Below are 72,089 nucleotides of genomic sequence, written 5' to 3'. Positions count from 1 at the left end.
ATCCAAAATTGCAAAAAAAAAAAAAAGTGATTGTTCTGTTGCAACTCTGACACTCTCCAGAACTTGTGGATGTCTCTCAATTGATAAGAACTCTTTTGATATCCTCGGCTTCAACTGGTTCATAGAACCTTAGAGGAGAAAGGATGGTTTCACATGTCTTTCCCACTGCAATCAGATTTTTTTTATATGACTGAACAAATGCACAACATCATTCTGTCCATTCTAATTAAAATGCACCTGGAATTGACTTGGGCTGTTTTGACTCTTTCCAGATTCTTGCAACTGTTCTTACATGATGTCAGCCTTAAGAGGTAGTCCAGACAACAAGCACACCCAGATGAACTAATTCTACTTTATTGTAAGGTTACAGTAACAGAATCTTGCAAGTCTGAAAGTACATTTCTCCCCCGTTGCCTTTACAGCTGAAGAAACTAGGGTGGGTCCCTTCTGAGATGTTTGCCATGCCCACATTCATGCTGCAGGCTCAGCTGCCTCTTATCCAACTTTTACCCTGGCTGCAACTATTACCCTTGTCTCCCAAGGTCATTCCCAGATACCATTACACATGTACAGTGTCAGGCTTCACAAATCTTATAGAACTCTATCCATTGAACTCTTATTGAGGCATTGGTTTATTTGGCAGAAGTTCTCAACACAACTTGGCTAGATTAATCTCTTTACTGCAGATAAGAAAAGAGCCATATAGAAATAGAAGAATTGCCCACTGCAGTACACAGGAATCTAGAACTATATATAGGTGTCTGTGTCGGGGTTGCAATTCTAGGCTTTTTTTCCTCTTACCTTTTTCAAGCCACCAGTATTTGGCTGCTCTTTTGAAGGTTCCTAGAAGTCATCGTATGTGTGTTGACCTAACTGTTGTCTCAAGCTTGGGAATCTCTGGTTCCTGCCTCACCAGCTTCATTACTTGGGTGAGTAATGAAAGAAACTGGGTGAGAGGAGCAAGAGTTAAATAACCATTCTATTAGATTTCAGTTCATCTCCTTGGGAAGTGACAGTCAGTTGCAAATCCCCTGCCATTTTGTTTTTTGTGCCTGCCTTGTGGATAAAGAAGTTGCTTAATTATCTCTTTCCTTTCCCTTTCACAAGGGATGCAGAGCAGGCAAGGGGATTTTTTTGCCCTAGGACTGTGTTTCACTCCAAGCAACCTTCAGCAACCTGGTGCTTCTATGTACAGTAAGTGTTACTGAGACTGTACCTGAGGGTCCTCTCTCCAGCCCCTACAACTATGTATTGTAACTATGATTACAACCACCAAGAAAACATCTGAATGCAAAATTGCCAACACTTTTGGCATAATCTCAGCTAGTGAGAAGCTTCTACCTGCAACATAGAAATGGTGGCTTGTTATTTGTTATTCTCCCTCCAGAAATTAGGATGTCCCCAACCCTGTTGGCCTTTCATAAGGCCGTGAAGATCTGGCTTTGTGCCCGGGCCTTGAGTTTGTGGATGGTCCTGCCTCTTGGTTATATTAACATCCATACATTGCTTACTTGGCAGCCACTTATATTTATCTTGTATTTATTTTGTATTTTAATTGTTCTAATTGTAATTGTTTTAACTGTTTTGTGGTTTTATTGTTGTAAGCCGCCCAGAGTCACTTGTTGAGATGGGCGGCTATAGAAAGCAAATAAATAAATGAATGAATGAATGAATAAATAAATAAATAAATAAATTTGCACAGCTGATTCTGTGTAGCAATGGTTAAAGGCCTGGGAAATGCCCACAAACTATTTTATGTTATGGAAATAGAGGATAAGGCTAGCAATTTATTGTATTTCTTTTCTGTAAGAAGTGGAAAGACAAGGGGATTTTTTTGTTCTTCCAGAACCTGAAATTGTTTGGGAGGAATAAAAATATCATTTAATGTTGTCTGAGAAGTGTGTGGGGAGAGGGGGATTGAATAAAAAAGTCAAGGAGGTGGTCACTACCATGCAATTGGAACCTTGCTGATTATTTATGTGCATTGTACATTTTGACATTTTTGTTCTTCTCTATGGATGCCCCTGTTGTTTACTAAGTTTTGAGGTCAGCAGTTTTGCAATGATTGTACTAATCAAACTGATTAGTGATGGGGTTGGGCAGTGAAAATGCTGTGGTAAAGATATGACCTATAACTCTACAAAAGCAGTGTCTTAGTTTTTGAGACATGGTTGCATGTAACTTCTTAAATCTTTGCACCTAAAAGGGGGCTCAGATCCTCATGCTGCACCAGATTTATGAGCATCATACCAGTTTTCTTCCAGAGCATCCTTGGGAAGATTTGTTTGAATGAAATTCTAGGAGACTAGAATCTCCTTGATCAATGCCAAACAATTTCTAGTAATCAGAAACGTTACATTTCTTTTTGGTGTGGGATATAGAGTACTGCTAATAAAATATGATAATTATGTATTCTTAGGAGTTGGCTGGAAATACAGCAGCATGAGAAGCAAAAATTAGTTTCCCATAATGGAAGAAAATAAAGAGAAATAATAAATAAATACATTGCATTCAGAATCTATTACAAGCTGCCATATCAGGAGTTGATGTGGATCACAACTTTCCAGAAATTCATGGATTAGTAGTAATGGAGAATTTCAAGTGCTGAGAGACCAAGTCTTTTAACATAGAATCTCCAACAAATTCCTGGAATGCTTTTTTGCTAATATCTTTCAAAAGATGAAGGAAGGATCAAGAGGTAGCGTTATCAAGATCTTGGCCAAGGGAAGTGTTGGACAATGAGATTATACTTGTCGGAACATTTTTCAGGCATCGGGGAACCCCTGCATATTCAGACTCAAATATAGGCTACAAGTTACAAAATTATTATATTCATTTCATGTATAGGCCTGTATATATGCATTAACAGTGTACAGTGTTAATGTAGTACAGTGTAACTAAAAATAAAGAATGAAACTTACCTTTTTAATGTGAAATTGCCTGAATTTGAAATAATTTTTTAAATAAATCACGATCTCCCAGGGAACCCCTAGTGACCTCTTGGGGAACCCTAGAGTTCTATGAAACCCTGGCTGAGAAACCCTGCTCTAGAGAGCTTCAGAGCGGCATATGGAAAGATCTCAAATACACCATAGCAGAGCTGGAAAAATCATTATCTTGTTTATCAAATGGCAGGGTAACACCCAACTGGAACTTATTTTAGACTGGTGCAAAGCCCTGTGTGGAAGTTTCCTAAAACACTGCTTGTCCCCTTGGCAGGGGTTGTACAAGACACCCTTTGGGTCACAACCTTCTTAACGAGCTTCAGCAAAATCTGGCCTAACTACCAGAAGCAGCACAGAAAAAAAACAAGCTGCTTTTTGTTTGCACTTTAGTTCTTCTGCAGTCATATTGTGCAGCAGCTAATTAAGTGCTGGGTGTTTGCTCTCCATTAGCTTTACCAATTATCCAGGCACAAGGAAGCAGGGCACTGAGACATGGTTTATTCGAAAACCTAATGCTGGGAGGCAGGGATTCAGATTGATGCACCTTTTTACGGTATGGGTTCTTCTAGCCTGGTGATGTTGTGCAGCTATTCCATCTTTCCCTCCTAATATATCTTTTGGTCTAAGGAAAAAGGCCAAAGTAACAGAAACTACAAGTGATTAGAAATGGACAATATCAGTATCTGGAAATGGGATGCAGCAAGTATCTCATCTGATAGTACTTCAACTGAGATAAACATTTATTTTTCTTTCATTATGGCCTATCTTATCTTACAACTTCACTGGGATGTGTTGAGGAAAGATGAATACTGAACATAGGTTCAGAAACTAAGGCAGCTGGGCGAGTAGATCCAATTTTGAAATAAGCACATACATATTGCCATGTATCAAGGAGAATGCTCATAAAACCATTAAAACCCAACTCTTACATGCATTGATGATGATGATGATGATAACCTAATTATAAAGTCTTTCAATTGGATGACACATAGTTGTCCATAGCACTCTAGTTCACAGTGATGACAGACACCCCAGTGCATTGCTGAGCCTGAATGGTATGGATGCCCTAGCAGCAAAATATGTTTTGTACCAGCTCAGCTTACCATAAAGGCCAGGGCTTTTCCTTGTGAATCCAATAGCCAAATAATAGATATCAAAACAAAGAGATAAATTCAAGGAGATCAAAGACCATGGGTGTCAGGTATGGAATCCATCAGTCCAAAAGAAAAAAAAAACAAAGCTAAGAGATTAAATAATCAGCATTCAAAAGGAAAACCATAAGTCACCATAATCAAGCAGTCTAAGATGAAAGTCAGAGAATGATCAAATAAAGGCAGTCTCAGGGGAAGGTAGTAGGTTTCTAATTTTTAATACTCCATTTATAATTGCCCTCAAAATCTGAAGCCCTCTCTCAGCTAACTAGTTCTAATCAGTGTATAAAATGTAGTTCTGCCATTACTGCATTTGAGTAATGTTTGCTAGTTTGGTTTTAGCTAATACATTCTTTTGGGATGGGCATGGGGAGGTGCTATTTTTTTCTATTCTGTTTGGCATGAGGGTGAGTCTTTTTCTCTCTCTCCCCATCCCCATGCAGGCAAGCTTTGCTGTTCTTTTCCTGATGTCTATTGTAAGCATTGCTTAAAATCTATCTTCCTCTGTTCTTCACTCCAGCCATACAGCAACATGGAGTCATTCTTACAGCTGTTGAGAAAAGTGCTTGGTTGCAAATTTGCTAGCATGCTAGCTTTTATCATCACAGCTAGAAAAAGCGTTTTACCTTCATATTTACCCAGCAGGGGAGATACCATGATCATGAAAAGAGTTTTAACTACAACAAAGGAATGGTGGTTTGTCAGCTCCATAGAGACCTTTATAGTTACTGCTATGATTTTTTTGTAGACAGCCAGACAAAGACACACTACAAAGATAGGGCAAGGTGGCACTAGCAATTTATTTGATTTTATTTTTGCAGGGTTTGGAAGCTAAAGGGATTTTAGTTTCTCTAGAAGCTGTGGTTACTTGTTAGTCAGCTGGAGGAAGAGTACTGATTGGCTCATGGCGTTCCCTCATTTCTCTACATTTTGAGAAATCATTGGTAAAGATTGCACAGCCATCTTTAAAATGGCTTACTGGGATCAGAAAGTGGAAATGGCGCTGCTTGGAAGTTCCCTTAGAATAAGGAAAGGACAGAGTTCTATAAAATTGTGAATGAATGAACTTACATTAAATATAGAATGACATATAGAAAACAAAACTACAGAATGGATATATGTTCCTATTATCCATTTAACATAACATCTGGGGGGAGATGGGTGGTGGCAAAATTTGATGAACAAACAAACAAACAACATTCCATAAAGAAATACTTATTTTGGGGGGGGGGAACTAGCCAAAAGTAGTTGAATTAGTAAAATACTTCTGTGTTGCAGAAGCAATAACATAAACCTTCCTGTCAGAGATTGCTTGATACTAATCTGATAGAAGAGATATAAAATGTATCAAGTCTATTCACAGTTTTACTAAAAAAAAAGTGTGATAAAAAAAATGACTATGAAAAAGCAGTACAGTATACTATCTCTATATTACTCAATCTGCAAGTACAAATATAACTGCCAGTGGGGTGTTAGAGTATCTTCTCCTGAGCAAGGCTGATGGCAACACATGGATGTGTGGCAGTATTTCTTGTGCTGGGTTGGGAACAACAGATTGGAAAGATAACTTGCAGGAGCAAAAGTTTTCCTTAAACCTCACAGATTAAAATAATTAAGAACTCCATTTCAATGCTTTTGAAGTTCAGCATCCGACTTTACACAAGGCTTCATCCTTTAATTTGCAGAGGCCCATCTTAATGGCAACACTGAGAGCAAAGCACCTCTGAGCTGATGCCTATCAACCTTTCTCAGGTACAGAAGTGAGCTGAGCTCAAAGGTCATATGAAAATTCATTCCCCTCTGTTGAAACTTCTCCACTTCATTTTATGCTGCTACTATTAAACAGTTGGGAGGGGAAAAAATCCTTGTCACTCCACTACAGTATATTTCAAAAACCAATTTTCTTATCCATAATTAATCATAAGGGGTTAGAGGTGGGAAGTGGAAGGAACTTACTGTCAACTTCTGACTTTCTGAACTATACCAGAAAATATCATTTGGATGCTGACATTTCTCCAGCTGCAGATAAAATTCAACATAAGCAAATCAACGAGTCTGAATTTTTGCCATCTGTCTGTTGGCAAAGAATCTAACAAGCTCTTCTTCCAAGTTCCAGAACAAAGTAGCATGAATGACTCTCTAGGTTTGTAGCAGTTTTGACTACTTTTTTACTCACAAAGTCTGACAGAGGACTAATAAAGTCCTTAAAGAATGAATGTTGACTGACATGACAGATATCTGAATATAAGCAGGCTGTACATTTCTCATGTTTCAGTCTGCATGCTGGCACAGGTCCTTAAGCTCTCATCGCTCGTGCAGAAACAGGCTGGAGATGAAGCTGACTTAAGAAATTGCAGTCTGTACATTCATCTGTTCTTCAGCTTTGGCAACAGTGCTGGCCAGGTTTTCTGCTCAAATGACACTTAACCATAGACCCCAATTGCTGGGTTCCCATTTGGCATGCTCACCAGTGGACTGGTGGTGGGAAAAAAAAAATACAACACATCAATTTTATTTTTCTTCTTGTCATTTGGATGAGGGGGGAAACTGGCACAATTATTATCAATTTTATCTGGGTATAAAAAAAATCTCCACCTTTTCACCAATGAACTTGTTAAAACAGTCCAGCCTTTCAGCAGCCCACCATGAACCTGTAAAAATAAATGAAGTCCAACCACCAGTGAACTTCTGAGGCAGGAAGGCAGGCCGGCAGACAGGCAGCCCAGGGCAAAATTACCATGGAAGGCAGTGACTGATGATCAGAGGTAGGGGGACATCCACAATCCTGTGCCCAGTAGCTAGCTGGAGTAGAGGCATTTGCCTACAAGAAAGTGCAAAGGAGCAGGCAGATCACATAGCACCACATTACTTTGGATGCAGAGCAACAAAAGACAGGTGGACGTGGTCTCTGGAATGAGGTATTAGGGGGTGAAGTGTGACACTGTGAATTCCTATTTTTGAGAATTGTTTACTGGGCTGTTGTCAGGCCAGGACAAGTAGGTCATACAGATGAGGCCATTGGCTATTCCTTGGCTTTATCATTCATCACCAGCAAGAGATTCTCATCAAGAACAGAGGCCCCTTCTAAACTTTATCATATTGCATTTTTTAAGTGGACAAAAATGTGGAAATCATTAAATGCAAGGGAATAATCATCATATTAACAAGATTTAATAAATGTAATTGTCATTCCCATTCTTACAAAGGTATCCTAGTGTAGGGCCAGAATCTCAAATATCTATTCTGCATAGCAATGCATGTTCAACACTTACATAAATAAATGCTTCACTGTAACTAGCATCCAGTTTAAATTGTGCTGGAGAAAACTATGAAATTATTTACCACCTTTTTTTTCCCTCAAAGATATTTAACTCAGTCAGCGATATGCTTTATTCCCATAAAGTTTGGAACTGAGTTAAATGTCTTTGAGAAAAGTGTAGATTTATGGCAGAGAAATAAAATCTAGTCTCAGTTTTCAGTGTACTTATAAATAAGTCAGCCATACTGAAATAAATGGGATTTACTTCTGTTTATGCTCAGAATATAGATTTCCTTCATATATACACTTGAGTTAAGTGATGTTGAACAGGATCGCACTTACCTCTTAGTAAGCATGCTGAGAATTGTGTTCTACAATTGTTAATAATTCCTAAATATTCTTAACTAGAGGCTAAGTATTGAATTGAATTATGTAGAAATTACTCTGGAGTAAGCATTTTGTAGTTGATGGCACATCTCTCATTTACAATCACACAACTCACACAAAGTCTAGTAGAACAATACTATCTTGTTTAGTAAGTCTGCAAAACAGCCTCTTTTGCATAATTGTAGGCATATTTTAGATGAACTAGGTTGACTCTCATGTCTACCATATTTTAAGGTTGACTTACTCTTCCTAAAAATGGAAAAAAGTATGAATAATTAAAGTTGTAGAATTGGGTTTCTCTTTTTTTTTTGTATAAACAACTATTACATGATGGAAATGTTGAGTAAGTTGGTGATGGAGCAGTGAAACTCTATCATAATTCCTATGCACTTGATATATTTAAATAGATGTATATAAGAATTGGATTGCATAATTTTACATTTCTAAAGAGAACCACTACTTTTTATTAATAACCTTTGCATTGGTCTTTTAAAAATGAAGCAATTAAATAATAATTGAGGTGTTCCATATACTCCCACTCAGCTTTTTCCCTCTTCTAAACAAACCAGCTGAGAAAAAAGGCATAAAAAGTTAAAAAGCAGTAGGGTATTGAACAAGTTGCATGATACGGTGATAAGAAAGAAGAAAATCCTGGGCATGAAAGAACATTGAATGAACAGTCAGTAATAACTTGCTTTACTAGTTGTTGGAACTCTTTTCAAACACAAAATATCTGAAAAGCTATTATCTAGTTTCCCTCTGTTTGAAGATGGAGAATTGTGATCACCGCAATGGTGATGGGAAAAACAGGAATCACCAGTGTATTTTCCCTGAAATTAATAAATAAGGTGCCATAGATAATTTGTCCACCTAGCTCAGAACAGTATAATCACTTGAGCCCCTCACCCCAAACCCCTTCCTTTCCTTTCCCCTTTATTGTAGACTACTGCATGTTTTCCTATTCAGGGAAGAACAGAGTGGCCTATGCCAATTCAGCCTCATGTGCATTCCCCTGCCTCCTCCTGCAGAAAGTTTGTGATAATAAAGTTGATTTTGTACATAGCATGTTGGACAACAATGGCTGCCCTCTTCATACTGCTCAAAATGTTTCTTTGCATTTATGAGACGCAGGGCGGAATGTTACTCCATTTCCTTTTGCACAGGGAAATGGATGGGACTTTTTCTGAAGAGACAGAGAGTCCATAAATGATAAATAAAGTTATAAATTTCACTCTTCTGACATCATCAGGTTATTTCAGCAAGAGGGGAGATGCACAGGATCTGCACCCTGGATCAGAGCCAGTTCTCATGCTTGAATCAAAGAACAATAGTCATTCACAATTTTAAGCAAAGAAAGATTAGCTTTTGCTGGCTATGACCCTTTTAAGGACCAGATATGTTTAAGAGCATGTAAGTAAGACATTAATCTAATGCCTTCTTCATGCAAACAATGACTAAACTATACAGTCTGATGCAAAAAGAAGTAGAAAATTTGCCCCAATCCAAAGCTGCATTATGCTAACTCACCCTGGTCATGGTAGATAAGAAGTCCTACTAGCATAGCCTTAGGCTGATGGAGAAGTGATGGAGCCCTCTGTTGGCAGAAGACTGTCTAGGCAACTTGCACCTCTGCATGATCCCCTCTCCAGTGGCCCCTAGAGCAGTCCAGGATTATGCTGCTGAAATTCAGAGCATTGAATTCGTTTTCGGTGGTACAATTAGGTGCAATTCTTTACAAAAAGAGGAGAGGCAAAATAAGTGTATTAAGCCCCTTAAATCTCCCAGCCCTCCAAAAGCCAAAGGAGTTAACATTACAGCGATGCCATTGTATCACCAGCTATGCCCCATGTCATTCCCAGAGTTCCAAAAATAAAATAACAGTGTAAAAGTGACCTAATTTTACTTTATTCCAGCATGATTGATTTGGAGTTATGATTATTCTTCCTACACACACTTTCCATGGCTAAAAATTGATTTGAAAACTAGGTCTAAGCTATGCATTCAGTGTACTTGCTATTCTTTATTTTGAAGTGTCTGGATGAGACACATAAGAGACTGTCTGCCATTGATTTGATTTTCATTGCCATATTCTAATAAAAGAAGTTGTTTATCTGTCATGACCTCGTTGCAAGGCACAAAGAGCCTCACAACGTGGATCATGATCATTAAGGAAAAGGGGGAAGAAGATAATCCAATCAGGGATTAAAACAAGCACCCAAAGACACCCACACCCATGATCCCATCAACACCTGAAAAGAGGGACGTCAGAAGGGTGAAGATAAGGAGCACATGGTGCCCCGGAGAACTCAACCGTTGCAGGAAGACAAAGAGGACACCGGGGAAAACGCCCACGCAGCCATCAAGGATCCCATCAAGAGGGATCGGGGCATTGAGGGGTGGGGGAGCCCGGGGCAATACAGGAGGGTATAAAAGGGGCACCCCCACACTACCTACCCCGTTCCCGTTTTTCGATCTGTCAGCTATCATTCCAATAAACCAGAAATCCTTAATACCCATTAAGTGAGTCTGTGTCTTATTGCGAAGAGAGGCTGGCCTTGACATAAAAACGGGAACCGCAAAAATTTTTTTCCACCTGGTACCTATCCAACACGTTTGTGAGGGACCCAGCCAGGCATGGAGAACCAGGAACCGAGGACGCGCAACCCTTCGGCGCCCGGCGACGAAGCCCCGCTCTCGCAGGGCGGGATGCAGCTGAGGTCCGGGCGATGCAACGCCCCGGTAAGTATGGGACCCAGCTGGGGGGAAGCAGCAGGGGAGGGACCCACCCCGGCGCCCCGGAGCCCGCGAGGCACCGGGGGCGAGACGAGGGGACCCTCTCCAAGCCTACAGGCAACCCCGGAGGAAGCGCGAGACGAACCGCCACCCTGGGCGCTCGAAGGCGAGGGCGCGCCTGGCACCGCGGCGGGATCGAGGGACGATCCGTCCTCTACCACGGGCAACGGCGAGGGCGAGCGGAGCGGCGAAAACCTCGGCGGGAAGCCGGGGACGGCGGAGAGGCTCGACGCGTTGGAGGAAGGGATGCAGGCGGTGCGGCAGATGCTCCAACAGCTGACGGCGGCACAGGGACTCTGCGACGGAGGCGGCGCAGAGGCACCCCCGGTCGAAAGGAGGCAGGGCGAGCGGGGCGGCGGTGACGGCGGAACCCGACCCAAGGAGCCCAACCGACGACCTGAGGCGCACCGGGAGGCGAGACGGGGCGGAGACCCAGCGGACGGCGGCGACCACGGCGGGACCCGACCCCAGGAGGCCACCCAACGAGCGGAGGCGCGCCCGGACGTGAGACGGCGGGACAACCTCGGCGGCGGCGGCGTCCGGCCCCAGGAGCCCACCCCACGACGGGAGATGCGCCAGGCTGAGAGGCGGAGGGACGACCCGGCGGGCGGCGACGGCGACGGCGGAGCCTGGATCCAGGAGCCCGACCGAGGGAGAACACCCCGCCCTCCCCCCCGAGCGATGGGACGACGACCTTGCGAGGAGCCCCAGAGAGAGGCACCAATGCCGCAAGAGAACCGGAGACACCCCGACCCGCAGCAGCTCCTGCAGAGCCCGAGGCACGACGCAGAGGGGGCCAGGAGCCAGACCAGGACACCCGCCAAAGACTTTGGCATAAAGTTCGATGGGGACCCCTCGAAACTCTCCTTCTTTTTGACTAACGCGAGGTACTACCTCGAAGAATGGGGTCCCTGCTTCAGAACTGAGCGGGGCAAAATCAATGCCCTGGCCATAAAATTAAAAGGACGGGCCGCCGATTGGTACGTCCAATTGTGCCAATCAGGCGCCCGGGCGCTGCAGGACAGCACTGAATTCCTGCAGGCACTAGAAAGGCACTTCAGGGACCCCCTGGAGCAAGAAAAGGCAAAAAGGGCGCTAGAGACACTTAAACAAAGCCCGCGCTCCGTGGCTGAGTATGCCATGGAGTTCCAAGCCCTAGCCGGAAAAGTGGACACTTGGTCTCAATCGACACTGATTGAGAAGTTCAAACATGGACTCAACTTAAATGTCCTCCGGTGGGCACTTGGCCGCGACAACCCCAGCTCCCTCACGGGGTGGATCCAGCTGGCAGCGGAAGCGGAGAACGCCCACGACACGTTCCTCCACGCAAGGAGGGAAACGCAACAGATGGAGACGGTGAGACCCCCACGCACCAACGCAAGGCAGGTGAGGGCGAGACCCCAACCTTGGAAGGAGGAACGGGACAGACGCTTCGCAAAAGGGCAATGCTTCACGTGCGGCAGGGAAGATCACAAAGCAGCCGCATGCCCCAAAACGACGCCCAGAGAGAGCCCAAGGAGGGCACAAACAGCACCAACCCCAGCGCCAAGAAAGCGACCAGCAGCAAGGGGGGAGTACCGACGCAGACACGGCCCCTACAGTTCAGAGGAGGAGGAAAGCAACCCCGATGAGGCGGCGGGAAACGACAACCACCTGGCCTAAGGGGCGCCGAAGGACAGGTGGAGGACACTGACAGGCGCTTCGACAAAGGGGTGAGTGAGGAATGCCCCACCCTCTACGTCCGTGTCACCCTCACCCATAGAAATAAAACCGAAAAGGTCTGGGCACTCATTGATTCGGGTTGCTCCAAAAGCCTCATGCACCCTGACCTGGCAGCCGCACTCGACCTCCGCTGCTATCCACTTCAGCACCACCTGGTGTTCTCGCAGCTCGATGGATCTGCAGCGGGAGGGGGCCCGGTCACCCAATACACCGGAGAAACCGCGCTACGGCTCGGCAGCCACGAGGAAAAATTGGCTTTCATCGTGGCACCGGTGGGGCAACCCCGACTCATACTGGGGATCCCATGGCTCGTGCAGCAAAACCCAGTCATCAACTGGAGAACCAGAGAGATTAAGTTTGCTGACGGGCGTTACCAAGCACCTTCAGGGAACAGGGTTCCCCGAGCAGCCATGGGGGGGGCGACGACGACTGTGGAACACAGAGAGACAGCACTGCCAGAGGGACTGCCGACCAAATACGGGGATTTCGCCGACGTTTTCGGTGAGAAAGAGGCGGACAAACTCCCCCCCCACAGAAAGACGGACTGCACCATTGAACTGGTCCCGGGGGTACCCCTACCCAAACCAAAAATATATGCTATGACCCAGCGAGAGCTAGCTGCATTAAGGGACTTCATAGACAAAAACCTGGCGAGAGGTTTTATCGAGCCAGCAAACTCTCCAGTGGGAGCGCCAGTCCTCTTTCGCGAGAAAAAGGACGGGGCATTGCGGCTCTGTACAGACTACCGCGGATTAAACGCAGCAAGCATTTCAAATAAATACCCCTTACCCTTAATAAAGGACATTTTGTCCCACTTGGTAAAGGGTAAGGTATTCTCCAAACTGGACATAAGGGAAGCCTATTACCGCATACGGATACGGGAGGGGGATGAGTGGAAGACTGCTTTCAATTGCCCATTGGGGGCGTTTCAATATAAAGTACTCCCATTCGGATTGGCAGGAGCACCGGGGGTATTCATGCAGTTAATTAATGAGGTCCTGCGTGACCACCTTTTTAAGGGGGTTTTGGTTTACCTGGATGATGTATTGATCTACACAGAAACAGAACGTGAGCACGAACGCTTGGTAAAAGACGTGCTCAAGAAACTTCGCAAGGCAGAGCTGTTTGTAAAGCTCTCCAAGTGCGAGTTTCACAAAAAACAAATTGACTACCTAGGGTATAGGATTTCTGCTAAAGGGATAGAAATGGACCCCAGCAAGGTCCAAGCCATCCTGGCGTGGGAACGCCCACGCACGAGGAGACAGCTGCAAAGCCTCCTGGGATTCACTAATTTCTACAGGGGGTTCACGCCCAGGCTGGCAGAGACTATATTGCCCCTAACTAACCTGCTAAAGACTAAGGGCTTGGGGGACACGCGCAAATCGAGGAACCCGGGGGCGCTACTGAATTGGACAGCTGACTGTCAAACGGCTTTCGAGAGACTGAAAACCCTCTTCACAGCTGAGCCAGTGTTACAACACCCCGACCCCACCAAGCCTTTTGTGGTGCAGGCAGATGCCTCCGACTTTTCCATCGGAGCCATCCTGCTCCAAAAGGACTCCGACAACCACCTAAAGCCCTGCGCCTACCTTTCCCGCAAATTCTCCGAAACGGAGCGGAGATGGCACGTATGGGAAAAGGAGGCGTTTGCAGTGAAGACAGCCTTGGAAACGTGGCGACACCTGCTGGAGGGGGCCTCCTGCCCCTTCGAGGTCTGGACGGACCACAAGAACCTGGAGGCACTCAGCACACCAAAACGACTCAGCCCGAAGCAGGTGCGATGGGCTCAGTTTTTCAGCCGGTTCAATTTCACGCTGAAATTCATACCGGGCAAGAAAAACTTCTTGGCAGACGCCCTATCCCGACGGCCACAGGACGACACGCAAGCCTCCGACATCGTAGGAACAGTATGGACCGAGAAACAGCTCGGCTGCCCAGCTGTCACGCGGAGCCAGACAAGGAATCAGCGCACGCCAGCACGAACGGCGGGGAGCGATCGGAGCCGACGCTCAATTTCACCGAACTGGCAACAAAGACTCACACAAGCACTACAGCAAGATACATGGTTGCAGAATAACCAACAACATGTATCTTTCAAAGACAACATCGCCTGGAAAGAGAAAGCCTTGTACGTGCCCGAATCACTGCGGGGGGAAATCTTACACAGAGCGCACGATGACAAATCTGCAGGGCATTTTGGGTTTGTAAAAACCCTCCACCTAACGAGGAGGCAATTTTGGTGGCCAAACCTCAGAAAGGACGTAAAAGACTACGTAGGCAACTGCCCCATATGTGCCACCACCAAACGTAAAGGAGGGAAACCCCACGGGCTGCTACAGGCGGTAGCCAGCCCCTCCCGGCCATGGGAAGAAATTTCCATGGATTTCATTGTGGACCTCCCACCCAGCCAAAGAAAAACTGTGATATGGGTGGTAAAAGACTATTTCTCGAAACAAGCACACTTCATCCCGTGCGCAACCATCCCCTCCGCACAACAGCTGGCACGTTTATTCCTAACACACATATACAGGATCCACGGCGCCCCCTACAGGTTGGTGACCGACAGAGGAACACAATTCACGTCAAAATTTTGGCGGGAATTTTTAAAACTAATCGGAACCAAGCAAGCACTGTCCACGGCGTGGCATCCAAACACAGACGGATCAACAGAGATCCTAAACTCAACACTTGAACAGTTCCTGAGGGCATTCATAAATTATCAACAGGACAACTGGGTAGACCTACTACCTTTTGCAGAGGTGGCCTATAATAACGCGGTACACCAGAGCACTGGCCACACCCCTTTTAAGGTGGTCTATGGAAGGGACTTTGTACCGATACCAGAATTGCCGCAACCTGAAACCCTGCCCTGCTCACCAGACGATTGGGCGGCACAGCTGGCAACAACCTGGCCTATCATTCAAACGGCCCTAGCAGACGCACAAACAACGTACAAAAAATATGCGGACAACCACAGGGCGGAGGCACCGAACTACAAAGTGGGAGATAGGGTCTACCTCTCCACTAAGTTCATAAAGACCTCGCAACCCTCGAAGAAATTGGCACCGAAATTCATCGGACCTTTTAAAATCATACAGGTAATCAACCCAGTTACGTTCAAATTGGAACTGCCTTACAATTTGAGACGGGTCCACCCAGTGTTTCACTGTGCACTACTGAAACCAACGAGCACATCCAAATGGCATACGGAAGAACCTCCACCCCCACCCATAATGATAGACAACCAACAACATTTTGAAGTAAAAGAAATACTGGACTCAAGAAAGCAAAGAGGAACACTCCAATACCTCGTGAGATGGAAACATTTCTCACACCCAGAGTGGGTCCAGGCACGACACGTCATGGCTAGACAACTAACAAGACAGTTCCATGAGGCATACCCAGAGAAACCAGCACCATAGAACATCTTTGGGGGGGCAGCATGTCATGACCTCGTTGCAAGGCACAAAGAGCCTCACAACGTGGATCATGATCATTAAGGAAAAGGGGGAAGAAGATAATCCAATCAGGGATTAAAACAAGCACCCAAAGACACCCACACCCATGATCCCATCAACACCTGAAAAGAGGGACGTCAGAAGGGTGAAGATAAGGAGCACATGGTGCCCCGGAGAACTCAACCGTTGCAGGAAGACAAAGAGGACACCGGGGAAAACGCCCACGCAGCCATCAAGGATCCCATCAAGAGGGATCGGGGCATTGAGGGGTGGGGGAGCCCGGGGCAATACAGGAGGGTATAAAAGGGGCACCCCCACACTACCTACCCCGTTCCCGTTTTTCGATCTGTCAGCTATCATTCCAATAAACCAGAAATCCTTAATACCCATTAAGTGAGTCTGTGTCTTATTGCGAAGAGAGGCTGGCCTTGACATTATCTCTGACAACTTCATTCAATAAGGAACAATCTGACTTACACTTTGGTTTGGACAAAGAACGTGTCCCTTTATTGAAACTAGATTTGTAGACAGGACAATTACATTAATAGCAGTGCCTAAATGACTTGGAAACATTACTAGATTTTAATGTATATTTCAGTTTTTATAGACTTTTTATAGAATAGGTGAGCGTCTTTGAATTTTGAACTTGAGTCTGAGGATCTTTTCCAATGGAAAGAATTCTTACCATACTCTGGTTAACAATTCAGGTTAACTATGGCAGATGCAATCAGCTTCCCATGTTTATGTGTTTGTTTATGAATTGTTCAGAATTATTTATTCTTTATCTTTCCTACAGTAAGATGCCACCATGGATACAGCCGTTGATAAAGGTGTTTAAATGCAGCCATGGGTCAATCGCACCGTTATGAGACTACTCAAGGTTCTGTCATCATGATGATGGAGCTGTTGTGTTTTGTTGGCATTGTTCACAATTGTTTTTCTGCCTTTCTCCATACAGCAGCTCTCAGAAGGTTTTTTTTTAAATCATAAGACCAATAACAATTATATGAATCATAGGGAAATGGGTATTAGCAAGTTTTGTCACTTTATTTGCCACTGTTAGTTGTCTTTTTGTGATATCATTTGTTATTTGTATATTGTTACTGAAACAATGTAATATAAAGTGCTCAGGGCCCCTCTGCATACAAACAGTATATAAGTCCCAATAAACAAACAAACATAAACAGTATTCATTTCTTTGTTATGGAGGAGGGAATGATTTTTTTAAAAAGCATGTTCCAAAACTCAGAAGTCAACTATTTGTCATCTTGAATGCAGTAAAGCAGAACAGGAATTGATTATCATTTCTTTGCAAGCTGTAGATCTGCAAAAAACATACCTCATCATGGTCTTAGTGTTTTAATATCAGCATAGGTTTGAAAACTGTAAGGTAGAAGAAGACTGAGTATTCTGACTTAATTTTAGTGGTTCTTATGAAGGTTTGGAAAATAGAAAGGCTGGAAAGACTCTTATAAAATTCCATGAATAAGACAGGATCACTGTATAGCAAAAACGTATTCAGAAACACCTAGATGATGTTCAAAATTTGAGCCTGGATCTTTTCTCTATTTCCAATGAGTTCCAGGTAAAAGAAAAATAATAAACATAATATGAGATGATTACATTTTAAAAAAACTATCATCACATATTTTCGTTTATTTAATTTCCCCCTATGGGTCTTCTCTATGAAATACTTGCAAGTTATTATACTGCATTGTATGCATTCCAGAATATTAGACTGCACCCTGATCATAATCAATGTACAGTAGCTGCCAATGACTGAGAGCAAAGAATTCACTTAAAGTAAGAGCATTATTCATTTTAAAAAATATTTTAAAAACCATCATACCTTCTGCATTTACCTTCTTTCTTTTAGTTATATAGAACTGATAACTAGAGAAAGAGCTACTGGGTATTATATTTGAAACAAAATATTATGCAATGTATTGTATTCTTCTTCTCAAAAGGTTGAAAAAGAATTCCTAGAACTTGTTGTATTTTTATTCTATGCTTTCATTATTGAGCATCTTCATTAAGAGAAAATCACATTCATCTCTAATAATTATGATATATAATATAATAATGTAATTTAAATTTACTGAAGCCAAACAGCAAAAGAGGTAATTCCAAAACATACTGGGCAATGAACAGTTATTTAAATACTTTTTTTCCACACTTCACGAACATTGTTTTCTTCTGTTTTCTAGTTTTGTATAAATCACAGCTAGTATGTCACACTGTGAGCTGTTGTAACAAGGTTGTCATATAAATGAACTGTGACAGAGGAAGTACCACCTACATGGATTAATCTGGACACAAATATGAATGAATCAAATACAGAAAATATTCAAGGAAAGGCTTTTGGTCATACAGGTTAATGAAACACAGAAAGGCTTCAGGGATAGAAAAACTGATCGAAAGTCAGATAATTCCTTATCTTATCCCTGAACGTGGTCCCTGGTGATACCATTTCAGTGGAAATCAGAATCAGCAAGGACTGTAAAATGTAGGCTGTCTGTCAAAACATCTTGTGTTCAGACTTCTGTAAAGTGACAGAATAAAATATGTCAGATATTAGAAATGTCACTTTGCCTATATAAATCTTCTTCAGGAAAGTGCACATTGACAAAGATGTTTTATAGGAATACGTGAAAGAGAAAGGTGCAACATTTGGGCTTTTTAGTCTATTGAAGTGTCCAAAGTATGCATGGTGTGAATAAAGTGGACAAAGAAAACCTATTTTCCCCTTCCTAAAATAGTAGAACCAGAGGTCACCCAATGAAATTGAATCCTGGAAGAATCAGGACAGACAAAAGGATTTTTTTTTCTACACATGTTATAAATAGGTTATACATCTATTTTTAAGCATGTTGATGTGGAATGAAGCATCCTAATTCATACTGTATTAGGATGGATAAGAAAGGAGAAATGCTGAAATTATGCTATCTTAAATGGAAAGCTCACTTATCTCTGTGTGGTTCCAATAGCCCTGTTAAGCAATTTGCTTCAGAAGCCTAGATACAGAAATGATAATAATTTGATTGTGAGAATGCTGTGTCATGCTGTTTTAAATTTATAGTATGTTGATATTATTTTTTCTTCCTTTAACCTATAATAGAATGGCATTTATGTAAAAATAAAGACACTTTTATCTCAGAGAATGATTTAAAGATAAATGCTAGATAAAGATAAAAGTCAAAGACCCCAAGAAACAGATTTCGAGGAAGGTTTGACAATATTTTTCAAAAACTCCAAATGTGTTCAGTAACACAAATAAAATTTTGAAAATAAAACAATTTTTTTGCAGCATAATTCCAAAATGATGGTTTTCACAGCTTGTGAAATGCAAGTAAGGTGGGGGATCCTTTCTTCTCTGGGAGGGCAAGGTGTTCCATCACATAAGACCAGCTCTGAGATGGTGGTCTATGGTCCACTCTTCCTTAACATCATACCCAAAGTTGCTAAGGAAGGCATATGTCCAACGTACAGGAGGCAGTTAATGGCACAGAGCACCCTATCCACCACCTCAGTCTCTACAAGTACAAAAGAATCCTTGCTGATCTTGTAAGACTTTGCTGTGAGTGAATTTTATCTATGAAGGACTTGGCAAAAATGTCACAGCAGCTTTTAAGTGGCTCTCCCAGAAAGATGTATAACAATAGATAAAAGAAGAGATGTATTGCCTGCTCCATTTTTTTCCCTTCGGTTTTTTAAAAAGATAAAATAACAATAAAATAGTAACAGCAAAAATGATGTATTTAGATTTTTTTTTTTCATATATATATAAAGAGGGGAGTCAAAAAAAAAGAGAGGAAAACAATTAAAGCGGAGATGCTTTCCATTTAAAAATGACTGGATAGAATGGCACTAACAAGCAACTTTAAGCGAACTGGTCTTAAGTCAGTGACTAACCCATATGGCCTCTCACCTCATCTTTAGATGTACCGGCTGGAATTTCTGTTATTAGATGACAATTTGGAAGAGCTTCATTCACAATGAGAGCAATGGCATTTAGACTGGCATAAATGGATATTGTTTATAAGACTGTATAAGTTTCCTTATCTTTTGAAATAGTTCAGCTTTTCTTCTTATAAAAAATGAGGTTTTTCTCCTTGATCATACTGAAAATGGAGAAGTGTGTTGCAAAGGAAATTAATATGTTGCATGAAACAGTTGTCTCAGCAACTCTACCTGCCCCCCTAAACTGATCACAGGTGAAGGACTTGCCAGTGCGATTTACACATGTGTAAGAACTGACAAGATTAATTCAGATAACACATTTGCCTTGCAAGAAAGAAGGCTGTGTGCTCAGCAGATGGTTGTCCTTAATGAGAGGAAAATAATGTTTGGAGGCAGAGAGGTAAAAAGGAATTGATGGCCCAGAGCAAATGTAACATCTGTCAAGGATCTAAGCAGTTTTTGTTCAACCAGTATGCTTTAAATGCAGGTTCATCTCTATTTCCTTTGAGCTATATCACATTTGTATAATGTCACAGTAGTACATGATGTTTCATCATTTTTTCATCTCTATTTCCTTTTAGGTATATTACATTTGTATGGCTATCTTCATTCTCATCATACCTTATAATCAAATAATCTACATGGGTCAGAATGAATATCCATCTGCCATTTCCAAATCCTGAGTACTGGGAGGAATCAGATTTTCTTTGCACAAACTTTTCCTTAAGCAACACTTGGTTCAATTTCGTATTCCACATTTGGCTGCTTTAGGTCACATATGCTGTTTTGAAACAAGGACTTCTTTTACAAGTTTTTAAACCTGGGCGATTGCTTGATGTAAATGGCTTGTAGACTTGTGCAGTACTTGGATGGAAGCAGACAAGATCCTCTGGAATCACTCTAGGTGCACTTGCTGTATCTCTTGGAAGCTCCTTAAAGAAATTGCTCCTTTTCCTGAACTCACATAGTAGCCAGGGTGGTGTTTTAATGAAGAAAGTGGCAGTATTGTGTGATCATGTGTTGCTGCCATGACAAACATCCTTAGGCAAGTGTTTTGTGCAGTTTCAGAGAAGGACCACAAAGAAACTAAGCCCTTAGAAGAAAGATGGAAGGAGGTGATATGTTTAGCCATAGGAAGAAACAATATGATAACATTCTTCAAATATATGAAAGGGTGGCACATAGAACAAAGTCAGGACTTGTTCTTTCTCATTCTCAAGTATGGACATGGAATAATTGATAATAAGTTACAGGAAGGTAGATTCTAACTGAAGAAAAACATTCCTAACAGTAGCAGAAACAGGGGACCTGATTACCTAGAGTAGTGATAGGCCCCACTTCCTTGGCTGTGTTTAAGTGGAGGCAAGACAGTTCTCTGTTAGGGAATGCTGAGCAAGGGGTTGGGCTCAATGGCCCTTCCAGCTCTATTATGTGGTTTCATTAAGCCTTCTTTAATTTGCAATTAATGCAATTTGCAATGCAGTCTTGCAGCTCCTTTGCTCTGTCTTCCATCTGCTAGATAAATGGTGGTTTTGCAATCTTCGTCTAAATTAGTAAATCTCTGTTTCTTTAATTAAATTACTGGATGCATCAATGTAGATTCCTTCTTAATGCTTTTTGGAATTAGCTTCAAAATCCCCACTGATAAATGTCTCTGCCTACCAGCTTTGCTTCGACTGTCCTGACTGTCCTATGCTAACTCATTCCCCTCTGGAATGTAGACAGATTTCTTTCTCACAAGCAGTTTCTTTTCTCTGGGGTCACTGAATTCCCTTATGTTTAGATTACAGGAAAGCTTACTCCTTGGCTTTAAATGCAACTTCTATATTCCCTTCTGATTTTTTGGGGGGAGTACCAATGCATATATTAAAATCCATTTTATTTATGGTAAATAAATCTGTTGGTTTTTTGTTTTACTATAAATTGTAAGGTTTTATCTTCCCTTATTGCTAGAACAATAGGGGGGACGTGGTGGCGCTGTGGGTTAAACCGCTGAGCTGTCGATTGGAAGGTCGGCGATTCGAAACCGCGCGGCGGGGTGAGCTCCCATTGTTAATCCCAGCTCCTGCTCACCTAGCAGTTCGAAAACATGCAAATGTGAGTAGATCAATAGGTACCGCTTCGGCGGGAAGGTAACGGCGTTCCGAGTCGTCATGCTGGCCACATGACCCAGAAGTGTCTATGACAACGCCGGCTCCAAGGCTTAGAAACGGAGATAAGCACCGCCCCCTAGAGTTGGATTCGACTGGACTTTACGTCAAGGGAAACCTTTACCTTTACCTTATTGCTAGAACATTCACAATAGTTTCAAAACATTCTGGGAGCTGTTTAAGATAAATCAATAAAAAATGCTTCAATTAGAGTCATCCCTTCAACTTTTACTGTATTTCATTTTAGATAGATAATAAATAGATAATGGAACCCAACATTGAATGATAAGTTGCTAGACAAATCACTCCAGTTTCTTTTTCATCACATCAATTCCAGGTTTTTTAAAATTTGTTTGCTCATCTTAACTAACTAACTAACTTCTGGTTTTGCAGATCGTTGAATTTGCAAGACCCTGCTAACATCTTTATTTCTCAAAAATATTTTCATTCTAAAATTAGGACTTCACAGCTTTTCAACTACCTGAAATTGTTGTCCTATCTTTGCTTTTTCTCCTAGCTCCTTAATTATATGGCAGTTCTTGCTACCTGGGTCTCTAACACTTTTTTTTTAAATTTCTAAATATCAAGAAATTTGTAGCAATGGGAAGTAGCATGCAAATGTATTAAATGGAGAATCATAAGTAATAAATTGCAGTCTTCTCCAGCCTGATGCCTCTAAAAGTGTAAGGCTTCATCTTTCATCATTTTCAACCAATATGGGCAACTAAGTTATGGGAATTGCAGTCTGACACATTTTGAGAATACCTACATAGAGAACATTTGGATCAAATAAAAGCATAGGCAGTAAGAACCTTCTGCTAACAGATGTGAATTAACTAATGTTTAGAGCACAAGTTGCTATTTGAAGGATTAGATCGCATGAAACTGGTCAGGTGGCAAGTATAGTAATGGGAAACTCTTTGCTAGAGACTGTGAAAAACACTGCCAGTCAGAGCCGGATCTGCAAGAAGGGCTTGGCTGTTTCTCAAACAAGTTCAGATTGAGGAGCAAGATCCAAAGCATTATATTTCAAAATGGAATCAAAGACCACTTGTAAACTTCTGAATCTCCTTAAAACCAGGATGGGCTATTTATGGTGTTAAGATTGCACATGGCTCTTTACCTTATTTTTAAAGCTCTCTGCTAGAGATCTGTAAGAGCTCATTCTCTCTTTCATGTTTGGACATGAAGAGAAGATCAGAAATGAAATGATCCTACTAAGAAAAGGAAAAAGAGATATATGGGAGAGAATGAAAATTTGACCTTCTTTGCATCTATCTGACCCTCGTTTCTCTTCCTTTGGGCCAGCAATAAAGTCCTCTGGGAAATGTAGCCCTGTCAGTAAAGTAAAAGTTATCCAACTCTGCCTTGATTTCGCTTTGTATGAGGTAGATTTGAGTTCCAGATTAGGGTGAGATGTGAAGCCTGGGTAGGGGAACTTTTAGTTTCATGCGAGAAAATGCTCCTTGTTTTTGCAGGTCCTTATTAATGTCTATTTTTGCATCAGACCAGCCCAAGAGATTTTGCAGCCTATAGCAAAGGACATAATTATGACCCTCCTCCATTACTTGCAATGAAGCCTATTGGAGTGACTCTTGAATCTTATTACAGTGAAGGTAATGGGACTGGAGAGGGTCTGTGGTAATCAGAGTTCTTTATTCCCTGAGAGGGGAATACGCAGGATGTTTAAGAGCACTACTGTTTCAAGCATTTACTACCTTTCCCAGTTTGTTTAATTTTTATTTATGAAAAAGTATAATAAAGTATAGAACTCATATATCACAGTTATATAGTTCAACGGCCGGCCTGCCTGCCTGCCTGCCTACCTGCCTGCCTTCCTTCCTTCCTTCCTGCCTTCCTTCCTTCCTTCCTTCCTTTTTATTCAATGTATACCAATTTTTATAATGCTATTAACATGGAAATTCATTTGGATATGTAATTTCCAATATTAGTTTAATCCTGCACAATTTAATTTTTTAGTCAGAATAGGTTGCTAAAAAGATGTGTTAGAGTATCTTAGCTGACCTAGAAAGCTTCACCAAAAAGAGCATAGTTGTGTACTAAAAGCATCCTTTCTGTGGTGATAAATGTATAAAAGCTAAATTTATAGAGGTGATGACTAGTTTTCATTTTCAAGAATGAACACTACATTCTGTCCAGTGTTTAATTAACTGTTCATCTTCAATTTATTTTGCATGAAAGGAGAAGGCCATGCAACTAAGGGACTGCTCACATTTCTTCATCTTGAGGATAAACAACATTTTCATTGATCTATATGTGAAAATGGCCATTGACAAAGATGATTATGGACACCTACACACACACACACCTGTATATATTATATGCTGTAGATAAATAGAGTTCAATTCTCTTTTTTCTTATGTTTTGGTTGGAAATATTCCTTATTTATTTATTTATTCAATTTCTATAGCCACCCATCTCAGCATGTGACTCTGGGTGGCTTACAACAACAAAAAACATAAAACAGCTAAAACAATTACAAATAAAACAATTAATTACTCATAAAAATACATCATAAAATACAAATATACAATATAATAAAAGCACTAAAAATATAAAATATAAAATTAAAACCCAAGATGGTAGAATGTTAAAAATTTCCCGGGGCCATGTTATGGTGCCAGCCACTCCCACGACAAACTATCATCTTTTCCACCCCAAGCGAGGTGGCACAACCACATCTTTAGCCCCTTACGGAAGGCCGTGAGGGTAGGGGCTTGCCTTATCTCTGGGAGTAGCTTATCCCAGAAGGCGGGAGCTATGGCAGAGAAGGCCCTCCTCCTGGACCCTGCCAGCTGACACGCTCTCATGGACAGGGTCTGTAACATGCCCTCTGCCTGACCGGGTGGGAATGACTACTGAATGATCTGAATGACTACTTTTGAAGATAAATTACTGGACAAAATGATCCTTCAATCTGGTCTAGGAAGCAAGAGGGAAGCAACTGGGGGGGGGGCAACCGGGGCACTGTGCTGTGGGGGGGCGCCAATATGAGCGCTGGGGGGTGCTAAAATGAGCACTGGGGGGGCACCAAAGTGGGTGCGGAATGCATTTGCCCCAGGTGACACAGACCCTAGTTGTGGGCCTGGGAAGCAATTCATATGTTTGTCTGGATATAAAGTTTCAACAGCACATACTGGCTCAGCCTTTCTAACTCGGTGCTCTCCAGCTGTATTGTACTTCAGTTCCCATAATCCTGACTGCAGATACTACTTGCCACTTCATAAAAGGTGAAGAGTCCAAGATCATTTTTATAATGCTTATGCTATTGTTTTGAGGGAGTACAACTTGCATACAGAATCATTTAGTTGCTTCCATTGAAATCAGCCTATTTCTACCAGTCCTAGCACTTCCATCTTTTCTGGTTTAAATTTCAATGCACTTTCCCTTCTCCATATGCAGACTGCCCCCAGACATTATTCGGGGCATCTTATCATCCAATGAAGTAGAAGACAGAAATGAGAGTAGAATCCATTGTCATATTTAGAGAGACATTACCTGTGGTACAATGTGATGGCACAAATGATGTGAATTGTATAATTGATGCTACAATGCCATGATTCACATGATGCCATCAAGCTTATACTGAGCACTTACATTATCTGCACGCTATTGACCTTTTATTTAAACCTTTGAATTATTTCAAGCTACGTTTTCAGATCGTTGTTAAGAAGCATGATTGTATCAGTTTCAAGCCATTTCAAAATACATTTATGCCTGGGAACCCTTTTTCTGCATTCATGGCCCAATTCCGAACTTGCTGCAAAAGCATGAAACTTTCTAAATCTCAGCTGTCTGAAATCAAGCTAATATAACTCTAATTTGACTAATGCAGAATGTGCTGTTAAAAAATGGTATTTATTTAAAATTTAATATTTATGACCTAGGCATGCAAGGATACATTTTTGCATATCTGAGCTGTCTGCAGATATCAATCTGTAAGCAACTGGAGATGATTGAGTTGCAGACAAGATGTGGCAGTTTACTTAAATGATGTATTTTTTTTAATAGTGGCTGTGAGAAGGACAAATTTAGAAAGTGTGTGTTCAGACTTAATCAGAATGGAATAATTAATCCACCTGAGACTCCTTAGTTATGCTTCTAATAAGCCACTGTCAACTTTGATTAATTTTTGCACATGCCCCAACTAAATGTGAGGGTTGTGTACAAAATCCAGCATGCAGATGAGAAATATAGTTTAGTAACCTCTGTTATGGAATAAATAAATAAACTGATCACATATTCAGGGTTGTTGTTGTTTTTTTGCAACAATGATGAAGTTATTCATCTTATATAGAATGGAAGATACAGCACTGAAATAGCAGAGAGAGATTGATACGCTTATGCTTTTCAGTAGTATTATGAAATTATGAATTAAAAATCAGCCCAATGATGCAGTCTCATTTATTGAAATTGCAAAATTGAAAGCCTGAAATTATTATAGATAAATGAAATATTTTTTATTTTATTTTGGCATTATTTAGTTTATAATTGAAATGGTGGTGAAACTAGGAAAAATTGTAAGTGGGTTTTAATAGTTTTATAGCTAAAGGGGAAAGCTTTACATGACTAGTGGTGTTGTTTGTGAAGGGTACAGCTGGCTTCTTTCTTCTTGCCTCATAAACTCTTTTGTGTCTCTGCTATGTTAAAGCAAAAGGAAAACTCCAGTGAAAAGATCACGTACAATTTCATATCTAAAAAAATTAAATATCACCATGATTAAAAGCCTAAAATGAAGTTTGCTTCTGCTTAAAATCCAGCAAGGGAAGGCAACAGGTATCCGAGAATGGAAGGGAGTGCATGTACATGTGAGGGAAGAAACCAATGGAGTAGAGATGTACACAGACCGCAGCAATGAATTGGGAAGAAGAATTTGAACCTGGTCCATCACATGCCAGATTTAATGATAGATTGTTTCATCTGATCTTGGTTTTTTTCACTGTCTCCATGGAATACACAAAAAGTTGTACTTTTTTGGCAATGGGGTTGAAATTAGACAGGAAACAGGGTCTTTTTGAGAGAGTGAAGTTTATCAATTTTAAAAGAAATGTAATAGAAATTTGTGCAGGCATTTTCAAAGTACACATTTAAAATAAAATGCTGCTGCTGCTAATGATGATTTTAGAATTCTCTGTAACTTGGTTGTTTGGGGGGAAATGGTTAAATTTGAAATAACAGTAGCCCTTTCTATGGCCATATTTCAGAGATTAAGTTGGCTGATTAAGTTGGAGGGTTCCTCCTCCAAAGGATTTTTTCCTAAATAGGGTCAAATTGTCAGCAAATGAACATATATATAAACATAAAAACAGAAGAATCAGAACTTTCAAATATTTTATATTGGTAACTAGTAAATGAATTCTAAATAAGATACAAGAAAGCTAATTGTGGGTTAGACCTTCACAGAGAAAGTTGATATAAATCATGTCCAATATGTGAAGCAACAATTTTTCCCTTTCCGAGAGGGAGGGAGGGAGGAAGGGAAGGAAGGAAGGAACCAAATAGATTCAGAATAAGAAACTACTCATGTCAGCCTACTAACTGGTAATGAGCAAAGCCAATGGAGCAATTCCATTATAAAAGGAATCACATCCCCCCCTGTAATGCTGGGTTTGAATTTTTGAGTTTTTCAAATCCTACAACATTCTGAAGCTTCAGATATTTGGTACTAGAGCTTTATAAAGTTCCAGGTGAGAAATAAAACTGGACTCACATTGCTGTAGAGTGCTAAAAGACAGGTCTGAATTACATTGCTTTCCTTCTGAATTCAAGGTTTACATGATTCATATACTAATCCTTGGAATTTAGACATGAATCCAGAAGGGGAGAGATCATGTGCATTTTCATTATTTCAAATGTTTCTGGGTACTTTGTCAATGCCCAAATCAAGATATATTACTTCTACATTTCCACAATCTACTAAGAAAATTATTGGATCAATAAATAAGATGAAGTTAGCCTGGCAAGACTAGTTTTTCACATCGGTTTAATATCAAGAACTCAAGAATTACATTATCATTTCCCCTTATTATTTCCACTTCCTCACCTAGCTTTTCCCTGTTGTTTAACATCCAAGTCAAGGAGAGCTGATCCTCTTATGTCTTCCAAATTCTCTGAAGGAAACTGTCAACAAGACAAACCAGGAATTTCCTGAAACAATCATACTTGCAGAGTTTTTCACTCAGGGTAATTAAAATCCCAGACACTATTATTTCATGGCTCTGCAATTTCTTTCTAGAAACCATAATTCATATTCTGTCCTTAGTTAAGTAGGCAATAGTAGACACCAATAGTAAATATTGTTGCTTTACTTGTCCCTCCATGTATTTTAATCCAGATATTCTCTAGATTATGGCCAAGTTGGATTTCTAGGCATATGTGATTTATTTAGTCTAACCCTAACCACCCAGAGTCCCTCTGGTGGGAGGAGATGAGCGGTGACAAATTTGATAGATAGATAGATAGATAGATAGATAGATAGATAGATAGATAGATAAATAAAATTTAGCATACAATGGATCTTTTTTATTATTTCTGCTTATTTTGAACAACTTTATTAAAAGAACCATAGAAGGGAAAATATGGAACAAGTAGAATATGCAGCCAATAATAGAGTTGTTTGTTTGTTCATTTATTTATGCATTTAGACAGACCTAGAGAAATCTCCTGCTGTAAACTCTAGCTCTCCTGATGAGTTGGCACAACCACTATAGTCTCAAGCTGGTGAAAAAACAGTTCCTATCTGCACTCACGGTCAATAGGTTTATGCAGCTAGCAAGTAGCAGGAATCTTCTAGATCGGTGTTTCTCAGCCTTGGCAGCTAAGCAATTAATCTCTCTTTTTCTCCTTTCCCTGCCCCCATTATTTTAATATTCTTCAGACGGCAGTTGAATCTCCTCTGCTGTTCAGTAATTCATCTTTCTGTCTCCTGTTCAGCAGAATTCTGCTAAAGTAAATTTTAGCAGAGTTTATTCTGAGGAAATGTAAGGAAAGACTTTCCCTTTTCTGTGAAACTGATGCTCTGTTGAGCAAAAAACCTGATTTCAAAGACTTTTTTGGGGGGGGGGAACTAATGTGGTTATATAAAATGCGTGTTTTGTGTGATAATAACATTTTTAACTAAACACATGACAGCCATTTTATGATAGTTCCCAGAACTCTCTCAAAAATCCATCTCCAAAAACTTTTCAAGAATATAGAAATAGTGATAAAATATGAAATGATTGGATAGGGAAAGGAAAAAAAAGATTGTGTGTTTTATAACTGAACTCATTCACATGGGCATCTAAAGCTTTCTTCTAAAATCAGTTTTGTTTCATGGCTAAACCACTCTGAATTCCCTTCAGTGAGAAATCTGGATAAAGCCTGGCTGCCATAGTTTATTGAACAGGCTGACATTGCTAGTACAATACCAGTGCTAGATTTTTTTCTCTATTAAAAGTTTTTGTGTACTACTTGCCTCCAAGTAGTTTTGCATGAATTGACTGCATAAACCATCTCAGCTGGAATACTAATATAGCTGTCATTCAATATCTCACACTGCATGACAGGTGAGATTTACAGAGAATTCCATTTGAATTATTTTTTTAAAGAATTAAATGAACATGTTGAAAGTTACCTGCTAAACTTTCTTTAAAACATGAGAAAGAGGGTTCCTTTTTCTCTTTGCTTCCAGATATTTGGATTTTAGTTTTTTAATAAGTTACAGTTGCATTCCAATTTTTTCAATGAATACTAATGGACACTAATCTCAAAAGTTGGTGAATTTCACAAGAGACCAGTGTTATCAAACTTCAATATTCATTCAACACATTGTGCCCCTCCCCCCCCAATCTGAAGCTCCAATATATATGTGCTTTCTAGGCAAAGATGTCAGAATTCCACCAAAGAGTGAATGTCACATTATCCAAAGTGAAAGTCAACCTCGTTGCACTTTTACAGTAATATTGATGAGGACATTGATGCAGAAGAACTGAATAAGCTGCTTTACAATTAAACTGTAAACTTCAAGTTGCATCCAGTTGCATGCATCCTGTATTAGATTTGGATTCTAGTGTTGTAACAGGTTTATGTAAGTAATCTTGGGAATCTTATCAGCAGTGAATGAATTCTTTCAGCTTGTAGATCTCCGAGATGTGGACGGGGTTTATGAAGGGATGAAGGCCAACACTTGCTTGACTGTTGATCTTTCTGGTTAATTAAATTGGCCAGGCTGGGACTGGTCCCATGACTGAAGGAGGTGATAAATGCCTCCTTGAACATGAAATATGCCCCTTCATGCTGAAGATTGGTATTTATAAGATCTTCATGGAAAAGCTCTCACTTGATAAGTCTTAAATATTCTATTTTTGGGTACAGTAAGTTGATTGTGAAAGTGGTGGCTTCACAGCTCCACTGAAATCTAGACAGCTTTGGTTGCCCTGGCAATGACCTATGCTGAAAACTAGATGTGGGGAGTACAACACAGTTAGGGTTTTTTTGGACCTCTTGATGGCTTTCAGTATCATCAACTATGCCATACTTCTGGGTGATTCGGAGAGGTTGGGGCTTGGGCACTATTTTCCACTGGTTTTGGTGCTGGGGCATGCCCAAAAGGTGATGCTGATGGACTAGGCTATTGACTTATAGTATTCCATAGAGTTCTGTCTGGTTTACTATCTGTTTAACATCTACATGGAACTGCTGGAGAAAGTCATTTGGTATGCCATCAGATCTCTTGCTCCCAGCCTTCTAACCCAAGTAAGCAATCTATAGTCCTTCAACAGTACCTAATCTCCATAATAGGCAGATGTGGAAAAACAAGCTGAAATTAAATTCAGACAAGACATATATTTTTAAACATGTTTTATTAGGATAACAAAACCATTGCTGTAATTTGTATTTTTTTCTCTTAATCATTTTTGGATATTTAGGGAGTACATAATTATATACATAATTTGATGGAAAATTTAGTTTCTGAGATGACAATGCAATTAGCTTATACTTTTCACACATAAGATTTAGCAATCCAACAAAAAATCTGACAGATTGTTTTGTAAGGCAAATACAAGATGAACGAGCTAAATACACTGCAGTCTACACATAAGCACGAAGAAATAAATGTTTCAAAACAGATGCTATGTTTTTACACATGTTAAAAGCAATTTGACAGAAAACATTTATATCTATATTTGAAAAAGATGTTGTGGTTAATTCTTTACTGCAAAAGCTTCAACTTGGTTTATTTCATTTAAAGAAAAAAGAAAAAGAATATAATTTTTGGTCTGAATGTGAAGATATTGGGGGATGAAACCGGGATGGATCTGCATGTGTCATGGGAAGTTATACATTGTGCTTTTGTAGCCTTTTCCTATCTGGTATCTTCATGCATTGACTCCAATTCCTATAATCCTCTGCTAGCATGGCTAATGACTGTGCTATGGGAATAATGGGAACAAAATTTTAAAACACTAGGAATCACCAGGCTGGAAAAAATAGGCTGCATTAAAGGAAGGAAGGTAATCATTCAACTCATTTGATTTGTTGAAAGAAATACATTTCTATTAATTAAAAATTATATCAGAATATCATTATAAGCATGCTTTTGTAAGATAAACTATTATAAGAGAAAATAAATTTGGGAGAGCTACACTAATGTTATGTATAACTTGGGGAACTGTGAAGAAACCTATCATGCATACATGGGTAACCTATGGCTCTCCATGTGTTGCTCAATTACACTTTTTGCAGTATCACCTAGCAGATCAATAAGAAAAGAAGCTAGGAGTTGTAGTTCAGCAACATCTAGAAGATCAAAGGTTCTTCTCTTTCCATAACAGTGTAATGTTTTTGTGCTAAAATGAGTAAGACTGATACAACTGAGCGGACCAAAGGTCGACTTTTGCTACTCTGTATTGGGCAAGGGACAGTATGACTATCTTCAGAATATTGCTTTGAAAGGACCAAGAAGTAGAAACATGAAATATAATTTGGCCAAGGGGACAAGAAAATTGGACTGATTAGAAGTTTTTAACTTCTAATCAGTTTTATTTTAACTTTTAACACTTTAGTTATTTTAACTTTAACAGTATTTAACAGTTTTACTGTAACTTCTAATCAGAATTTTAAAAATAAAAAGTTCAGTTTGACAGAGAAGTTAGTGAATTGGTTTCCAGCTGAAAAGAATGTGGCTTAGAATTGGGAGTTCTTCCAGTCATAAGGAAGATGCTGGAAAATGATATATATGCCCCAACAAGTGACTAAGGTGACAGAAAGCCATGCTGGAGGTAATGGTGAAGCCTCCAGCAGACTGCAGAGCTCAGTACTGAAAGTTTCCAGGAAGGGATCCAATTTGATGAAATTTTAGTGGAGAGTTGTGAAAAAACCTACTTCAACCTGGAAGGAAAAAATTGTAAGTGGATTAAGATTGCTGCACAGCTCTCTTTTGAGATTTGCCTGTGAAATCTGAGTGGAAAAAACTACCTACAGACAGCTGGGGGAAACTCACTTAATAATAGAATCAGTAATGAAGCATATAAAAATCTAAATACAGTTATAAATGAAGAAAATAATGCTTTACTTATTTTAATCCTTTTAATAAACCCTGTTTATCATCTCCAATGGTTGCCTCAGTCACAGAACAAGGCTACCAAGGATTTACAGCAGTTGCAGCAATTGAAGGGAAACCAGAATAAATGTAGGAGAGATGTACCACAGCTATACCAACAGGGAGTTAATTCATGGTGGCCTTTCATGAGGACAAAGGAGGGCTTGAAACTCACTAATCATTATATTTTTGTTTATACACCTTCCAAATACACACCTACACATATTTCAGTGCTAGAACTCTCAGAATCAATTCAGTCATGCCACTTGTTTTTCAGACAATCTGCTGACTTGTATGGTAAGTCAGAAGTTTGTGTTATAGTGAATATCCCATGGTTAACTAATACATTTGACTGGTCTGTGTGATGACAATTACGCAGCATGAACCAAGCTTCATTTGCTGCCACTGGTAAACAATCCCTTTATTCCTGGAAGGACTGAACCCTGCCAGCATTACTGAAGCAGCAAATCTTTTCACATTCCCCTGCAAAGTAAAAGCAAAGCCAACAATAAAGGCTTAGCATATATTTTCAAAAATGGAAGTTTGTCCATGGAAGCCTCAAGTTGATTTGTGGTCATTCATCTCTTCTTGCTTTATAATTATGGAGCTGTGCAGTTCCTTTCCTTTGCTTGGAATAATCTGTTCTGCCTTTAAAACATTGTTCCTGCATGAATTACAAAAAAGACCACCTAACATTTCAACTCTGCTTTAGCTATAGTCTTTATAACGAACTATTTTCTTCCAACCGTTGGCCTGCAGTAAAGGCAGAACGGTAGACCATCCAGCTGGGTAATGGCACTGGCAACCAAACACTGCTGCTAAGTCATGCATGTTTTTGAATTCTAATAAATCACTATTCCCTTTAATAGACAAAGAGGGATGAAAAAACCCATTTGTTTCTCACTTAATTTTCTCCAGTGTATATTTGCAATCTTCATTTGAATACATTGACCTTCACAATACTTTATAATCATTTCCCATTATTTAATGAACATGCAAATTTTTGCACTTAACTTCTGGGACTTGGTGATCCTGCTAAAAGATGTTGTTCTTGCTTATTTAGGTAGTATTTACATGCACTTTGGTCAATCAATGTGTAATTTAATTTCTGTGGAAATAACAGCAAAAAGAACACCTTTCTGATATATCAAGTAGTATCTGCAGAGTGGGGGAGTGTGCAGGGTAGTGGGCATGGCACCAAACCCAAACAGGTATGTTCAAAGTCCTGTATCTCAAGGAGTTTGAATTCGTATAAGACATTTGAGGTGTTACCCAGTTCTGATTCTAGATACTTCAGATGAAATACCGTATACCTCTATATTATTCCATAGTCTTTTATTGGACTGTGTTTGTGTTGCATGTCAGGAAGGAATTGAATCAGAGACATCTGTCAAGTGATATAAATATATCCTACCACAAGACCAATCAGCTGAAAGAGGAACTTATGATTTTGCTGTAGTTTAATTGTGGCAGCTTCTAAACATGGTTTTCCACTCTTTTTCCCAAATGGGGGATTGGAGTATCTGAAATATTACAAACTGAAACCAACAGATCTCTAAACAAAAGTCAGAATTCACCAGAACTTCACAGAACTGCATCACTAATTAATTAAGGTACAGAAAATTAATTTGCTCCATCAGAATTTTTAGATCAATTTACAACTTTTGGACTTGCTAAATATAAAGGCTGGAATGTCTATGTATGCTCATTTCTTTCCAGAATTTTATAGAGTGATTTATCATGCAAAAATATACACAAAAATGCATATATATCAAGAAATAGAGCTGAAATCTTTATTAGACATATTATTTCAGATTTCAGCTGAAAAATAGAGCTGAAATCTGTATTAGAGAAAAATAACAGTTTTTCCGATGAAAGAATTGCTTGTAAAAATTGTACTTGGTAAAGAACATACATAAACATCTGCCTTAAGAGAACTGTACAGAAATATGTAGAAATATTGATGAAATCTTAAAGCAATAGCTGTATGTGCCTGCATACAATTCCCTTGTTAGGCATTTTCTGTATGCTCTCCATCTAGTATGAGCAGTGAAGTGAGAAATGCAGTGGAAAAGAAAATTGACATAAACATCTACCCCAATTTCTGTGCAGTGCAGATGTCTGGCAGTGTGCATGTGTCAGTCAGATCCCCAAGCGCATGGGCATGAGCCAAAGATGCACATAGACAAGAAATTTCCATCGTCTCCTGTGAAAAGAAATATTCAGCACCCAAATGGCATGTCAGCCTTACCTGGGGATAATCACTGTACCAGAAATCAAATAGCTTCTGAAAACAGACTTTATGAGCAGGGGAAAGGCATTTTGCCTGCATTATTCATGTTGCTAATTTATTTAATATAATTTCATTTTCTTGGTATTCCATACTCAGGGCAGTTGGCCCCAAATTGGGGGAGGCTGGTGTGAGACTTTTAAAATTACAAGGATTTCCTCCCTATTTTTATATTGTTTATTATGTCCCTCCCTCCCTCCTTTCTCTCTCTCTCTCTCCCCCTTCCCTCCCTCCCTTCCCACCCAGGAACAATTTTTCAGTATTTTAGGGGGAGATCTCCCCTTTTAGGGGGAGATGCACGGTGATAGAAATGTGAATAATAAATAAATAAAATAAATAAATTTACATTTGGAAACTGAGGAAGGAATGGAGTTGCTTTGAAAACTTAAGCTGCTTAAGATAAGTCTGGGAATGCTTGCTATTTTCATGACAGATTTGAAAGAAGTCAAACTAGCAGACTTCTCTGAAATTGTAATTAAGTGGGAATTGCTAAACAATAGAAACAGAAATGTGGGGGGGGGGGGGAGGAAAGAGAAGCGAATGAGAGAAATACAAAGGTATTTGTATACAGTAGCTTCCCCAGTTCCTATTATCAGCAACCACAGGAGAAGATTTTTGAAGATGTCAAATTCTTCACCAGATAGGTGCATTTTCTTTGGTCAGGAGAAAAATGTTTTAAAGAACACTGCCTTTTACCAAATATGTTTAAAGCAGCAAATGTTGAGCTTATCAGTGTGGAACATATGGGTGGCAGGTAGGATTGTGAATCTTGTGTTTTAAATCCTAATCATGCATGAACCATTATGACTGAACCCTTCTCCTGTGCCTCAGAACAAACAAAACATAGCATAGATCAGTGACAGGTGGACAAAATATACTTCCTTTGTTAGGAAAAATAAAAGAAAGGAATATTTGATTATAGATATGAGCATGACGCAGTCAGCATTAAATATATGACTGTTCCATTGATTTCAGCATGAAAGATAACACATTCTCTGGGAAGTAAACATGACAGAAATTGTAAATGAGAAGCTTCAAGTCATTGGCTGATATCAAAGAAATCTTTAATTTTTTTTAAAAAAAATAAATTTATGTTAATATTGGTCATTATGGCAAACCCCCCAACTGTCTGAACAACTAAACCACTGATGTGGAGGATCCACAATACAGATACCTCAGATTGATTCCAATTTGGCTAGAGCTACCATATCTTGGCCGCAAAAATAAGGAAAGCCACTAGATGGCAGCAGAGTGTGTTTTCCTGATTAGTCTAGAATTAGTAGCTCTATGCTTTGGTTCTATATTAATGGATATAGGAATAGTGACTGTCTGATATGACCTGGGTTAATATGCTTTAACCTGAATGCATTCATAGTAACACATCTGATATAAAGGCAAAGGATGACAGATCCTGAATGAACCAGTTATAAAATCACCATCAAAGAAACCACATTTAGAGCTAATTGGAAATTAATTGTCCAGTCTTTAGAACTACTGTATCTGAGCTGGGAAAGTCCACATGAAAACCTAGATGACAACAAAGAAATACAGAAAACTCTATGTCAAGATCTGCTCCAGGGTATTGGTAGCAAAATTCAGAAAGCTAGACAGCAAGCATTATCAATGTTCTCCTGGAAGTAGAGTTATCTGGATAATCAAAGCAAAGGTTGGGTTTCAGATTCAGAGTAGTATATAGAGCCTCTCTTCTCCAGCCCGCAACAAAAAAAATTAGAACAAATTTCTGACCTAATGTCTCCCAGCTGTATTAGACTTCAACTCTTAGAATTCCTTCTCCAGTACATCTGGAGAACATCGTTGGACTGATGAGCATCAGAATTTTCTGAATGTTAGCCACTTCATTCAGAGAAATCACTTCTCTAGAAATATACATGGTTCATTTTTAAGTTATACACTTTGCAAATTTCAAGCAATCATTGAATAACAATTTTTCAATGACTGAGGGATTTATAATATTTTGTTTTATTTTAAAATTGTAGATGGCTATGGGGGCTTTTCTCAAAGACAGTTTAACAATGCTGCAAATAAATAATATCATGGCATTAAAAAGATGTAAATGAGACTTTGGTTTTACCTTTGTCACGATTGCAGTAGCATCTACAGCACAGACTTAGCAGTGCAAACCTTTCAGAAACAGTATGAATGCAAAAATAGTGAGGCCAGAGTCATTTCTTTTTGCAACATTCTGGTTTTTCTATGGCTGATGGATTGTGATATAGAAAAACACACACTTGTAATGTAAACCCGAGCAAGCTTAATCCTAGAATAGGCTTAAAAGTAAAGAAACTCCCCAATCCCATGCCCCCCCCCCCAATATTGAAGACTTGGCCATGGCTCCATGAATCATTGCTTTGATCACTGTGATGCTTGTTTTCATCCTCCAAATATTTTATGTGGCCCTGACCACTAAGTGATCGCTAACCCTGATTCAGATGGAAAGTAAAATGTATTCAGCTTGCTTTAAAACTAAATGCAAATGTTAGGATCCAGAAAGGTCATTTATTACTCCCAGAACCCCATTTTCAAAGGATAATTTGAAAATCATAGCAATTGGCCATTGTGATCATTCATGGATCTGTTTCACTTTTATCCATTCATTATGCAACTGGTTGAGGTTCCTTTTCTTTACTGTGGCAACTCAGCAGAGATGGAATGAAGATTACTTCATTAAAGCTAGGTTGTGGGATAGGAATGTATGTCAAGGAGTGGTATTTTTCACCATCTTCAGGAGTCAACACTCATTCTCCACAGCTGACACTGCCTCTAAATATTTACAAAAGATGAGAAGTTGTTATTTTCTGTGTTTCAAAGGATTCTGGATGATGTTATCGGTAACATAACATCATCCAGTCTGCTAAAATCTGCCTTGCAATTTTACAAAAGCTTTCTTCTATGGTACAATGGCTTTCTATTAGTACTATAATCCTTCTTTGGAGTCTGAGTTTCTTCTACTGCCCTAGAAAAAGTGATTAAGCTGTTAGGATATTTTCATAAGGAATGATTCCCACACTGGTGTTGGCTACTCAGTATAAGAGAAGAAAAACTACCATAGCCAAAATGGCAAGTTAAATTTTCTTACTTGGCACCATTTATTTATTATTTTTTCACCTCAACTTTCAGACCTAACCTGGAAGTATACCCATATCCCCAACCATGCAGGAAGCTGCCATCTGCAGTAGCCTCAAAAGATGTGCAAACTAAATGAATGAGGACATAGTTCCCATGTTTTTGAAGCACACATGAATGGAACTTTTGTACATATTAGGAAAAATGTGTTCCATGGACATATCTGGTAGTCTTATGAGAGGTGTAGATATTCCAAGATCCATTATAAACCCAAAGTGCTAGTAATAAGACCCAGGAATAAACTCCTCATGTATTGGAAATCATGATTCACTCAGAACTCAGTTGATTTATGAAGTGCAAAAATAGCCAAGTGATAGCAGCATGGTGCTGAGATATTAGGCAGCATCACTGCCAAAACAAGCCTTCTCCAGCCAGATGACCTCCAGGATGTATAAGGATTATAATTTGAACAGTTGCACCAAGTTTGAGAAAAGCTAGCCTCATTCTCCCTGTTGAGTTGCTTGCATCACTAATTATCATGGAAGTTATATGGTGCTCCATTTTAAAGAGCCTTTAGCCTAATTCAACTTTGAAAACACAGGAATCATGGAGGAAGAGATAAATAAATGAGTCCTCTCTCTTGAACTGACATTTGGGATTCCCCCCACCCAAGACTGTGTAAACTGGAGATCATGTTCAGGTTACATACATGGCCTTCAGAAAATCTTTTGCAGGTTTTGTTACAAAATGTCCAAACTGCATATTTAAATACAATGGCTAAAGATAACTAAGAGATAGATAGATGGGTGGGCAGCAGAAACTGAAAGGTCATTTGGCACCTGGATACAGCCGGTTCTACTTGCAATGAAGATGCAAAAACTTGTCTTTACACAGCTGGTCTTCCAAAGCTGCTGAACTCAAATAATGTATGTGTGAAGATATCCATAGCTCATCTTATTCAGTTGTTTCTTCTTAACTGACTAAAGGCAGATCATTCAAATATGTTTCAAATAATACTTCACTCAAAATTACTTGCATATTTTGATTGCCAAGGTGACCTTATCTCCAATTCTATAAATTCTATAAATTTATTTATTTATTTATTTTTATTTATCATATTTTTATTATCGCCCATCTCCCCCACTTGGGGGACCCTGGGCGGTTCACAATAAAACAGTATAAAATAAAATCAGAATAATATCAATAAATATGCATATAAAATGTAATAAAATCCAAGTGATGGCAGATCTAATTCCCTCAAAGGGGACCGGAACCAGTCCTGGCAGGACTAGGGAATCAACCAACCCCAAGAGTGGCTCTTCCTCTCCCCACTCCAGGCATGGTGACAAAACCAGGTCTTCAGCCGTTTCCTGAAGTCCAGAAGAGAGGAGGCCAACCTCACTTCCAGGGGAAGGATGTTCCAAAGGGTGGGAGCTGCTGCAGAGAAGGCCCGCCTCCTGGACCCCGCCAGATGGAATTCTCATGCAGACAGGGTCTGCAGCATGCCCTCTCTGCATGACCGGGTGGGACAGGTTGATGTAATGGGGATGAGACGGTCCCTCAGGTAGCCTGGCCCCATGCCATGTAGGGCTTTAAAGGTGATAACCAACGCCTTGAATTGGACCCGGAAGCAGACTGGCAACCAATGCAGCTCGCGGAGCAAGGGAGTAATGTGTGCTGATCCTGAGTCACCAAAAACTGTCCGCGCAGCTGCATTTTGGACTGTTGGAAATTGGAAATAATTTTAATTGGAAATAATTGGAAATAAGCCCATTTTAAGGTTTTTAATGCAAGGAGTATTACTGAAATTCATGTCAGTTATTTAAATTGGAATATTGCAAGAACTGGTTGCAATCACTCACATTTGCTTTGGATTTTAATGATTAGCATTTAATCTAAAGAAGATAAAAAGGTATACTCTAAATAGGGTGGTAAATCATATTATACTTTTTTTTTCATAGCAAGGGAACAATGCAATTGTGCCAAAACATGATTCATGGGTCTTCTAAGGGTGCTTACTTGGTACATTATGTCAAAATCTGTGGAAGGATGGCTCTTCCATTAAAAGAAACCCAACCTATTGAAGATATGCCAAATGCTTACAACTCAATGTTGAGACATACTTTATTACAAAATGTACTCTCTTTACAATAACTCTCTTCTGCTTTATATGCTCCAATTTGTCCATGCACAGATGTCACACAGCAGTAAAGCCAGAACATTTTAACCTGTCTTTTCAACGACATCCCCCCCCGCAAATTCCTTAAGCGACACTATCTTGAAAGGCTATTTCATGTTCCAAAAGATACTCAGGAGTAACTTCTTGATTTACAAACAAGTGAGCCTGAACATTTTCTTGAGATTCTGTTAAAAGGCTCTTGAGTACACATAAGCATTTAAAAATATTTGTATACCATTTTTGATCAGCATTTTGCTCAATAAAATATATATCAAAATATTAAAATATGGATGGGTGGTCAAGAAGAAATATAAGAAACAGCAAGGTTTAAACCTTCCTAAAGAAAAAGAGTAAAGGGTTTTGTCAGGGGCTAAAAAGTTAGTATTGATGCCTGGCAAGCTTCTCTGGGAAAGGAGAATCAGTGGAAGGAGAGTCACAGTCCACTGGTTGTCACCTCACTTTACTTCCAACAAGAAGGGTACAAGAAGAAAATTCTTACCTAATGAACTGTGAGTACAGACAAAATGTTTTGGGTGCTCCTCAGATTTTCATTTGGAAAAAAACAGCTGCTTGGCTAACATCAAGTGTAATATATAGTAAACTGTCTTAGAGAACTATCATCACCATCATCCGCCAAAAAATTAAGAAATATTGGTTATCTCCCTAAGGTACAACTCCAGACAGCATACAGCCCCAGGACAAATTATTTTGTGATCCCCAGAGTTCTCTCTTACTAAAAATTAGCAGGGTGGTTTCCTGTAATTTTGAGTCAGGAAGTAATGAAAACTGCATTGTAAAGCTTGAAACCCATTGTTTAGTATAATTTTTTTTAAATGTTTTAAATTATGAATACTGGAGGAATATCCAATCAGCAAATTGTTGACTTTCTTTCATTCTTTTCCTTAGAACAAGTTAATCTCTTGTGATATATTTCCATATCCTGATATCTTCAGAATGATTTGGACTATAACTCCCATTGCAGTCCCATTTGGACCGTGCAAAACCTTTTTTAAGAAGCTTTGGGCCAAGAGTGCTGACTTTACATTTCCCAGGCAGTTTTGTCTATGCTTAGTATGTTTATCTGCTATTTTGACCCCATTTATCTGTTATTAACAATGTCTTGCTTTATTTACAAGTGGCATGGAAGGGCAAGATAGATGGTTAATGATGACCATTCCGCCAAATTAGTTAAAATCACTTTGTTGATATTAAACCTATTTTTTATAAAGCTTTATTAATTTTCAAGATATAATTAAAACACAAAATACAGAATATAGAACAGATAGAATACAAGTCTAAAAAAGAAACAAGAGAAACCAAAACAGTGTAAGAAACCAAGACAGGTGACTTCTTACCAACACATATATAAAGGCACATAAAAGTTAATCTCTTGCTATTAATTAAACATTTAGTAACATTATTTCTCTAAAATCAAACCATTTAATCATTAAAAACCAAAATCAGAACTTCATTTTTTTCTGTTACAAGCAATAGTCCAAAAGTGACTTCCAAATACAGTAGAAACAAATCCAGTTACAGTATTTTCTCTTATCAGCACTGTCAGTTTAGCCATTCGTGCCATTTCCATTAACTTAATCATCCGATCCTCCATTGAGGGAATTTGTGGCTTTTTCCATCTTTGAGCATATAAGAGTCTTGCTGCTGTTATCATACATAAGGACAGAGTTCCATGTTGCTTCTCAAGCTGTTGGTCCATCAAACCCAAGAGAAACAGCTCCGGTTTCAGCTGTAATTCCACTTTGAGAATCTTTTGAATAATAATACATATTTGATTCCAGAATTTCTTAGCTCTTCCACAAGTCCACCAAAAATGATAGAAAGTTCCTTCACCCTGTAAACATTTCCAACAAACGTATGATGATATTAAACCTAGTCATTGCAACACAGATCAAAACTGGTCCTTTCTTCTGCACATTTGAAACATTTGAAGATAAACGGTGGCCTGAATCTTTTAATACACCCTTAGTCATTGCTTACAGGTACACCTTGATCATATACAGTAAACACACACATGATGCTATGCTGTAATGTATCTTGTGTTGCCTTAGCCAGTTGTGGTTTATTCAATAAAGCATGGTTGAACAAACTATGATTAAACCATGACTTAGCACAATGTATGAAGTCAGTTGCAGAATGTTTTATAGAAGTTCTCCCCCTATGTATGGCCAAATGAATAAACATGCTCAGTGAAGAAAAGGAACAAAGCAGCACATAATTATTGAAGGTTCATTTTAGTTCCTTTCATTTTTAGTTTAGTACATTGATTGATTATTCACAAAATCAAAGTCACAGATCCAAAAAATTGTTTCAAGATACTTTATTGTTGAATCAAGACTGACATGAAAGTCACATGGAATGTAAAGGAACAGAGAGCTTTAGACTTACATTTACTATAGATTTGTAAACTGGCCTATTGTACATATAGCTCTTAATCTTATTTACAAATGCAAGTCCTTGGCAGGGTAAACCGCTCTAATTCTCCTTTACTTGAGAGGAAGAACTGAAGCAAAGAAAATAACCTCATTTACACTGACTACAGAGAGATAGCATTTTATGCATACCCATTCTAAACCATTTCTGTAAGACTGGATGTCCCTGATCTTATACGAACTCATATAGTAGCAAGTAAGTGCTTCAAGGCTTTGAACAAAAGAAAATTCAGCTAACTTAGGATGCTAACCATCATTGAACAGTAAAACTAAGATAGCCACAACTTTATCAAGTGTAGAATAAGGAAACCATTTAACACTGTTTCATGATTCAGAATGGATGGATAATGAATGTAGTAGACAGCAGTGTCTGCAGGAGTGATTAAAAAAAGTCAAGGTGGTGGCTGTGGCAGTGTTACTGAAGCTCACATACAACGCTTCTGCATATGTGTCAACATTCACACATGTAGAAAGGGATAGGGTTTTTATTGTGCTGCTGTGATCACCATCTTGACTCTTTTGAACCCATCCTGGAGATGTGTGACTAAGGAGAATAGACCTATGGTTTACCCCCAAAGAACTATAACAATACATTGTTAACATTTTGATAGAAACCCTCTTACAAGGTTGCAGTTGACAGCCAGCAGAGAAAGGGAAGATTCTCATCTGCAAGTTATATATGAAACCAGGGAATCATAAGCTATTCTGCATGTCCCTGCAGAAATGTCTACCTGTTTGAAAGGAACTCAAATGGTACAAACAATGCTATGCAAAATAAGTGACTTGCAAATAACTTACTTTTTTTTTGTACTTCACTTACTGACACAAAACTATGCTAAAATGTATATGAAAGTACAGTTTGTACAAAGTTCTAGCTTTCTTACAGAATGGATCATCCTGAAATTAGGACTTAATTGACAATTTCATATCAAAACTTCACAAGATGGAAGCTTCATGAACTGTTGTTTTGATACTTGCACATTAAACAATGACAAACAGAATCAGCCTAACTACTTTGAATTTTCCAAATAAAGCTCTAAACCAGTAAATTCAATGAATCTAGGTTCTACAGAAGGTAAAGTCGAGGCATTGATGCCATTTCATCACTGATGATGTGAAAGCCTAGCTGCATTTGCAACATTTACCTTGGGGTCAATAGTTTGGATTATGGCTCTAAATAGGTCATCAAAAATAGTCAAAGTGCAGTAGAACTTATACAAAACATCTAATTGCACAAATCTTGATAATTTTACTTACAAAACTAATTCTATGCATTCTTTTTTTGTAGATACTTTCCGCTCAGCCCACACAGCACACACATTTAAGTTTAAATCCAAACAAATAGGCTGGATATACTTCTACAGCATCATGGCTCTTATCCCTTTAAGACCTGTAAAGACAGACATTCCAGTAGGGCACCTCTGTCCTCGCCAGACAGTGGATGTGAAAACGATACCTCTTAAATACGGTTGGACTTTGGGTTTCCTAACAGGACTGAAGTGCTATCCCTTCCATACAGGCCTTCAAGGCTTAAGTGGTTTAATAATAGATCATACCTCTGGACAGTATGATTTCTACAAAAGTTTTCATTGTGTGAAGGTTACCTTATACTAGGTTTACCATACATTCCATTCCTAGATTTTAAAATTCAGTGTAGAAAAATAAAAGAAAAAGAAGAAGCTAATCCTAACCCAGCTTTGCAATTATCTAAACATGTATTGGGGAATATTAATTATTAAATTCATTTGCCTCTTTATGTACCCAGTGTCTCAAGGCAGTGAGCAGAAATTGGATAAATGGCTATTTTGTTCTTCTATAAACTCTAGAAGACACACTTGATTAAGTGTCTGATCCCTGATAATACAGTCCCGCTGGTTCTGCAGTGAAGCAGCAAGGGGTCTAATCTGAAGGGACATTGGCCTGTGTAAGCTTCGTTCCCCTGAATGAGAAGAGAGAGCGAAAATGACTCTTCGTAAGGCTACCCCCTAATTCATTTCAGAGCAAAGATTAGAAGGAAAGCAGGGTATACCACCCTACTTGGCTACAAATGTCACGCAACAAAGAGCTCCTCCCAACCGTTGCCAGATTAATGCACGTTCCTCGCACTAGTCTGAGAAGGAACAAGATAACAGTGGTAATACCTCACGCTTCAAGATCTCAATTAAAAAAAAAATAGAAAAGTTTCCCATGATATTTCTCTTAACATTGGCTAAAGCCGTGGCTGCAGCTGAGCAGGTCAGGACTTCAGTGCAGGTTGAAAACTTAAGAGGGTGGCATGAAAGGCATGTCCGAGAATACTGAGTTCATGGAATCGGAGTCTGATTTTGTCCGGGGTGTTTTCAGAATGCTTTCAGCAATTGCAGTCTCATTGGGAAACATTCTGACTTTCCCATTTTGACCTGGCTTTGGCTCCTTCACGGGTTCAAGAAACACCACCCTTTTGCCACTGCTGGCTTTCTTCTCATCTGCTGGCAGTTCGAGCGGTGAGGTGGAGGTTAGTATGGATGCATGAGGTGTGCTACTTTGGTTCAGTTGCCTTTTCCTTCTCTTTGACCTGCACTTACAAGGACAGGGCGTCAAGTAGAGGTAAAGAAGGACCAAAATAATACTGGCTACACATGCTGCAAGGGTCGTAAAAGCTGTGTTAAATGTTTCGTGTGAATAAGATTTGTCCACTGTGAAATTGCTGACGTTTATTCTCACTTCAATGGTTTCATTCAGCAGTCTTTTCTTATTTATTGCAATGCAGGAGTAAAGTCCAGCATCTTCATACTGGACATCATCTATTTCCAAGCTCCCGTTATGAAACACTTGGAAGTGTTCCGTTGTCTTTCCTGGCTCCAAAAATTGATTATCTGGAAGGGTCCAAATAAAACGAGTCCCAGCGTCACCGATTTTAGTATCACAGGGTACTATTATCCTTTCACCAACTTGTGCTTCATGAATAAAACCAAAGGCATGGAAAGAACCATTAATGGTGCTTTCTGAGCAATTTAAGTAACTGTTCTGCAATAAAGGCAGTTTTTGGGAGTCTTTATTGCATGTGTACTCAGTCTTGAAATCTTCCACTGAACTGAAATGTCGAAGGTACCAGAAGCTCAGCATGGAATAAAGTGTACAGTCACAATGAAATGGGTTCCCATGAAGGTAAATCCCACTCAAGCGTCGGGCTGGGACTAAGCTCATGTCATTTATTGGTATTGACTGGATCTGGTTGTACGAAACGTCTAAGAGCACAAGTTCTGAGAGCTTATGTTTCCCGGTGTAGAGCTCTATTGGGAAGTGCGTGAGAGAGTTGTAACTTAAGTACAGCTTTTGCAGTGTATGAATTCCTCCAAAAGCAGCAGAATCAATCTGTGCAATATGGTTGTTAAAAAGCAACAGAACCTCCAGCACTCTCAGTTCCTGAAATACAGGACTACCCAGTGACCTCAAATTGTTGGAGGACAAGTCTAGGTACTTGACGTTTGGAATAACTGAGAAGCTCCCTATAGAAATACTGACAATGTTGTTATGACTGAGAATGAGGGTGGTCAGCTTCTCAAGCAGGGTGGGTATCCAGTCTTGATCCAAAATTCCAATTCTGTTATGGCTCAGATCCAGCCTTTTTATGTGCTTGAAAAGAGCTGATGGCACCCTTGAGAGGTTTCTGCTGGTGCAGCTCACAATGTCACTGGCACAGATGCAAGTGGTGGGGCACATTTCAGAGGCACTACAACATACACTTACAGTGAAGACTAAGAGGCATCCCAGCCCCTTGTAGTTCCCATGAAGAAAGGGAATAGTGGGCCAAACAGAAGACATGACTGTGTTTTAGCCACCTTCCAATTTTCCTTGCCACACTTTGTAGGTCACTTTATACCAATCACTGTTAAGAGAGAGAGAGAGAGAATTTTTTTTTAAAAAAAGGAGATTAATATCTAAAATCATCCACATTTTACCATATTCACCTCAACAGGAAGTTGATCATAAATTTATGATCACCCCTTCTTGTTGGGATTAGTGGACAGACAACTAGAAAAGAGCCACAGAAGACTATTTTTGTACATGATCACTGTTACAAGACTACTACAGTATAGGCACAAAATTAGAAAGACTGAAATACCCACAGTGGAGGAATGGTTGGTGAAGATGAACTAGCAGAGATGGCAAAATTAACTTGTTTGCTTAGAGAAAGCTCAACTGTTACATTTATTAGTGACTGAAAACCCTTTATGGACTTTTTGCTGAAAAAAAAAATGAACTTGTGATTTATGGGTTTGACAATTAGAAAGGAAAGAAGGAAGAAGGAAATTATGATATAACCTTAGAGAGAGAGGGTAAAATATAAATGCATTTATAACTGCTGTCAAAAAGATTGGAAACCATTTCTTTATAATCTTTTCTTTCTTTTTCTTTTTTCTTTCTTACTTATTCACTATTCTTTCTTATTTTCTTTGTTTCTTTTCTAATATTTGTATTGCTTTTATCTTGCTAAAAAAATCTTCAATAAAAATTAGATTTTTTAAAAAAAAGTTTATGATCACCCTTTCTCCTTCACCCCCATCCCAAGGAAGAATTGGCAGAAAAAAATTATTCAGGTAGTCCTTGCTTAGTGACTGCCTCATTTAGCAACTGTTAGAGGTTACGACAGTGCTTAAAAGAAAAAACTGTACAACCAATGCCCGCTTTTACGAAAGGGTAGCTAGGAAGGGAAAGGAAAATAAGGTGGGGAAATAAAGCTGAACAAAGATGAGGTATAGGGAAGAGGCAACTGGACCAGGAAGAAAAGATAGCAAGTCCTGTTTAAGCTTATAGGACAGGTTAAACCCCAGACAAATAATGTTAGGTCCAAACAATGAGATAATCTTCGGCCAAGCTTCCATGGCAGTCATGCTTTGCAGTGGAGATGCCTGAAGTCATTTGTAGCACTTGCTCAGCCTTTTGTTTTCAATAGCTTCTTTTATTTTTATTAGGAAATGGAAGATGATCTTACTTCCTAGGTAAAGATTTGGGGGAAGGGGGAATTTTGGGACTATCTCAGTTAGACAACTCTACGTATAGTGGTGTCTTGCAATCATCACCTGCTGCTGCTCATCCAACTGTGTTAATACGGTGTTGTTTTTGAATCTCTCTCCATAAGCAGATTAGAAAAAATACAGTAATTACGCAAAAATATTAGTGTAAGTTAGTACAAAATATTACACAGGACAATCCTCTTAGATGGGACAGATGTAAAAATTTAATGGCGACACTAGATACAGTCTTCTGAAGTTTTATGTGATGTTATGTATGTATGGAAGATGATTAGAAAAGCAAAGGAAAATGTCCCTTATGATGTCAGAAATTGTTGGAGTACTCATATAGAAGGAAAGTATTGGTTTGGTGTCTCAGATATGGGCCAGCTGGATCAAATGTTTGTACTTGTTGATGGAAATGCCAACCACAAAAAAAGATGCAGTGCTGGATCTCCTAATGCACATCCTGGAAAGGTAGCTGATTCTCACATAAACCAAATTCAAATGGTTCTGCTAGTGGTAAAATCCAGCTGATATGGATTTAGTAATTTAGTAATAACCAGATCATTATGGGAAGATATGAACTCATTTACCCCCTGCATTCTTTAGGTAGTTCAGTTGGAACAACAAGTCCCAGAACTCCCAGACAGCATGGCTCATAGACACTGTTGGAATTGTAGCCTAGACCAACATATCTGAAGGTAAGGATTCCTATCATTGTTCTCATACACTATGTCAGTGATTTCTGATCTTTGATCTAGGAATCACAGGTAGTCCACAAGAATTCTACAGGTAGTGGTGAGAGCAAATAATAAATCCAAATATTTCACAAGGTTACCATTCTTTCATTAAATCTCATGCCAGTTTCTTTTCTTTTTTTTTAAATTTGGACACTTCAAAGAAAACATATAAACAAGTACAAAAGAAAACATGAAAAAAGAATAAATTAATATAATACAGATGAACAAATCAGGGATTTAAAAATGTCATGGAGGTAATAGCTTTCTAACATATTGTTAATTAGTTGTAAATAGGTAAATATATTGATATTATATCACACTGAAAGCTAAAGATCACCATTAAACATGAGCTAAAAGTAAATATCAAGAACCATTGTCAACACAATATAACTCATGAATGAGTTCAGTAATGAGTTCAATAAGTTCAGTTGATATTACAAAGAATCTATTCTGAATACTATCTCTCATAAAACTGAAATATAAATTCTATGTATAAGTAAACCCAAATTTTGTATGTGGTACTAATCCATATATTAAAGCCTAATGCGTCAGATTTACTTTTAAGATACAACATTATTCTAGACACTGAGTCTTTTGGAGTGGATGGCCATAATAAATAAGCAACAACAACAACAACAATTGCAGCATACTTCCACAACTTGTTTTTCAGACAACCCTTCCAATAAAAAGCAAATAGTATTCTGGCAATAGTTATCATATATAAAGCTAATTCAGTATATGTTGAAGGGATATTTGGTTTGGTAAAAGTTTAACAAGAATTTCATCAGTTGAAATAGGAATTCAAATTTTAAGATTTATTTCATTGTAGTATAACTCATTTTCTAGAACTGTTGAGCTTTACGGTACTGTCACCCAATTTGGGAAAAGAAAAAAAAATGATCCAGCCAATTTTTTTCTGAGTACAATATATGGAGTGAATTTAATGTTCTTCTTCCATTGAAATTCTCATTGTTGCATCTCTATTACTACATTCAAATTCTGCAACCATTTAATCATACAATTGTTGATACCTTTGGGTTCTGAGTCAGCAGTCAGCACTCTACAAATAAGGCCCAATGAATTTCTGAATTATTCACCATTGTGAAGTAAGAGTTTCAAAGAGTTCCAAAGGAGTTTCAAAATATTTTATCTTTTCCTTATTAATAGGCAAAGATAAAATATTTTATAGGCAGGAATATGTGACATGACAATCCTCTGCATTTAATAATAAAAGGGCTATACCAGAAGAAAGAAATCAGAATTTAAAATTACTTTGATATATCTGTTCCCTATCATTCAGAAACAGGATATGAAAAAATAAATGATCTCACATATAAGAAAAAAAATGATGTGCTGCTTATTTCAAAGTCTTTGAGTGGCTTTCTATTCAATAGTGTAATATTGGATGGTATACTAAAGACAAAATAGAGGGGCTCAATTTTTCCATTGCCAGCTACTCATATATCCTTCACAATGTGAGTAAGATACCTCCTAGCTACCAACAGTCTGCCTCTTATAGAGAACACTGTTTTATAAGTAGCATTTTCATTATAGCAAATGTGCTTTGATTCTCAATTTCACACATACATTGAATCAGGTGAGTACAGATAAAACAGGATAGAACTGTTCTAACGGAAATGTAGTACAGGTATTACTATTATTTAGCATTAAAAATTATAGCCTGATTTACAGTCTGACTGGTTCCTGTAAAATTGGAAAAGGTAAATTGATAGTTATGTATTGTTAACTAAGGGACCTTACTTGATAAAAGATTGGATGCTTCTTTTTTCTCACAGGGGCATCCAAACTCCATTGCCAGTGTCTTGATAGCTCTAAACCAGGGGGTCCCCAAATTCTTCAGCTCACTGACCCCTTCATGAAGTTCCAGATTGTTCATCGAGCTCCATTTATTATATGAAAATAATTTAATAAATACTACTTTAATAGCATTACAGATAATAATAATTATTATAACGGATAGTCCCATCAACCTGTGGGGGTGATACTGACCACTTTGGGGAACCCTGCTGTAGACAGTGCTTTGGATTCTGTTCCTAAAGGTGCTTTGGGAACAAGTCGGTTTGTAATTCTGAAATGTGATCAATTCTGAAATGTGATCAATTCTGTCTTGTCCTGGGATCATATGGCACCTGCACAGGGACTGTGTGATTTTAGGAGAAGATGAGGCTGCTTTAAAGCAATGAAGATAGGAGCTACATTTGAGCCTCTGTGGTCTCTGATGCATCTTTTCAGAACTATTTCAGAAGCACTCTTCATCCCAAATGTAGAGCATGAACAGAGAACTTGAACCATATCACCCAGTAACCAAACTAGCAGGCCCAAAGATAAGAGATGCTGGAACTTAGTTCAGCAATTCCATTCCTGAATCTTCCATGAACTGCACTGAGCATTATCAAAGAGATCTGGCTCATGTCTTCTTTGAACTACTAGATGGAGCAAAAATTGCCTGTTGTATTGGTATTCTGTAAATCATGCTAAGAAATCAAGATTTACTTGATGTAAGACTTGGATCCTTTTTTTCCCCTGGTGCCTTTGTTCTGGCAAATGCCTGGACCAGTCATTTCAATTTTCTTGGCAAGAGTTTTGGAAGTTGTTTGTCATTGCCTGCTTCCTAGTGCTGACAGATAGTGACAGTCATCCAGCTGGCTTCATGCCTAGGGTGGGACTAGAACTCATAGTCTCCCAGTTTCTACTCTGTGCCTTAACCACTACACAAAACTGGCTCTGAATCCATTATCTACCATGCCCAAATCTAACTTTACAGGCAAGGGGGAAGAAAGTTGAGGTCCCAGCAGTACATGAATTCAACCTCCTGTAGTTGCTAGGGGCCTTTCTGGCCAACACTACCAAAATTAGTGTCCTGGTTTGCTGCCACTTTGATGTAGCAGCAATTCTGGAAATATTTAGTCTCAATATATTTCTAATTAAAATATTCACATTCAGGACAACTTAAAATATATTGAGAACAGACTAATATTTCAGTCTTGCATTTTGTTCAATCTATCCAGGATTCAAGGACTTTATGTTATTATCCTCTTTTATAAAAAAAAGATTAAATATTGACAATAAATATTTCTATTTTATATCATTGTCTAGGAATTGAAATATTGTTTTCCTTCAAAATGCCCCCAGACAAAGAAAGAGCAAAGCTATTGACCATATTTGCTTTTTTTATTTGTTATACCCACACTAAGCACAAAAATTCACAAGATGGAGGATTTTATTTCCAGCTTGATCAGATTTTTGAGTTGCATTGTGAAGAAAATCAGTAATATTATGACTTGTTTTTTTCTGCTTTGTTGGGCAACTAAATGACTCATGTGCATTTGCATTTTTAAAAAAAATGAGAACATGCAGTTCTTTTCTTACAAAAATTTCAGAGATGTTATAACCAAGGGAAGTTTCATATGTAGTTTTATATCATGCTAAAACATACTGCAGTTTGTTTGGTTTGGGCTTATCAAGTTGAATACAGTACTGCGGTCTGTAAAGTATGATTTATGACAGCACTGGCAACATGGGAAGCATCAGGGATTGCAGTTCAGCATCCTACCTTTCTAAACTATTGTATCTAACATCATCAAAAGATGATGACATTATGGGAAGCAAGGACATCTGAAAAAGTAAGAAAAAGTAAAAAAAGTTAAGATGGAACCGACAAATGTGCAATCAGAACCACCCTTTTTATGTGTGACAACACATGCAAAAAAAAGATATACTATACAGAAATTTGACTTTTTTTTAACCTTCCCCTACAATGGCCTAGTGAGATTCTGGTTGTGTACAGCATCCGTAATCTGAACTGCACAGCCAAGATCTGTGGCCTTTTTAAAAATTTGTGGCTTAAGTTTTAAAATACTTCCTCTCTAGAATTCCTTCCCTAATACATTCCCAGCAGTAAGAACAAATGGGACAATGAAGGTTTGTCATCTTTTTATATTAGTCATTTCATGTACTCAGCAGTAATGACCTTTCTGCCTCAAAATATTAAATTAAGCAACTAATACTTCCACTGCTGAAAAGACAGACCTAGAATGTAAGCAGATTATAGCATTCTGCTGATTACGTATCCAGAAATTACATTATATTTCAACCTTATTGCTTCAGGTCAGCAAACTAACCCACTGAAATGTTATCATCACATTAATACTAAAAGGTAAGTTCAGCTGAAAAGCAGCAGTTAACCCAATGAAGTTTGCTGGCACCCTTAAAATATACCAAATTACTTCTGAACATTGTTAAAGCCACATTTAAATGCAAATCCTGCAGTGCTTCCCAAAGATTTCTTGGCCCTTTCCTCCCATTCACCTCTTCCTAACTTGAGGAAATAGGTGTCCTTTCCTGCTTGTGTCCTGTCTCAATCACTCATCAGCTAGAGTAGGGTTTTTCAAACTATGCTTCATAGACTCCTGCAAGACCTTGATGAGGTTCCATGAAAGATTAAGGGTGAGGGTGGGGGCAACGTTTGCACAAATGCAGCCAAAAGCATCCACAGCCCTTTTGCTAAGGTTCAGCAGGAAGTGCAGGGCTTCTTCAAAATGACACAGCTGCCATTTTGAGGATCAGAGGTTCCAAGAACATTTTTTTTTTAGCTAACAGGTTTCATGACTTGAAAAAGTTTGAAAATTGCTGAGCTGGAAAATGTTTGGCAGAGTCCTGTGGCACAAAAGCAGGGGGTTCCTTTTGCATTTCTGGCCTCTCTCAACTGCATGATTGGTCTTGAAATTCCACACAGCCCATGCTGGAACCAACTTTCTCTCCCATTGTGGATCAAGATATATCTCAGCTGGCCTCTCCTGCATGGGATTTTCCTAGTTTGTCCTGAAGCTGCCAAGCCTAGGAGCGCCTAAGTAGTCTCCAGGCTAGCTTCTCAGACACATGCTCCAGCTTGCACCGGAGCTCTCTAGCTGAGACACTTTTGGACAGGAGTTCAGGAGAAGGCTCCTCTCAGCCATTTTTCACACTGCAAATTGTAGGAAGCTGAGAGGGGCTCCAAACCAGACAGAAATGAAGCAACATGATTGCTTCACTTTTGGTCTTTGAAGTGCAGGGACTGTTGCTGTTTCACAAAGCATCTTTGGGTGTGGGGGTGGTATGCTTTGTTCAAAGCTTTGTCAAAACAAAGCCCTCCTTAGAAGGTTTGCACAATTCTGTATGGTAACCATACAGAAACCAACTGTCAGGCCTGGTCCAAGGACAATGAAGAATCAATCCAGTCAAACTTCAGTTCTTTAGTTCTTTAGTTCAAACCAAATAGACAGAATCTTGCCAGACTAAAGCAACTCTACCTAACCTAAGGGGAAATAACCTGGGAAAGCTCTAGGGTGGGGATATTCTGAACTTCTTAGTTTTCCCACAACTGCCTCTTGGACTATGTCTCCTTGTATCTTCTCCTCCTCCTTAGAATGTGCTCCCTCCTTCCTGAGAACCAGCAGTGTTACTGAAGTCCATCACATCAACTATTTGTGTTGAACCAGAAATCTTGGGATTAAATGTGATCTATGTAAATACAATTTCACTTTGCAGAATTAGATTAGTTAGTTGTCATGGGCCTGGTTACTTTGACTACTATTTCAGACATATGTGCAATGGTTATGTATAATACAAATGAATATATATTCATTTGTATTGTACATAACCATTATAAGCTCCTGGTAACTTGTTTTTTATGTCGACATTCAATACCTGTGATAATTCTAGTTCAGGTTTACAATTAAATTCATTTAAAATCCTGACTGGCTTTTAAGTTATATAACAAATAGAAATCATGCATTTTTGAACTATAGGAACAGTACAGAATTTTTAAAATGGTATCAGCAGATATTTCCAATAAACAGTAACCAGAACATAGGAAATGTGTGGGACATAAAGTAGTTCAGTAACAAGATGCAATATGAATTGTTGGTGGAGATTCTTAAATAAAATTGTTGGCTAAAACTCTGCCAAAGACTAGGTTAACACATTGTACTGAGCCATTGTTTGCTTAATGGTGTTCTATTGAAAACATAACTGATGGAGTTTACCTACAATGCAAAGCCAAAATTTATAGCAATATTATAACCATATCATGGCTTTGTACAATGTCTGAACTCTGAGACGTCATGTAGATGAAGTCATTTCAGACCAGTCTTCTTCAAACTGGTGGTCTACAAAAGTGCCACTGTAACTTGCATTATTTCTGAGTGTATAATCCAACAAATTGGAGGTCATCACATCAGAGAAGTTTATTGTATATTGTATCATATATTACACCAAGGAGAAACCTGTGGGATTCTAATGGGTCACAGAGGTGTGATTTAATGTACACTTTCAATTATGAAGAAAATTTATAGCATCCCTGGGATATATAAAACTGTGTAGAATTGGTAGAACATCACTGAAAAGAGAAACTTTATTCAAGCAATAAATTGGTTGCTATATTTTTGTTACATACACATACATACTCTCTCTCTCCATTTGATAGTATCCAATTTGCACATTAATTTCACATTCTACTTTGGCTGTAATTTAGTGCAGATACAGAGCTTTAATAGCAGCACCATTTTCCCTTTTCCTCACTTTTTCTGGGTTTTTAAAATCATTTTTTATTTCTTATCTGAAGAAAACAACTTGGGTACTCAAAAGCTTGCAAATTGTGCTATAAAAATAATATGAATGTTTGACTTCATGGTTATTTTTTATTTTTTAAAATAAATTATTTTTATATTTTCCAGATTATAACCCTACAGGCAATACATTTAGGGAGCTTGGAGGAGGAACAAGAATAAAAACTCATCAGGATGTTTAGAACACAGTAATCCGGATTAGAAGGATAAACATGTTATTTATCGAAAGCTAAATTAGCAGACGATTGAATCTCAGAGCGCAGCATTGTGGAGAAATTATTAAGGGAACTATCTGAATTTATCTGTGAGCATAGAATGCAACAGATTCAGCTCTGCTTGACTAAAACCTACAAAAGACAAGGCAGATCTTGTTTGTAAAGACATTTTTCCATGTTCATTCAAAAAGGATGCTCCAACATCATGAAACACCCTAATTTAACATTCAGATGCAGAGACAATTACCAGCAATTACAAGGAAAAGTACAAAAAACTCATCAGCAGTCATGGGGTTTTAGCCAGCCAGAATTTTAAAATCTCAGAAGAGGCATGCAGCTATCCAAAACATAACATGCTATCCTAAACCACAAGTATAACTACTAACTGATATTAACAGGGACTTGTGAATCACACTTCAGGTATGTAAGAATGGATGTGCTGTTTTAAAATGTCTGTTCCAGAGCTCTTGATGCTTGTCCATTCATCTCTGTGAACACTTAATGCTGGTACATAGGAATCAGAAAATCCCCAATCCTGCAGTTCTGGCTTGTTTGGACACTTCTTACCATAATCTATAAACACCAGAGTGATTTGAGAGGTTTAAATTAAAAAAAGGAGGTGAATTCTCCTTTCTTAGAGACTGCTTTAAACATCCAAGAATGGATGTAACCAATAACCGAATGTATTATTGATCTTTAATACAACAAATATTCATGTTTGTGATATGTGAAGCCCATAGTTTTTTGCCATTGTTTTCTAGAACAGTTCCCAGGTTGCTATTATTATGATAGAGTCTGCATATTGATATGATAGCAAATTTATGTAGGTATCAAACTGATCCCACAAATCATTTATTTATTTCCCTATGCCCACGAACTGGGGGAAAATATACATTAACAAGTGATACAGAGTAAAGTTTACATCTGAGTAGGAGGGCTAGAGCCACATTTGAGCAAGACTCCAGCTTAAATACTGGGACATTGAGTTTAACAGAAACCATAGAGCTCAGGCCACCTGATGGTCTGCCCTTTTTTGTACTGGGATTTGCATTCAAAGTAAAGGGAGTATATCCAGGTAGTAATAGATCCTCCATAGCCCATGTTTCTTGAAACAAAATAATATTGAAAGAAGAAATATATTCCATAAATGAAACATCTGACATCTTTGCTTTCCAGCCTGCAACATTCCAGGAGAGAATAGAGGTGCCCCTTTCGGTAGAATAGTCATTCAGAGTCCAAGGGTACTACCAGTGAATTAGCTGTACATACAGAGGGGGTTTTTTTGGTCATTGTTTTCTAGAACAGTCCCCATGTTGCCTGAGGCAAAGAGGGTTTGAAGGGAGACAAAAGCATTAAAAAAATCAGAAATGTAAATTTAGGCTCTAATCTTATTCACAGCTACCAGAGAGTTACAATCATTGCCTCATTAGGGATTCATTCCAAATAGACATGTATAGAATTGCACTCTCAGTGTTGAATCAAAGTATGATATCGAAGCTAATTTAATAGCTATAAACTAAACATGTTCTTGGCAGATTTATTTTATTGCTATGCCAAGGAATTTGACTTACTTTGTAAGAGGAAGAGAGAGATTATATTTCAGGAATTGCTAGAAACTTGTCTTGTTAAATAAATGGTTTCCTGGTCTACTATTGCAGCTCTGTGAAGAATAGTTAGAAAACACACTGCTGCCTTCACAATCTCAATGGGCTTTCCAACATGCCCTTGCAAATTCATATTTCAGGGGAAATTTGGTCATGGTGATAAGTTCCTTTGTCAGAGTTCCCATTAATGAATGTGTAGAATCTCATTTGGAATTTGGGAGTTCCTTTAAAACAAGAACACATAGGAAAACAGCTGACATAGTTTTCTGGTGGTTTGAGATGGGCCTTAATCATCCAAGTGGGGTGAGGCTGAGTTTGAGGCAAACTTGGGGAGCTATTTTCCCACAGTGATATGCCTATTTTAGAATTTACATTACTATCTTTCATCTCTTTCCAACTCAAAAAATGACAGGAATCTATGAGCAAACATGGTTCTATGGGGGTTTTGTGCAGCCCTGAGATCACAAATTGACTATACTTATTCAAGAACACAAACGACTTGGTTTATAGTTTCAGATCTTGCTACAATGCTACAATGAAAAATAAATGATTACAATTTTAATATATACTTCCTGTGCTAACATGTATACAGTAGTATTCAAACAAACAAGCAAATGTAGTAATGTCACTCTCAGTGTGTCAATACGCTGTATGTATAGCCAGTCCGTTGATGAAGGCAAAAATATGATGATAGCTGGAAAAGTAGTCTAGTCATCTAGAGATCTAAGCCTATAAAGAATAGTATGAACATACTTGTGGTAAAACTGGGCTTTCCTTACACTTTTGGTACACGGGCCCAAATCAGCCAAGACTCACTTGTATCATGTCCTTACCATTAGCAGGGAATCTTGCATGTATCCCATGCAACCTAGTCTGTGCCTACTCTATTATAGCAAAAAGTGGGAAGTACAAATAAGGAGAAAGCCTTGATTAACCAACGTTATACTGGGTGATGATATAGGTGGAAAATTATATTTCTTACTCCTTTTTTTGTGGTTTGCTAGTGTTGCTTACTCTGAAAGGAAGTAGCATGTTGGGTATGTATGTATAACATCTAAATTAGATAATTGTTAAGGATGGAAAAAAATCTCAGTTTTCTGCAAGTTTTAGTTTTAAATGGAGGATATAGGATGTTGATTCTATATTTAAAAATACAGAGTGAATGTTACCATTTCACTTTTCTGGACAAAACATTTGCCTTTGGTTTTATCTGGATCTACTCAGAAATGGAGATCATCCTCCATTCATTCTTTTTTTAAACCATGGGGCAATTCTATTCAGAAAGCTTGCTAGTTCAGAAAAAGGCCTTGCAGTTTTCTAGTGCTATTTTAAAGAACATTTAAACAGCATACTGGGGGGGGGGGTACAGCAAATACTACTGTAGTATACAGCAAATACTACTGTATACATGGGGGGAGAGAAGAGAGACATCCATTCTGTAGAGGAACAGTCTTAGCCGTAAACCTATACTTATCATTTCTGAGAGTAATCCCAATATTTTCATTATATGGATCAGCAGGAGAGGAACGTTATGCGTCTTATCTGTGAAAGAGTGTCATTTGGTGGCATCCAGGAAGAGAACCTTTTCTGCTATGGTGCCTGCCCTATGGAATATTATCCCCCCAGACCTTAGGTTGGTCCCGACCCTCTCAGTCTTTAGGAAGGCTCTGAAGAATGGCTCAACCACCATGCCTGGGGTCCAGTAATGGTGGGAAGCTCTTACAATGGCTAAATTGAGCTGCTGTAGAGTGAATCCTGCTGCTGATCGTGATTTTATGTTTTTTAAACTTATTATGGATAGTTTTTATATGTTTGTAAATTGGTTTTTAACTTGTTTTTGTTGTTTTTACCTGTTGTAAGCCACCCAGAGTCACTTAGATGAGATGGGTGGCTATACAAATCAAATAATAATAATAATAAACTTTGCCTGATTAAGATGTAACTAAGCTGAAGCCACAAAACTCTAAGTCATGACAATTTCAGAATTTCCTATCTTTCAGTCTATGTCATAACTACCCCCAGCTAGGTGGCAGTCCCAACCTGATAATGGCTGATCTCCAAATCAAAGCAGGGTAAGGTCTGATAAGTATTTGGATGGAAGAACACCATGAAAATACAGGGCTGTTAGCTAGAGTTTGAAGTTAAAAAAAAATATCTAAACAACCCAAGGTACAGCAAACCTCATCCACATTGTTGCTACAAAAAGTATGAATATATCCATGAGATTGCTAGCAGTTGAGTTTAACCTGAAAGAGACTTTACCCTTAAGACCAGCTCCGGTGTAGTGGAAAGGAATAGAAAGTATATTGGCCTATATACAAATTGGCTAATTTAGTTGATTTCTTCTTCTGGATATGGATCACCATTCTAGATTGCATGGGATGCCTTCCTGGGTTTGTGGACTGAAGCCCTTTCAGACCTTCCAAAGTGTGGAACAAGAGCCAGTCTCTATCCTCTCTGTGTATTTATACTAGGCATGGAGGCACGGACTAAAAGGGATTCCATTCAGGAGCAAACAATTGTGCAATACCAAGAGTGCTTAAATACACACAAAGAACACAATTGACCCATATTCAGATATGGTAACATCACTGTGTTTTTATCAGTACAGAATGTAAAGAACAGGGTACTTTAAAGAAAGGCGGCATTTAGTACTTACAATACCCCATATAAAAAATTAGGTGTAAACAGATGCAATTCTAAATATAAAGGGCTGATCAGTGCATTATTATTCTTACAATATTATAGCCCTACAGCCCAGGATGGCAAACATCTGTCAGGAATTCAAAACCCTGCATTGCAAGCCAGGCCCCCAAATATTGTTTTCTAAGGATAACATACAAAGTTGCAGTCCATTTTAAAGTAGGATGTGTTCTCTCATGATCAAGTGACGTGACAGGAACTTGCAATTGTACACAGAGAACTTCCATTTCAAGGCAACTGCTTTTTCTGAAATGGACACATTATGAGAAAAAAAAAATCCGGAACTGCCTGGAATAGACAGCTGGTCTACTGCTAATTAATTCTGGTCAATTTAAACCAGAATTGCATTGACTGGGCTACCATATGTAGAAAGGCTTTCAAGGAAAGGAAGACAGCCAGGACAGAACAATCTTGGATACATTTTATACTGGAATTGAACGAGTCGAGAAACAGAAAGACTGGTTATCTGGAACAACCCATGCTTTACCTCCCCTCTTATTTTGTTGTCAAGAACACTCTGAGCTTGATTAGAATGACTGAGGTCTCCCAATACCTTTCATGAGGATTTAGAATTCTGTTCTCTTGGGTTCTAATTAACACTCTAGCCACTTTACCAAACTAACACATATGACCCTCCTCCTGTTTTCCCACAAGCATACAAGTGAACAAAGTAGTCACAAGCCTTTGATCATAGTGTACCTCCTGCAATTAGCAGAATTTGTTTGTGTTTTAAGATCCATCTCTTACACTATCCTTGGCAGCAGCATTGTCCAAACTCCAATCCTTAATCTCTTGGAGGCATTAACTTCCTTTAGCACTGAACATCAAGGACTTCTTTCCACCTACTGGTATAGCTGGATAAATATGTATGATTCAGTCACAAGATAAAGACTAAGAGGCAAGCAGGAACTCTTTGAAACTCTTTCTAAAGGATGGATCGGCATTGTCTTGATGGAAACTAGTTCTTTACTTATTTATTTAATATTTGTAAACTGCCTTTATCTAACAGGTAAATATTACAGGAACCTTAGTAGTAGTGAAGTTTATGGTTGTAACCACAGGTCATAACGTAAGAATGGAACATTAGGTAACTGCACACTCATGAAGGCAGCTGAAACATGTAAATAATGCCAAATGAAAACTTCATCATAGGATTGCAGTTGTATCTCAATATCCATCAGAGTCATGGGACAGTATGAAAGAACTGGATGTTGTCTATACAGACATCCATCTTTGTTTTTACTCCAGTGGCAAGCAAACCACTAGTAAACAAATAGTACATTGGAGGAATCTCACTGCTCATACAAGAGATTATTATTGTTTGATCAGAGAAGGTTATGTTGCATCTAAGGTCTGTTTTATGACAAGAGCAACTCATAAATGGGTCTTCTGCATTATGAAAGTGCTACTCCAAACATAGAAAGCCAGTTTGGTGTAGTGTTTAGGGCATCAGGCTAGAAACCCAGGAAACTGTGAGTTCTAGTCCTGCCTTAGGAATGAAGCCAGCTGGGGGACCTTGGGCCAGTCACTCTCTCTGAGCCCTAGGAAGAATGCAGTGACATACCACTTCCAAACATCTTGCCAAGAATGCTGCAGGGACTAGTCCAGGCACCCGCCAGAAGTCAACCCATTTGAAGACACAGACACACACACACACACTCCGGTCATGCAGGGTTGAATGGCCAAATCATTCTGCAGGAATAAGCAACACCTTTGTGTTGGTTTCTAAACTCCTAGCACTGCTAACATTGTTCAGTAAAAATTCTTTTTGTTTCAGTTGTGCATCTCTTTTACGGAGGGTTAGCTAATACAGAGTTCTTTCCATTTCCCACCTCAACCATTATGGGTAGAGGGAACTTTGAAGGCAGCAAAAACCATGCCTGCCCTAGATCTTGGGAGTGGTGTCCCTCTTCCCTTTAACAAAGCTATTTTCTATTCATAAAATAATACTTCATATAGTCATAATATGGACCCCAGAACTTAAACTAAGTTATGTATGTATGGGATTCCAAAGTAATTTACTGTCTCAATCATCACTGTGGGACCAGGGAAGGAAGAGACCAGAGTATCTATTTGGGGAGCTCAATAGAGCCTTTTCAACCTGCAGCATTCTTTTGTAGACCTTTGCACTATTATGGCATCGTTAAATTATATTACCCCACACAAGTCTGAATCTTCTAAATTCACCCACACATAAAGATCTGTCCATATAGATTTTTTCTGAGACAATAATTATACCAATTGAAGCGAATATTTGTAGCTCAGGGTTGAACTGAATTACCACTGGATGCCCACTGAGCATGCTCAGACGTCATCAGACTTTCCCCCCCCCCCACCTTTCCATGAAAGATATTTTGTACTCCTGCAAACATCAAGTTTCACCTTAACCCTTATGCTACGCTGTTTGGTTACATGAAAATCTAACATCCATAGTAGGGCAATACCTACATTAGTACAAATGAAAATGAAGGCACAAATATGTCACAATGCAAAACAAAATTTGCATGTATTTAAAAACTATTTCATGTCCTGATAATAACCAGCAAGTATGACGATTTACCATTGCCTTCTCAAATGTTACACTAAAAGTTGTGAGTGAGTGAGCACATGAGCTCACAAGTGAGTGAGCACATGAGCTCACAAGTGAGTGAGCACAAGTGAGCAAGGCCCACTCCCTCTTTGCACTGAAGATGTTGCCTAGCCTGGCAATGAAACGTCTGCAAGAAAACAACACGGCTCAGAGAGCACCAAGGACTCCACAATAGTTATAAGCATACACGGTACTTTAGGTAAAGGTAAAGGTTTCCCTTGACGTAAAGTCCAGTCGTGTCCGACTCTAGGGGGCGGTGCTCATCTCCATTTCTAAGCCTTGGAGCCGGCATTGTCATAGACACTTCCGGGTCATGTGGCCAGCATGACGACTCGGAACGCCGTTACCTTCCCGCCGAAGCGGTACCTATTGATCTACTCACATTTGCATGTTTTCGAACTGCTAGGTGAGCAGGAGCTGGGACGAGCAACGGGAGTTCACCCTGCTGCGCGGTTTCGAACCGCCGACCTTCGTATAATGCTGATATAACCCATTAGGTGTTAATGCAATACCATTGTAAATCCGTGCGTGGCATTATAAATAGGTTGCCTTGACACTAAGAATTCTTGAATTATGTTCTACATTTTTGTTTGTTTTACTTACACAACTTTTAGTGTAACATTTGAGAAGGCAATGGTAAATTGTCATACTTGCTGATTATTATCAGGACATCAGCACTGAAATAGCTTTTAAATACATGCAAATTTTGTTTTGCATTGTGACATGATATCTGTGCCTTATTTTCATTTGTACTAATGTAGGTATTGCCCTACTATGGATGTTAGATTTTCATGTAACCAAACAGCGTAGCATAAGGATTAAGGTGAAACTTGATGTTTGCAGGAGTACAAAATATCTTTCATGGAAAGGTGGGGGGAAAAAAAGTCTGATGATGTCTGAGCATGCTCAGTGGGCATCCAGTGGTAATTGGCAAAAAAACACTGAACTCCAGGAGAAGGGAATAGAATGGGGTTGGTAGAGCTCTGAATAACAACAGTTCCTCCTACAACATCTCATTTGTCTTGTTTTATCATGATACAAGAAAAAAAAAGAGAGTAAAACAGAAAAATGGTTAGTTTTCATATAACTTCTAGACAATAACAATATATTTCTCATGCAAATATTTTCTAAAGATTTTCAATTCTGTGTGGGGAAAAAAGGTAAAAATGTTCTCAAAGGCATTCTATTTCTGCTTGTTAATGGTCAATCATTCCAGGTAAGACTGGTTAAAAGCTAGAAACATTGATAATATTAGTTTTATTGCTTTATTATGCTACAAGAAAAGATTGTTAGAAGTAAAAAGGATAAAAAAGAGAAACTAACACATTTCAGCTTCTCAAAATTCATTACCTTTGACACAGATTTAAGTTCAGGGTGATCATCTAGAAGAGAAAAACTCCAGGAATCTAGTTGCCAAGCCACCATAAAAGATTGATACTGAAGCATGAAATCTAAATTATTTTTTTCCTCTAGGCCAGGAGTCTTTGTATCTATTTAATTTAAGGCAACCAGTTACAAATTGGTCATAACCATTCTTAATCAATGTATACATTGCATTTAAATGTATTTGCATATTATGCAATCTTTTTTGAGAGAATTCCCTTGTACTTGCTCCTAGGTATTTGATAACCTATGATATATAAGATAATTGTCTTTAATCCCTTTTAAAGCATTTTTTTCAGTATCATGAAAGATCCAGAAAAACCAAAATACTGATGTTAATTTCAGCTAACTGCTGAAGATTGTAGTTCTTATTAGTAGAAAAAGAATTATAATGGGTTCATTCATTCCAAAATGCGAAATATCTACTAGCTTTGGATAAAAATGAATGGAAAATATATTTATTAATTTTGGCAGAATGACAGGCGGTTAATCTGTACAGCTAAGAATATGCTCATGAATACTAGCTTCACTTACTCAGCAAGGGAGACATTTCATTTCTACCAAAAACTTAGGCTGCAATTGAGCATATTTCATTAAAAGTAAATCTATCACATTTACTTTCATATTCAGAAGTTTATTGGAAACTGCAGTTAATTTACTGATCTACCCACACATTCAATTAACTCAATTTACTAAAATAATCACATCAACATTTTAATTGGCTCAACTTATTCACTGCCAAAAATAAAAATAAAATATGGACTCATTTCAGATGACTGTTTAATGTACACAGAAAACTCTGCAGAGATTTATATTTATTATAGTATGTTTCCTAATAGTTTTGCTTTCAGTCATAAGTGACTGTTATGGATGTAACAGTTGCAAAAACTCCCATCTTTCTCTATTTGATTTATGTGGAAACACACCTGGATTTTTCTGAAACAAGGAACAACTCTAACTTGTATTATTAATTTTAGTTAGATTTATCTTTTTTTCCATTTGTGTAGCCTGCTGTGACATAGGTTTTCAACTCATATCTTATCTCCTTCCCTATGGAGTTCTCCTGTGAAGTCATCTCAGCATATAATTTCGACGCTCCACATTTTCCCAGTTGTGGCAATTACTGTCCCTAGCATTCTAGCTGATCCAGACAATTTCAGACTGATTTTTTTCCTACGTATTTCCCAACCGTTTCTCTGTCCCCCTCCCCACATTTTTGCTTCAGTGCTTCTAAATTGTAAAACTGTACAATCCTATGAATGTCAGTGTAGAACTCCAAGAAGTTATACAACTTACTCTTATGGAATTTTGTGTAGGCCTACAGTTTAAACAGATTGCTCCAACTGCTCAGTTAAATGCATACATACTTCCTCCATTTTTTTTTTCTTACTGGGTTCATTAAGAATTTCTGTTCTTTGATTTACTGGTTCACCTTGTTGTGGTACCTCAAATTCTTTTCCTTACACTTCACTGAGATCTGTTCAGTATTACATTTTTGTCCACTCCTTTTTCCCATTGTGGTTCATGCTTGGCAATTAGTGCCAGAAAAATACCCCCCACACACCAAAGCAGATAGAAGATATTTATATTCGTAATATTTGTATATGTTGGCTAGTATTTATAGATGCAAGGATAGAAATAAATGCTATAACTTAAATATGAATACATCATATCATAGGAAAGACTATGATTACCTTATCAGTGACCATGCTTAATTGTTCCCCAGGGCCTAGGGTATCTCCAAGATCTCCTTTCTTGGGACTCTATCATTAAATGAAAATAGATCTGGGGAGGAGGGCCATTCCAATGGGGCATCACTACTACTAAGTCTGTTTTTTATTTATTTATACACACACACACACACACACACACACACGCATCTGGACTTCAAAGTTTCTAGACCAAAAGTATCCCATGGAGTTGTGGTGCCTCAACAATCTGTAACTATCTGTAGCTACAATCATTGCTACCCCGGATGTCTGGGGGATGCTCTGGAAGACCTTTCCCTCAGAATAATGCGGGAACCCCCTCCCTCCCAGCTTTGCTGAAACTCTGCTTCTGGGCCACCTCTGGGCCACCTCTGGGCCACCTCTCCCACTCTCTTTGGAATCTAACTGAATTTTTCTCCGCCGCTGTCTGAGCCCCCCCCCCCCATCTTTTCTTTCTAGAGGGCAAATACAGGCACACACACTTTCAAAAATAAGCAGTTCCACGTTATTAGAAGGGCCGCCTAGTAGAGGATTTCTCGGAGCGGAAGATTAATTATGCCTCTGTCCCGTTGAAATTGTAAGGACAGGACTCGCTGCTAAAGGATCGCGCGCACCGCCCAGAGTTTTGCTTTTTAAGTGCGAACGGAACTGGGAACATCCCCGCTCTCCTCCCACCCCAAATATAGCATCCTGTGGAATCCCCGTGCTGAGAAGCAGCTCCCTATGAATGATCTTCTGGTCTTGCAAAGCGACCGTCCTTTCTGGAAAGCTTACCTCGGATTATTACGAAGGTGCAGCAGCCAATGATTCATGGCAAATCCAAGAAAAGACCCGATACAGGATCACGCCCTGGATTTTACCACGTCGCCCGCCTTTCCCAGCCTCCATACATGCTCCCTTGCCCAGGCTCAGGCTAGGTTTGAAGTTTAAGGTCGGCGGCAGCGGGAGAGGCGGCGGCGGCGGCGGCAGACAAGCGCTCTGGGCGCGCACTCGACCCTCCCTGGGCATCTGCCCCTGCCGCCTCCGCCCGCCTCTGGACGGCGGATTGGCTCGTAGCGCCTGAGCAGAAGCCTTTGGATTGGAAGAGCGGCCCGAGTTCGGACCGATTCAGACCGTCCTGACGATTAATTATGCTGGAAATACTTGGATCTCGGGGAGACCGCAGCGTGTAGATCCCTCCTCGCCGCCGGACACTTTCCTTTATCAAGGGCCCGATGCAGGCTGTGCCATCAGCTAAAGGAGGTGGAGCTGTACACGTGGAGGCGACAGAGAAGGAAAAGCGATAGAGATAAACTGAACCTGGGTAGTTCCCAGGAGAAATTTGCGAAGGGTTGGAGAGGAGCAGAAGACCGCCCAAGTCGTTTCGGATCAAGAAGAAAACACGGATGGGTGGCTTGTTTGGGCGCAGGTTGTGGATCTCCTTTGTTCGTTTACAAAAGATGAAAGAATACTGGCAGCAGCTGGCGCCGCTCTTGAGCATGTTTATAAGGGATTTAGCCCCGCTTAGTACAGTGGCTGGAATATCACGCACTGAATAAAGGGGTTACAATCTATCTTCTCCTGCACGCTGAATGAAATTTCCTGATGAGTACATGAGTAGGCATAGGCTTGAGTTGTAAGTATACGACACAGTTTTAGCTGCCTAAAAGGTCAGGTAGTTTAAAGCATGTTTCCTCCTATCCTGCCCTCCCCATGTGCTGATTTCAATGTCCTGATCTCCGCAGCCACCATGGCATCCAAACTGGAACATGGGAATTAAAAACCAACACATCTGGAGCATACCAGATCAGAGAAGGCTGTCTTTAAATCCATCTGATCCAGCAGATGATAGTCTTTAATTAGGAGCCTTTAATTAAAATGACATCCATTTCATTAGCATTCATACAATACTGGCATATTGACTTTGCACATTAGATATGCATGTTCTATAAATCTATTTTCAGTTTGTTCTACAAATTTTTGTACAAAGCACTTGTGCAAAATTCTAAGAAAATTAATAATCATACATGTAATACATGCTTTAGATTTGAAGGTCATTTTGATATTCTTCAGCAGGAAAACAGCCCTTAAAGAAAGGATACTTATGGAGCTATTTTTCATTTTAAAGGTAGTTTGGCAAGTGTGTTTCTTTGCTTGATGGAAGACATGTAAAGTTAGCATATAGTCACATTAAGACTATCAGTTTCTAAGCCTTCAGCTTAAAGCTGAAGTTCTTATTTGTAAATACAAATGAAGGTCCCTGGTGAAACCATTTAAACTTGACCTACAGAAATGCCCAAATATTGTTTCCATCCTGGAAAAGAACATCTGTTGTTTATGGAGATATTGACCAACTTTACTGCTGAGAGAATGTTCCAACAGAGTTTGTTCTAAATCTCTCTTCAGATTCAGCTTTTCAGCCCCTCAGATTTTTATCATCAACTATCCCAGTCATACAACACTTCAAAGTGCCCCCAACTTTCTTTGCTGAAGCACGATATTTGCTAGATAGTATCTTTACTCAATACCATCAAATAAAAGACGTCTGCCTTTCTTCTAAATATGACCTGAGGAATTTGTTTCTAATATCACTGAAGTGCTGCGGTGCAGAGCTTAAGCTGTTGGACTAGCACTGTGGAAAGCTAGCCAGATTTAGGTCTGCCATGGAAACTCATAGGGTGACTTTGGACTAGCGACTCTATATTATCTCAACCTACCTCATAGGTGGTTGTAGGCAAAACTGGATGAGGGAATTCTGTGAATGCCACCTTGAGCTACTAGGGGAAAGGTGGTGGATAAGTTAAATAAATAAATGCTGAACATTTTCCATTTTTAAAAATAGCTGTAGAATTTTGTTTTTCGAAGGAGAAGAAACTGGTGAAATCCCTCTGAAAGCAGGATTTTTCTTACTCTAAATAGCACAGATCCAAAGGTTGTTCATGGGTGACTCACCTGTCTTCTGCAGTCTACCACCTCTCTGCTTCCCAGACTTATAAAATTGAAAGGAAGAAAATAGTGGAAGAACTCCTTCTGGGAGCTTTCCCATATCATGAAACAGAGCAGTTGAGGAAATTGCAGAGGGACAGAGAGGTGTAGCAGAAAGCCAACCACAGCCATCAGGAAAAAGCACACCGCCATCATTAAAGTGAATTCTAAAGCATCCTAAGAATGAGGTGAAAAAACAGAAGTCTGTTTTGGAGGAAGAGACCAAATTTTTTTGGTAAAGTGGAGGAGAGATTTCATCAGAGTATCAGTTTCAATAAACTTTCTGAATGGATCTTGCAAAACTATTCTGCTTTTTCCACATGATTTTGGGGATTGTAGATGACTGAAAGCATGGCCCCCCATCTTGCCCATCCCAGGCTGTAACTGTTCTTGAAGTACACACTTTTGAACTAAGGGACTTCTAGCCTTCAGATCTTCCAAATCTGTTTATTCAAGGGTATTTCTGGAGGGCAGAAGCAAAGCTGGAAAGAATGTTTTTATTTGCTAAGCAGGGAGTGTCACTACTGTTGCTGTCTTTTCCTTACCATCTGTTCTGTAGGCTGTTCGCCTTTTAGGTTGACTAACTTCTTTAAAAAATTGGTTATTCCCCTTGCTCTTCCATTCAGCTGTTGTGATCTGAACTGGGGCTTCTCCGTGTTCCTGAAAATTAACTGAGGCAGTGATGCTTCTTAATTTTCCAGGCAGTTTCCCTTGTGGGCCTGTCAAAAACAGAAATACAGTCTGTCCTTGCTGGGGAAGAAAGCTGCAAACATTCACACTCCATAAAACTTGACAATGTGATGGGGAATCTCACAGTTTTTTTAGGAATTTGTTATCTGGTATCAGCCGTGTAAGATGCCAGAGCATGAGAGAAAATGTAGCAATAATGCTATTTTGCTCCCACTTGCCATTCATCCCAGCCACCAGCCGCTCCTGACAGAGGAATGGGCTCTGAAAGAACCCTTCCCTCATCTATGTCTTCAGCCCAACACTGAATATTTGGGCTTCAGTTCCTGTAACATAACATTATGGATTGGACTATAACTTCCACAATCTCTTAACCATCATGGCATCTGCCTTTAAGTATATGCTGGCCCTGCCTGAGAAGAATGAGGCTTCCATTTGAGATCTGTGGGAGCTGTGACATTGAGAAAACCTTTCCCCATAAGAAAAAATTGTGGTGATCTGTTCTACTGACCAAGCAAAAAAGAAGGGATGACAACTCTTGAGTTTTTGTTGATCTGTGGCACCTTCAAAGGGTGGTGCATTTTATTGACTGCATATATTTATATTACATCCTTTTCACTGAAATCAGCACTACTTTGTAAGCCAGCTTCGTTTTCCCAGAAACAGGAATCAACCAGCTGTAGATTTATGAAAGCATTCATCTTTTTTTTTTTGTTAGGTTTGCGAAACAAAAACTCCTGAAACTGGCTACATTATCATGATCTCAGTCCTTAGCTAATTGGATCCACTTTGCCCTGACAATACCTCATCTTTTTCTAGCAATTAGCTATAAAAACTGTTCTAATTTGCTGTAAAGGAGAAAAGTAGAAAAGTGGTTTCTTTCATACAATTAAAATTTGTGAAAGAACTCCTGTTAAAAAACCTTTATTGTGTTGAAAATAGCCAAAACCAATCTGACGGCTCTGCAATGAAATTCACAGTAAGTAACAGAACTCTGTGTTCTGATCTAGCAAAGGCAGCTGTTTCCAACCTGGCCATGCTTCAAGGATGTGGATTCCCAGAATTCTCAAGCCAGAATGGCCACTGCTGAAAATGTTGGGAGTTGAAGCCCTCACATCTAGAGAATGTTCAGAAAGATTAGACTAATAACCCTAAGCAGGGCACAAAGGCGAGATGTGCCACAGAACAACTGTGATATATGGAAATATAGGATGTGAAAGTAGGAAGATAAACAGTGATACTGTTTCTGTGGACGGGTGCAGCCTCCTTGGGACAGTTTACTGGAAGTCATATGTAAGTAGGAGTAATGGGCAGACCTAATGCAATTTACAGGTAAGATCAGATATGTAAGTGGTTAGAACATCCGTTCTGTTTCTGGCACCCTTCCTCTCATTCCCCCCTCATATTTTTATATCCTAATTCTTGCAAGCAGCAGGCTTCAGGGAAGAAAGAATACTCTTACCAGGTCTGAATTAATTTCTAGGGGAAAGGTTTTGATTCACTAGTTGGAATGCTTTTAAAATCCCATTCTAGATAAAAATCTCACGAGTAAGTCTGATTAATCACATAATCAATTAAAACCTATAAATAAAAATGAATGCTGTAAAGTTGAATATTTTGCCCACTGACAAGCTGATCAGTATTTTTTCAGACTCAGACACCCAATAGGTTGGCAGTTATTTGCTTGTGGAGGTAACCTAAATTTTTCTTATTCCTGAATGTAGCACATTTGCTGTCCAAAAGCCATCCAGTTGTATTATCTATTGAAATGAAAGGCAGATGAATGTTATATAATATAAGCATGTTCAAAGGAATTAATTGAAGTATATCTTTTCTTTATACATTATTAATCACATCTGGCCATTGGTGTTTTCACTGCATGCTCATGTTTTTATTGTAGTATAAGAAGCTGTAACAAGGTTTGTATTTGTATAGGTGTCTTCAAAAAACTTTCAAGTAGCATTCAAGAATCACATCCTTTTTACAGGATTTGAGTATATCACTGATTTTTTGGCTGCTGCAGTGAATTCATTTGACAATCATATCTCCAGTACTTGAGTATGGGGCCAGATGAACCAGACTGCACTCCTTATGTCTAAATTTAGTGCATCCTTAAATGAAATGGCAAAAGGTCAATGATATATTTACTCATTGCTTTTATTATATATTAACAAACAAGATTTTAAAAAGTGTTAAGCAGTTTTAATGCTAGAAATTATAATACAATTTTGGCAGGTTATTTTAAAACAAAAAAGAGAGGTTTTTTTATTTGTTTGACAAATTTGCTACAATATATGGATTACTACATAGAATAGACATTGTATAGGAAAAGAACATAAGGCTTTCCTATAAGTCATATGCACATTTATGCAGTTTTTAATGAGTTCCTTATATAAATAAATCTCATATAATTGTGAAGAAAAGTTCTTTAAGTGCATTGGAGTCATACTAAGTTAACTTCACATACAATGCAAGGAGAAAGAATGTAACCTTTAACATCCCAGTCCCATGTCTACTCAGATATAATCACTGTTGAATTCTGTGGGAATTAAGAAGAAGCCATTTTGAAATTTATGGTTGATTTTGAAATGGTAAAAAAAAAATCAGACCATATCTTGTAACTTTTGGAAATGCCAGATACCCTAGTTTGGCCTTGTCCCACACCCACATTGTACTTGGTTTTTCTCTAAAGGATTAGCTTTACCAAATTTGCATGCCCCAATTTAGGTAAAGTTTATCAATAATTGCTACTAAATGCTTTTGAACAGAGACAGGAAACCTAATGCCCTTTAGATATTTTGGTTTTCAACTCCGACCAGACAAAACCAGAGAGAAGAATGACCAGAGATTATGAAAGCTGTAGTCTAAAACATATACAGGGCACCAGATTGCCTTTCTTGAATTTTCTTTTTTTTCCCCAAAACAATGTTTGGAAACATTGTTTAGGATGTATGTGTGTTCTGCCTACTATACTTTAAATGTTGAGCATAATTGAAACTACAAAATCATATTGAAACAAATGACCTGAGATCGCATGGAAACTCCTGAGATTCCATAGGAAACTCCTATGGAAACACCACTGAAGGAATCCATACTGCCACAAGGATGAATGCTTTTGATTATAGTAATAAGCCTTAATAATAACCGAGGCTTCTCAATCTTCTAAAGTTTGGGCATCAGGGCCTTGGTAATATAAAAAGAAGGAGGACATATGGAAATGCCACTGGAATTAAAAGTATAATGTTTTCTCTAAAATTTGCCTTGGTAAAGACAAAGGCACATGGATATATGCAAATATAACAAACAGAGACAAATATTTATCTTAATATATTAAAGAATCCTCTATTAATTACAAGATGGCAATCAGTTGAAATTCACTTCTTAAAGTAACGTTTCATCAGAACAGAAGAACCCATCAATTTTTTATATACAAGTAGTCC

General features: G+C 39.0%; 1 protein-coding gene across 1 annotated transcript; it reads right to left on the bottom strand.

Annotated features, from left to right (window-relative positions):
- Nucleotides 1-44,622: 44,622 nt before the first annotated feature.
- Nucleotides 44,623-46,280, bottom strand: AMIGO2 (adhesion molecule with Ig like domain 2). The gene has a single exon (XM_063308680.1). It carries the CDS (start codon nt 46,233-46,235, stop codon nt 44,694-44,696), a length of 1,542 nt encoding a protein of 513 aa, XP_063164750.1. The 5' UTR covers nt 46,236-46,280; the 3' UTR covers nt 44,623-44,693.
- Between the last annotated feature and the right edge of the window lie 25,809 nt (nt 46,281-72,089).

Source organism: Candoia aspera, chromosome 7, assembly GCF_035149785.1.
Source record: "Candoia aspera isolate rCanAsp1 chromosome 7, rCanAsp1.hap2, whole genome shotgun sequence".
Lineage (NCBI taxonomy): Eukaryota > Metazoa > Chordata > Lepidosauria > Squamata > Boidae > Candoia > Candoia aspera.
The sequence above is the reverse complement of the archived record's forward strand: the minus strand, read 5'-3'. Positions and strand labels throughout refer to the sequence as shown.

Coding starts and splice junctions, on each gene's coding strand:
- AMIGO2 (XM_063308680.1), bottom strand. CDS start 46,235: ATGTCTTCTGTTTGGCCCACTATTCCCTTTCTTCATGGGAACTACAAG.